This window comes from Acipenser ruthenus, chromosome 20 (genome assembly GCF_902713425.1).
Source record: "Acipenser ruthenus chromosome 20, fAciRut3.2 maternal haplotype, whole genome shotgun sequence".
In the NCBI taxonomy this organism is placed as follows: Eukaryota; Metazoa; Chordata; class Actinopteri; order Acipenseriformes; family Acipenseridae; genus Acipenser; species Acipenser ruthenus.
The window spans coordinates 13,887,811-13,958,692 of NC_081208.1; the positions used below are offsets into that span (position 1 = coordinate 13,887,811).

General features: G+C 42.3%; 2 protein-coding genes across 2 annotated transcripts in view; both read right to left on the minus strand.

The window, feature by feature from the left end:
* Positions 1 to 16,046, minus strand: part of LOC117962876 (hepatic lectin-like) — a 24,995-nt gene extending 8,949 nt beyond the window's left edge. The window contains exon 1 of the mRNA XM_058993527.1: positions 15,856 to 16,046. Within this exon, the coding sequence (XP_058849510.1) occupies positions 15,856 to 15,982 (127 nt within the window). The 5' untranslated portion in view covers positions 15,983 to 16,046. The remainder of the gene's footprint in view (positions 1 to 15,855) is intronic.
* Positions 16,047 to 49,730: 33,684 nt separating this feature from the next.
* Positions 49,731 to 57,102, minus strand: LOC117425238 (hepatic lectin-like). Its single transcript, XM_058994079.1, has 7 exons — positions 57,000 to 57,102; positions 53,865 to 53,981; positions 53,485 to 53,601; positions 52,597 to 52,742; positions 50,073 to 50,194; positions 49,868 to 49,948; positions 49,731 to 49,734 (listed from the first exon to the last, which is right to left on the minus strand). Exons 1-7 carry the CDS (start codon positions 57,100 to 57,102, stop codon positions 49,731 to 49,733), a joined length of 690 nt encoding a protein of 229 aa, XP_058850062.1.
* Between the last annotated feature and the right edge of the window lie 13,780 nt (positions 57,103 to 70,882).

Genomic DNA, 70,882 nt, shown 5'->3' on the forward strand with positions numbered 1-70,882 from the left:
GAACTGAGAGACAAGCAATCAGTTTATGAAGCTTTTATGAATGACTGTTAATGAGTTTGTCAGAGCCATGCTGTGCTTTGCTGGACAGCCACTGTTTGTTGCAGACTGCAGAGAGGTATGTATTGGTGACTTTGTGCGACTGTACTGAACACTGCCAATCCAATCTTAATCGTAAACATTTGAAAGTAAATGATAATGCTTTGGTAAACTTATGGAATGCATTGATGGAAATGTCCAGTGTGATTTTTGACGCGTCTCCCGATGGCTTGTACTGCCCAGTGGTTTCAATATGGGTCAGAATAGTGGACAAAAATTCAAAGCGCATAATAATAGGAGCATGCTATAGACCGCTAAACTCAGACGCTGAGCAAAATAATCTGTTCTACAATGACATTCGAAATGCGTGTTGAAAAGGAGAAGCCTTACAAATTGGGGATTTCAACTTCCCCGTATAAAATGGGAGAACCCGGTGGGGAGCACGACGGACGCAATTGAAATGGTGGAAATGACAAATGACTGCTTCCTAACACAATTTGTCAAGGCACCGAATAGAGGGGAGGCATGCCTTGATTTAGTCTTTTCAAATAACAAAGACAGAATAACTAAAACAGAGGTCAGAGAGCCATTGGCAAACTCAGACCACAACATGGTCTCATTTGAAGTATTTTTTAAAACCCTGTGGCAGCCTGTCTGGGCGGTGACGTCAAACAGAAGCAGGGACGGGAAAAATACTGACACCAGGCAAGTACTGCAGTTAAAGGCGGCGTTTGCCGTTTTTATTAAGCAAAAATAAAATAAAAGGTTTTAACAAAAAGAAACTTGCTCACAGAGCGAAATAAGACAGTTAAACAAAAACAAGTCACGAACACAAAATAAATAAAACTACACAGGTCAGGCTGGGCAACAGCCTTCACTGTTCCTGTATGTTTTCTTTTTAAATTTAGTTTTTTCTCTCTCCTCGCTCATATCGCTCCTCTCGTACACCCACCCGGAGTGTAGCGAGCTGCAGGCTATTATGCAGGTGACCATCTCCCGATTAGCAACAAAATGAATCACTTAATTAATTCGGGAGATGGCCACCTTCTGCACGAGTTTATTCATTATTCCTGGCAGAGGACGAGCACCAATCTCGCAAGAACACGTTTTAAAAATAAACAAAACCGCACAGTGTTTCGGCATCATATTTACATACAATAATAAATACAAAAACAATAACAAAACATACGGCGCTTCGCCGTCATATAAATACATAAATAAATACAAAATAACACAGGGGCAGAGGGGGAACCCTGTTCTGAAAATAAAAACAAATCAATGTACAGGGCTCTCTACCGCCCTGCTACAAAACCCAAAGGTAATGACTAAAGCTAAGGTTTACAATTTTAGAAAAGCAAACTATGAAGGTAAGAAACAGAGACTAACAGAAGTAGATTGGAGTAAAATAGAGAAAACATCCACAGAAAAAGGATGGCTGTTTTTTAAAAATGTAGTACTAGAGGCTCAAAACAATTACATCCCAAAAGTAGACAAATCTAAATCTAAAACAAAATGGCCAAAATGGTTCAATAGATCAATTTAAAAAAAATTCAACAAAAAAAGGCACTTTACAGAGAGTTTAAAAGGGTCCAAAAACAAAGTACACAGAAAGAGTACTTGGAACTGCAAACACAAGTCAAAAAGGAAGTTAGAAAGGCAAAGAAAGAGAGAGAAATCAATATTGCTAAGGGGGCTAAAACCAATTCCAAAATGTTTTTCCAATATTATAACAGCAAGAGAACATTCAAAGAGGAGGTTCAATGTCTAAGAGACACAAATGGCAAAATCATAGATGAAGAAAAAAATAGCAAATATATTAAATGATTACTTTTCACAGGTTTTTACAAAGGACACTGACAACATGTCCCACATGTCGACCTGTTCCTGTCCAATTTTAAATAACTATAGCATAACAGAGGCAGAAGTGTTAAAGGGACTAGGAGCTCTTAAAAAAACAAATCCCCTGGGCCGGATAAGATCCTCCCAATAGTACTCAAAGAATTGAAAGAAGTTATTTACAAACCGCTAACCAAGATCATGCAACAGTCTCTTGACACAGGGGTTGTCCCGACAGACTGGAAAATTGCAAACGTAATACCGATCCACGAAAAGGGAGAAAAAACCGAACCAGGTAACTACAGACCAATAAGCCTGACTTCTATTAAATGTAAACTTATGGAAACTATATTAAGATCTAAAATGGAAAATTACCTATATGGTAACAATATCCTGGGAGACAGTCAGCATGGTTTTAGAAAAGTGAGATCGTGTCTAACTAACCTCCTTTATTTTTTTGAGGATGCAACATTGACAATTGCTAATTGCAAAGCATACAACATGGTTTATTTAGATTTCCAGAAAGCTTTTGACAAAGTCCCACATAAAAGATTAATTCTCAAACTGAACAAACTGCAGTAGGGATTCAAGGAAATGCTTGCACATGGAATTAGGGGGTGGTTAACATGTAGAAAACAGAAAATAGTGATTAGACGAGAAACCTCAAAATGGAGCGAGGTAACCAGTGGTGTACCACAGGGATCAGTATTAGGTCCTCTGCTATTCCTAATCTACATTAATGATTTAGATTCTGGTATAGTAAGCAAACTTGTTAAATTTGCAGATGACACAAAAATAGGAGGAGTGGCAAACACTGTTGAAGCAGCAAAGGTCATGCAAAATGATCTAGACAGCATTCAGAACTGGGCAGACACAAGGCAAATGACATTTAATAGAGAAAAGTGTAAAGTATTGCATGCAGGCAATAAGAATGTGCATTATAAATATCATATGGGAGATACTGAAATTGAAGAAGGGAACTATCAAAAAGACCTAGGAGTTTATATTGACTCAGAAATGTCTTCATCTAGACAATGTGGGGAAGCTATAAAAAAGGCCAACAAGATGCTCGGATATATTGTGAGAAGTGTTGAATTTAAATCAAGGGAAGTAATGCTAAAACTTTACAATGCATTAGTAAGACCTCACCTTGAATATTGTGTTCAGTTCTGGTCACCTCGTTACAAAAAGGATAATGCTGCTCTAGAAAGAGTGCAAAGAAGAGCAACCAGAATTATCCCGGGTTTAAAAGGCATGTCGTATGCAGACAGGCTAAAAGAATTGAATCTATTCAGTCTTGAACAAAGAAGACTACGCGGTGATCTGATTCAAACATTCAAAATCCTAAAAGGTATAGACAGTGTTGACCCAGGGGACTTTTTTGACCTGAAAAAAGAAACAAGGACCAGGGGTCACAAATGGAGATTAGATAAAGGGGCATTCAGAACAGAAGATAGGAGGCACTTTTTTACACAGAGAATTGTGAGGGTCTGGAACCAACTCCCCAGTAATGTTGTTGACGCTGACACACTGGGATCCTTCAGGAAGCTGCTTGATGAGATTTTGGGATCAATAAGCTACTAACAACCAAACAAGCAAGATGGGCTGAATGGCCTCCTCTCGTTTGTAAACTTTCTTATGTTCTTATGTTCTGTAAACGAGCCTTGCGGCTCGGGTTCATTTTGCCCCTTTAAAATACTGACCAGACACAGAGATGGAGGGTTTGAAAGCGCTCTTGCGCTAATGTTTAATAAAGAACTGTGGCAAAGTGCCCCGCCCCTGTGTGCATTTGTGTGATCTGTGTTGTATGTTGCGTGCGTGTGTGTGTTAATGTTGGTGTATAGATTGGTACACGGGATATAAACGGGTCTGTGTTTCACGTATATTTAAAGTGTAGATTTGTATTTAGGCACGAGGAGAGCACAAATCACTTCACGTGCTGGTTAAATGTAATATGTGAGCACGGGGTTGCACAGAATTAATTCACGTGCTGGGATTCAAGTGAATGATTAATTAGTAATTGAATCCCAGCACAACAGTATATATAGATGCACATTTTCACTCAGTCGGGGTTAGGTGTTCGGAAGAGGAGAACGGGTGAGAGAGAGAGGATAGTTAAAATCATTAAAAGTAAACGTAAAGTGTTTGTTCTCACCGTGTTTGTTTGTCTCTCCATGCACCGTTTGTTTAGTGTTAGTCCGTTTTGTCTGTCTTTTTATTTTGGCTACAAGTGCCGTGTCCTGTTTTTTGTACTGTTAAACCCTTTTATTTGTTAAATAAACGCTGAGTGCAGCCATTGCACTCAGCTCCTCATCACCACCGTCTCTGTCTGTGTATTCCTGTCTGGTCTGACGCCACCCACTCTGGCCGTCTTTGTGACACGTGGTGTCATCGTGGGATAACAGCGCCTCCAAGCGTCAGACCAGGAGAGGGGGTTTTGTGTTTAAAAAAAAAAACAAAAAAAAAAAAAAAAAAAAACCACAGGACTGGTTTCAAAAAAAAAAAAAGTGAAAATGGAAGGCTGGAGAGACGGCTGCCGGGACCTGGAGGACCTCCTCGGGGGCCTCGAGGACCAAGGCTGGTGCATGGCCTGTGGAGTCTACGGACACACGGTGGCGATCTGCCCCTTCCAAGGTGAGGAGGAGGAGGAACCGGATAAAGAGGTGAAGGACAGGGAGGAGGAGTGCCGCCTAAGGGCCAGGCATCCACGGCGATGTAACAAGCCATCGCCGGGGTGCCTCCTCTGCGACCAGGATCACCTGTTCGCCCACTGTCCCTTCCGCAGCTATGGGGAGGAGCCTGAGCGTCCACAGACCAAGCGGGAGGAGCCTGAGCGTCCACAGCCCAAATGGGAGGAGCCTGAGCGTCCTACGCCTGAGTGGGAGGAGCCCGAACGTCCTACGCCTGAGTGGGAGGAGCCCGAACGTCCTACGCCTGAGTGGGAGGAGCCCGAACGTCCTACGCCTGAGTGGGAGGAGCCCGAACGTCCTACGCCTGAGTGGGGGGAGCCCGAACGTCCACAGCCCAAGAGGGGGGAGTCGGTGCGTCCACAGCCCAAGAGGGGGGAGTCGGTGCGTCCACAGCCCAAAAGGGAGGAGTCGGTGCGTCCACAGCCCAAAAGGGAGGAGTCGGTGCGTCCACAGCCCAAAAGGGAGGAGTCGGTGCGTCCACAGCCCAAAGGGAGGCAAGTCGGGGCTTCCACAGCCCTGGGACCCAAGCCACCAGCAGAGGGAAAATGCCTGCTGGTTCAGCCCCAAGGGCCGGAAGGGGAGGAGTTACAGGCCCAACCCCCTGGAAATTTTTGGGGGGGAGAGGGGCAGGAGGCTGGTGTCCCCCAGCAGCCTCTATTCATGCTGCTGAAGGCAGCACGGCGCGCACCAGCCCAGCCGCCACAGCGGAGGGAGCCAGCGCCGCCAGGAGCAGAGGAGCTGCCTCTGCCTCCGCCACCTCCACCGCTTCCTCCACTAGGAGCAGAGGAGCAGGAGCTGCCTCTGCCTCCACCACCACCAGGAGCAGAGGAGCAGGAGCTGCCTCTGCCTCCGCCACCTCCACCGCTTCCTCCACTAGGAGCAGAGGAGCAGGAGCTGCCTCTGCCTCCACCACCGCCAGGAGCAGAGGAGCTGGAGCTGCCTCTGCCTCCACCACCGCCAGGAGCAGAGGAGCTGGAGCTGCCTCTGCCTCCACCACCTCCAGGAGCAGAGGAGCTGGAGCTGCCTCTGCCTCCACCACCGCCAGGAGCAGAGGAGCTGGAGCTGCCTCTGCCTCCACCACCTCCAGGAGCAGAGGAGCTGGAGCTGCCTCTGCCTCCACCACCGCCAGGAGCAGAGGAGCTGGAGCTGCCTCTGCCTCCGCCACCGCCCGGAGCAGAGGAGCAGGAGCTGCCTCTGCTGCCCGTACCTCCGCAGGGAGTACGGTGGCCGGAGCCCCAGAAAGGGGAGCTGCCGGCCACGAAGAAGGGGGACGAGGTCTGGAGACCACTTTCCCCAGCAGCAGTTTCGCTGCAGGAGTTCTTGTGGCCGGAGCCCCACAGGAGGGAGCTGCCGGCTACGAAGAAGGGGGAGGTCGGGGGACCACCTGCCCCCGCAGCTTTTTCGCTGCAGGATGGGACCAACAGGCTGTCAGCCGTGCCACTACCGGCAGGGGTGCTGACAGCATTGCCAGCCAAGGGCCCACTGAAGCCTCCCTTCCCAGCCCGAGACTTTGTTCTGGACTGCTGGGTTTTTAAGGGGGGAGGTGGCCGTTGAGGCCATGTGTGCTGCGCACAAGGGGGGGTATATGTGGCAAAGTGCCCCGCCCCTGTGTGCATTTGTGTGATCTGTGTTGTATGTTGCGTGCGTGTGTGTGTTAATGTTGGTGTATAGATTGGTACACGGGATATAAACGGGTCTGTGTTTCACGTATATTTAAAGTGTAGATTTGTATTTAGGCACGAGGAGAGCACAAATCACTTCACGTGCTGGTTAAATGTAATATGTGAGCACGGGGTTGCACAGAATTAATTCACGTGCTGGGATTCAAGTGAATGATTAATTAGTAATTGAATCCCAGCACAACAGTATATATAGATGCACATTTTCACTCAGTCGGGGTTAGGTGTTCGGAAGAGGAGAACGGGTGAGAGAGAGAGGATAGTTAAAATCATTAAAAGTAAACGTAAAGTGTTTGTTCTCACCGTGTTTGTTTGTCTCTCCGTGCACCGTTTGTTTAGTGTTAGTCCGTTTTGTCTGTCTTTTTATTTTGGCTACAAGTGCCGTGTCCTGTTTTTTGTACTGTTAAACCCTTTTATTTGTTAAATAAACGCTGAGTGCAGCCATTGCACTCAGCTCCTCATCACCACCGTCTCTGTCTGTGTATTCCTGTCTGGTCTGACGCCACCCACTCTGGCCGTCTTTGTGACAAGAACCAATGAACAAAACAAAAACAAAACACAAAATACCCACAAACAAAATAAATACCTAGCTCTGTACGAGCACTAACTAACACACCGGAAAACCCTGACTACACGTGGGACAGCTAGGCTGTTTCCCCACTAAAAATACACAAAAACCACACAGGTTGAATACAGCACCTTTTTTTCCTTTCTCACGACTGCCAGGACGCAGAGTACAACTTTCTGCCTCCTTCTTCTCAGCAGTCCCGAGCAAACTAACTGCTCTCTTTTTATACCCTGCACCTGGTTCCAATTTAATAATACTCACCAGGTGCAGGGGGTAACTAAGCAATAAAATAATTAACAAAACCAATTAAACAATAAAGCAATACAATCAAACCATTAAACAAAACCACACATTTTACTGGGGGGATGATTTCACCCCATCCCCATTGTGCTACAGTTCTTATGTTTCCTCACATTTGATTTGTAGCATTGCTCTTTTTGTGTGTTTTCTTGCTAGGATTTACGACCTCTCTTTCTAGTGGACATAAGCAGTACTACTAGTGTCTGGCTACAACAATCATTGTATTTTGTCATAATTCTTTTTTTAAGATTTTTGTTAATAAAATCAATTTTTGTACTGTTAACCCTTTGCAGTCCGTTTATTAAGTGCGTGTCAGGCGAGTCAGGTCCAATTTATTTTCACACGCGCAGTTAATTTTAGACGTGCTGTTTAAAAGTATTTTTTTCCTCAGTCAAACAGGTTTAAAAGTCCCTGCATATCAACAAAGCACTCACTAGGCATCTCCAGCCCCGCCCCACCCTTTCGTTCGCTATCGCTTTCACATATGCTAATAAATAAATAAATAATAATAATAACAGTCGTACATACCGATCAATCATCTCCTGATCACTCGTTTTATCACCAAACGCCTCAATAATGCGATCCAAGTCATTATTTTATTACTATACCATATCAAAAAAGCTCTGCAAATGTCCATGATATTCTCTGAGCGCTGATTCAGTTCCAGCCGGCTTGTTTCCTTATGGCCACCATTATCTGATGCCAGGGGCAAGTATGACTATTCATGTGATACGCCCTTTTTTTTTGGTTTGTCTCGGCTCCTGTCGCTCCCACTCAGCCATTGAATGGGTTTCTCTGCTTTTTCCGGAGAAAAAACGACTAGAAACCCGTTTTTTGCGTCTTTTTGATGATGTCGGACAGGGTCCCACATTGGACCGGATAGGAATAATTGCAATGTCGGACCAGGTCCGACATAGGACCACAAAGGGTTAAGGACTGTTTCTGTCGGTTTGGGGTGCCAGGGCAGCTACACTCAGATCAAGGTCGTAATTTTGAGAGTGCCATAATTCAGCAACTTTGTCGAACCTATGAGATACAGAAGAGCTGCACTACCCCTTACCACTCGCAAGGTAATGGGCAGTGTGAGAGGTTTAACCGCACCTTGCATGATCTCTTGCGCACTTTACCCCCAGAGAAAAAGAGACGCTGGCCGGATTATCTTCCTCAACTCATGTTCGCCTACAATACTACGGAGCATCAGTCTACTGGTAAGAGTCCTTACTATTTGATGTTTGGTCGGGAACCCCAGTTATCGGGAGATTTTCTTTTGGGTTCCCCTCCTACAGAACTGGTGGACGGCAGTACGGAAGAGTGGATTTAGGAACACCAAGACAGACTCCGTACTGCATATGAACAGTTTGAGTTGAAGGCAGCGCAGTCGGGTACATGACAGCAAGGTGAGAGAGTCCCCGTTGCTGGAGGGTCAGCTGGAGGGTCAGCTGGTGTACCAGCGAAATCATGGCATTAGGGGAAGGAACAAGATACAGGATATGTGGAGTTCTGTCCTGTATAGAGCAGTACAACAGCCAGAAGATCGTGGGGCGGTATACAGAATTGTACCCGTAAACCAGGAGGGCCCCTTGCGACATGTCCATGGGACAGAGCTGCAGTTGGCTTTTCATCAAGCCCTTGAAGAGGATCCGCTAGATGTTTTGGAACCAGACCTGGAAGTAGATCTGCCTGGCATCCCTGACCTTACCGAGAGCAGTACTTAAGATCAGGACTCGGTCCTGTTTGTCATTTTAGATCCGCCTAATGATCATAACATTCAGTCTACCCCTATGTATCCAAGAGAGGGACTAGTCGAGACAGAAGAGGTTCCTGAGCCCCCACGACACAGTACCAGGACGACTGCAGGACAACATTCTAAACCCTCAGCAGATGCACTGGGCGCGGAGCAGAGTTGGGTGATTGCGAACCTCAGGTGCCTGATCCGGTGAGATTTGGTTTTAGTAAGTCATTTGAGAATTCATCGTCGGGACGTCGATGCACTAAGGGGGTGGGGGGGTGTGTGGAATGTAGCGGGTGGGACTAGAATTCTACGCACCTGTAGGTAATTGAGTGATAATTACGGCTAGTCAATGAACAGTCTTGGACTAAATAAAAGCCACTCATGCCAGCTTTGTGGACAAGCTTTTCTTTTGGGTGCGTGTGTTGTTTGTTTCGATTCAGCCGTGACTGGACGTGCATTTCCCCTGTTGTTACTACTACTACTTGGAGCGGGTAAGCTAATTTTGCTTTTTAGTTCCCTTCCCGGTGGTAGTTTAGCCTTGTGAACATTTTTTTTTATTGTTTTTTTTGTTTGTAGTTACTGAACAGGACAGATGTGGAATGTTGTGCCTTATATAGCCGCGTCTGCCTGGAGGTAATGTTTGGGAGAAGCAGGACGGTCCCGCAGAGCAATGCTTTTTGCTTCAGTTACATCTGGCATAGCTATGTATGTGTTGCACTGCCTCTGAACAAAGGAGTTGACAAACTTATAAATACAGCGATGAACTGTTGTTTTGTGCACCCCAAACACATTGCCAACTACCCTGTACTCAGCTGAGTAACCCTAACCCTGTACTCAGCTGAGGATACCAGCCTATACAGAGCTATCACCACTCTTTTTTTCCAGTGAAACAGCAGGCCGTACATAATTGAATTCATATTTGGCTGCATATCTTCCTTTACCAGTTGCACTATAATGCTGAATGTTGCCTTGGTGACGCGAAAGGACTCTATCCATTTCAGGTCTGTGAAAGAGTGATGCAGCACAATCTCTTCCCACCAGCAAGATGGACAAGTATGTGTCCAAACCGTCCTTTCGCTAGCCATTGGCATTAGATAACAAGGCATAAGGATTTGCTGGTAGAGGATGTTTGGAGGTTCAAGCTTCCGAAACAAAAGCAAAACATCCACTGTTCCCAATCCAGACAGCCTTGGGAGCATACGTGGAAGATGTGTGGCACAGAGCTTTAGAATCCTAAGTCTCCGCCAACTTTCAGCCATGGTGATCTGCATTACCTGTGTTGGTCAATTTCATTTTATACCTCTCAGTTAATTTTTAATGAATGAGTCGTAAGATAAATTAGTTGAAAACGGATTCGATACTAACGACATGCCACCACGCCAATGACATTTAAAAAACAATTTGGGCAAGAGCAGTAAAACACATTATTAACCAACCAGGCACAAGGTATTTTGCTTTATTACAGCAGCTTAGATTCACTCGGGTACCTGTTCTCTGCACATGGAAACCACATTTTCACAAAATTTCACTAATAATCTTCAAAAACAGCACAAGTACTTTACGCATAGCTAATTTACATATCCACCCCCACCTTTCCCCTTCATTTGCATGACGTTGGGTGAAAAGCCCGGTTTACTCGAGTAAAATAAACTGAGCGAATGGAAACGGAAAAAAACATTTTACATGAGACATTTTTCTCAAGCAAATGTCTTGAGCTAAAATAAATGGCGGACACTAAAGTGAATTTTTGCTGACACAATGCAATAGGGCAGAGATTTGTGACGCATGCCAAAATTAAATCTAATCAGAATGAAAACTTGGCCAGTCAACATGCAGTAATTATACTGACTTTAATGGTGGCCAATAGCAGCTAAGAGACAGAGAAGCAGTATTAGGAAACAGAATGCAAGCAGCATGAACTGTGCTGAATGAAAGCGCATTTGAGAAACATTGCGCTAGTGTGAATGAATGGAATGCAAGCGCGTTGGATGAAAAGCAGATGAAATAAGTCCCGGTACCCAGTACCGCCATTAAAATAAGACCTGGTACGGAGTACTGGTGAGTACCAGCAGAATTTCACCTCTAGTCTTACCACTTATTAGACCGAGCAACATTATCACTGCTCCCCATTAAAGGAGAGCTAACCAGGGCTTTACAAATCCATTCTCTGCAACTCAGTAAGTTAACCTTTGTATATGTATTAGTGAAACATACATTCAATGCATATAGAAACTGAAAATGGATGTGTTTGAGTGGTGTTTATTTTGAATAACCAAAAAAAAAACGATTCCCTTTCAAGTCGAAGACGAACACCAAACATTATGTATGGGATATTCCTGCCCTTGAGGTAGGTATTGCTGAGCTCTCTATACCAGAGCTGCCGAAGGCCCCTTCCTGTGATGACGCACTCGGTCCCGCCCACCGAGGGTACAAAACCGTCACTCACCGGAAGATCTCCCTCTTTTTCCTCCTCAAGACGGTAAGGTAAGACCTCTGTGTTTAGCTGAGTGATAAGAAATAGCCCTCGAGTCAATTCGGGCCAGTTGTTTTTCCCTAGCATTCGTGCTGAAAGCTGGCTTGCCAATTTCCTGGAATCAACGACTCTTGAAAAAAGACAGAGTTCTTTTATCTTTCTGTCTTTCCGTGGCCTCCTCGACTGGTGGTGGTAGCCCGCTCTTTTTTACCTGTCTGTCGTATGTGAGCGACTGTCTGTGCAGTCATCCGCGAATGAGTTGTCTTTTCTTCTTGAGAGTAACACAGTATCCTCCTCGGTGCCAGGCCTGGCCGTATCCCCGCTGTCGAGTGACCCAGCTGCGCTCTCCTCCTCGGGGCTAGGTACTGCCGTATCCCCGTTGTCGAGTGGAGCCGCCAGCCGAACCTGACCGCTGCGGTGAGTCGGTTTGTGTGCATTCGGTGTGCTCTCTCTCTCTCCTTCACTTCTTTCTCATTAGAAATTGTGATATTTTCTAAATAAAACATCAGCTATCGCGGCTTCGGCCTCTGTCCCCCCCATGTACACGCTCCGCGCTGACCAGGTGTGTGTGTTGACCACGCGGTTAGGGTATGCACTTTGCGTAGCGGCCTCTCCGGTGCTGCGGTAGCACGGCGCACGCATTGCCCGTGATTCTATCTCGTTGCGCAAGTGTGCAACGCAGGCTGCGCATTTTCCAACGTCCCAGCGTAGGGCACGATAGCGTAACACGGTACGTGGTGTACGTAGTGCCCCAGTACATAGTGCTTGGTATTCACAGCACACATAGTGCACAGGTACGGTACCCACTGTGCAAGGCGTTTGGAACGCTCAAGGCAGTGCGGTGCACGTTGCGCTTGTTGCGTAAGTACTGCTCTACTAGCGCATAGCTCGTGGTGCTGCACGGTAATACCAGTGCGCACGGAGCTCAGCTCAAGCGCTGCACGCGGTGTACATTGTACACGGTGCAGGCGTAGTTGGTTGTGCACTAGTGCCCATACGCTGCGTAGTACACGGTGCACTTTGTGCCCACGGTACCCGGCGCAGGGTAAGCGGTGTTAATAACCTTAGCTGTAGCGCTAGTGAATTTTACACTGTGTTAGTACCTGTGGGTCAAACGCAGTGAAAGCAGTGCTTAGTGCTATGCACAAGCCAGACGTTCTGTCTCAGGACTCCCTGCCTAGCATCTCGAATGCAATACACAGTGCGCTTGGGATGCACAGGTTATTGCATAAGCACTGCTCAACCTGGCACATAGCTCACGGTGTTGCACAGTACCTGTGAAAACAGGATACTCGGTGCGCACAGGGCTCAGCATACACGTTGCACGCGGTGTACATAGTGAACAGTGCATACGTAAACTGGTTCTACACTAGTGCTCATACCCTGCATAGTATGCTGCGCACTACGTGCCCACGGTACTCGGCGCACAGTGCTCAGTGTTAATACCTTGCTGTAATGCTAGTGAGTGGACACACTTACACTTACACTTACCAGTGTTCAACGTAGTGCGAGCAGTGCCTCAGTGCTAATGCACAAAGTCAGGCCCATATCGGGGTCCCTGTACGGCCTGCAACACCATCATCCCACACACGGTGCTCGGTAGGCAGGTGCTTAGTACATCAGGGTGCATAGCGCCCTCAGGTGCACGAGGTACCTCGTTGCCCTCTGCCTGTAGACGGTGCTCCACTCCGCGGTTGGCTACGCGCTGCCCCGGTCGTGTGACTGCACGTAGTCCAGGCTAGACACCCCTGTCCAGTTACTATGCTGTGTTTACTCTTTTTCTGTGTAACAGCTTACATCGCTTTGAGATTGTAGGCTGCTGAAAGCCTTACAACTATCGCTGTTTTGTGTTTTCCTCTGCTATTGCAGTTTAAAAGAAAAGGAGACGCGTCCTCCACCGGACCCCGGCTCTGCCGTGCCACGCTGTGGAGTTGACTCTGCTGGACTGCCTCAGCCCACCCTCTCGGTGTGCTTAAAAAATTGAGTTGGTGTCTGCTGTATTACCCTCACAGCTTGCTGCTGTGTGAGTGTATGTGTGGTTTTATTTCACTGCCTTGCAGTTTTAGGAATAAAAAACGATACAAGCACGATTCCTCCATCGGGACCCGGCTATGCTGCGCCCCACTGTTGAGATGCTTACACCGGCTTGTTTCAGCCCGCCTACTCGGTGGGCTGGTAAAAACAAAACAAAATCAGTTACCCGCGTTGCCGTGGTAACTGTTTTCTTTACCCGCACAGCTTGCCGTGGAGTGTGTATATTTTCGTTTCTCTACTTGCAGTTTAGAAGTAAAAAATAATACAAGCATGACTTCCACCGGGACCCAGCTCAGCTGGCCCCGCGGTTGGGTGGCTTCTGTCGGCTTGTTTCAGCCCACCTACTCAGTGCACTGTTTAAAAGCAGTTACACGCGCTGCGCCCCGCTGTTGAGTTACATACGCTGGCTTGTTTCAGCCCACCTACTCGGTGCGCTGTTTAAAAGCAGTTACACGTGCTGCGCCCCGCTGTTGAGTTACATACGCTGGCTTGTTTCAACCCGCCTACTCGGCGCGCTTGGTCACCCGCCTGGCATAGGGAATGTGTTCTCCCATAGCTGAATGGCTCTGTGTATATGCCTGTATGTTTTCCTGTTACTGCCTTGAGGGTGTAAGTTCACACCGCTAAATCCTGGGTTAGACAGCGCTTGTGCGTCGCTCATATGCTGCTGTTCCTTCTCCCTCGTGACGGCTCTGGTATACATTATCCCATACATAGGTTACCTACCGTAACCCTGGTTCCCTGAAAGAGAAGACGACCACCAACCATGAGGTCGCTTCAGTTGCCCTCACGGCTTCGATGGAAAAAGAGGGAGATCTTCCGGTGAGTGACGGTTTTATACCCTTGGTGGGCAGGACCGAGTGCGTCATCACAGGAAGGGGCCTTCGGCAGCTCTGGTATAGAGAGCTCAGCAATACCTACCTCAAGGGCAGGAATATCCCATACATAATGTTTCTCTTTCAGGGAACCAGGGTTACGTTAAGTAACCTAACGTTTTACCAAATAATAAAAAACAGAAAAAAAACCCAGAACTAAACAAAAAATTAAAATCTTTAGTTTTAGTTAATATTTAGTACATTTCAACGGCGAAGTGCAGCAAAAAAAAATTTAAATAAAAATAAAAAATCATGGAAAAGTCACCAAATAATGTAGTTTTAGCTACATCAACATACACAAGAGCTTTTAAATAGTAGAACTACAGCAAAAATATACAGACTTGACTACTGACAAGTTTAAATGTTACTTTAGAGTGCAATAGTGCATACTTCAGTTTCTGGTTGGAGTCGGGTCTCGTTTTCCACGATTCTGAAACAGCATGTTGTAAATGAAGCCTCTGTATGTTGGTAGAATTCTGTTCTCCAATGCATTTGTTCTTCCTTCTTTACAGTAAACAGCTCACTCACATTTTTTTGTTTGTATTTTAGCTGTCACCCATTTACATATTTGCTCGCTCAGCTATCTCATTTACTGACCTACACAACTACACGTAAATGCTGCGTCCATATGCAACACACACTCGCACATTTGTATTTACATTGCATGACATACTGTATTTTATAAAGGAAGCACCTATCAAGTGTGTTTTTACGTCACTTCCAAAATTTCATGGACTTTATACAATTTCACGATTTTCACAATTTCCCTGACCTCTGTGACCATGACAAAATCATAGCCTTAGTCATAACATTAAAGCACCCCTCTGTCCTCAGTAGAGCTCTCAGAATCATGTCTAATGTCAGAGTCCAGATGGTACACCAGAGTGTAACCCCCCTGCAACACTCTGCTCGCAGTGGATTGTTCTGTGTGGTGTTTCTTTCTGAGAGGATGCCATCTCATTAACAGAGCAGCAGTTCACACACAAGGACACACACACAGACACCCACACACACAAATGCACAAGCACAGAGACACACACACATACACATGCGCACACACACATGCATTGTACAGCTCATTTTCAAACACGTCAGAATTACAGACAGTTCTTAGTATTTTCAAAGTAGTTCAGAAGGTAAGCTATTGCAAGGCCTGATTTACGTTTGTTTTTCAGTCCTAAACAAATATTATTTATGTGCATATTTATTAAAATCAATTCTGAGACCATTTCTCCAGTGCAATTCAATACATAAAACAGAAACAGAAAACTTGTATCTTCATTCCAGCTAACTGTTTGAGCAGAAAAACATTGAAGAAACTGAGAAAAACTTCTAGTTAAAACGTGTGTCATTGAATTTATGAAGTTTCTTTATTTCTAAATGTAGCACTATTGAGTGTTTAATAGTTATGGATGAGCAGAAATCTCCTTCCCACCTCCCTAACATTAGAAACCCGAGTCTGGTTACAGCAAAGCAGCTCTTTACCACTGCAAACTGGCAAAGAGAGTTACACAGCAGAGTCTGAGACCCAGTCAAGTGTGTCAGCAAAGCACAGAAAAATGTACGCAGCAATTTTAAAGGGAGCCCGTTCTTCATGTAATAAAGCACCAAGTTTACAGAGACAATGCTCACCTGCACACAGTTTAGCAGCTGCTTGGTGGCCTGGTTTCCGAGTGACCTTGACTTTAGCGTAGACATCTGCACCAGACATCTTGTTAGATTGTTGTAAAATTGTAGCAGAATGGAGGGTGACTAGCATGAAGCTAACACAGGAAGAACCTACAAGGTCTAGAGCAGCTATTTGAAAGTCAGTGGCTATGTAGTCTTCCTGTATACTGTACAACTCAAAATCAACAACACATCTTTTTTTTATAGCGGTTCATCCATAAAGAGGAAGCTACAAAAAACAGAACTTGTTTTTTCTCAAGAATGATGATTTTTTAAATTTTTTTCAGGGTGTGGTATTCAATTTTATGAGCTGTAGCCCTCTGTGTTTTAATATCTTTTGAAGCATCCCTGTAAGGGGAGCCTGTATTAAAGTATGAGTTAGTGAACCCGTCGTCGCTGCACCTACTACAGCTAATATATCAAAACCATTGCAGCTGCAACTTCATATTTCCAGTGTTGTGGAAACTCTGCAGCAAAATCTAAACACACCCTTCACTTTGACCTGTGACCTAAAGGCTGCCACATTGGGCACGCTGTGTACGCTTGCGGTAATTGATGATCATTCGGGACGACCCCTTTACTGAATACTAGGACACATTCAGATGTGTTGTGAGGTCAAAGCTTCACGGTTTGGTTCTCACTGGACTCGACAAACAGCCAGTGGAAAAATCACCAGCACTGCGAGGGCCGGGATGTGCCAGTGGAACAGGGTGCCAGTGTCTTTATAGTAGTAGGAGCAGCACTGTCTACTGCACAGCTACTGTGCATTGACAGCAATAGAAAATGAAACTTGATTCACAGTATGTGTTCACTAGATTGCACTCTCTACAATACAGACACTCTGCTGATCCAGTCTGTGCGGGTAAAGGGAACCTTGCAGCTAGAACTGAAGAGCTGGCCCTGAATTCAGGTCAAAGCACCTTAACACCCAGATTAAAGGGAATAAACCATGGCTGAGTATTGACAATAAGAAGCACTCCGAATGATTCCATGTGTAAGATTATGGTGCCAGGAGTGGCGTGCCTTTTAATGATGTCAGAATAGGTGCTGAAGGTGTAGGAGAAGGAGGAAAGCACAACAACGAAAGTGTGTCTGAATCACAACACTTTATTATGAGCCTCTATAGAAATGCATTCAATTATATAAGCAGCAAGTATAACACTGAACATGGATATTACCCAGATTCTAGAGGGAGCACAGACGACAGGCGTCTGTCCTTCAACAGTAGGTCGCTTCGGGGAAGATCAGCTGGCTCTATGTTTTATCCTCCAAGTCTGTGTCTCAGTCTTGCTCGCTAACCCACCTTTTTATGTCCCTTACTTTCTGTCTTAGTCGCATCATCCCCAAGCAGCTACTCGGGTGAAGCAGCAGGTGGCAGCGGCTTGCGCTGACCTTTCAATTATTTCTCCTGATTCACATTCCCAATAATATTCAATGTACCTTCATTATCTCTTATCCCTCCCATCCCCAAAAGAGACCTTATATATGTTTTGGCTAGGGCTGCTCCAATTAACAGATTAATCGAACCGATTAATCAATTAAACAGTTGATCACAGATTCATTTTTTACAATTTAATTGTGCAGCATTTTTTAATAGAAAATAAAATCAACCAATAGAAGAACTGCATTTTCTCCACGGCAGTCCAATCATAAGTGAGCAGAGGCGGGACATAAACAGTTGAAGGTATTCTGTGCCTCGGCTGAAGGTCTTGATGTAAGTTTAACCAATGGGAATGTCAAAGATCTGCCCTGGCTTGCAGCTGTCCACTCATTAGTGAGCAGAGGCGGGACATAAATATGCTAGGGTAAGCGAAGAATAGCTGAATTTAACGCGATATTGCTTATTATAGAGCGTTATTGAGAATTAATAAAGTACCCTAAGCCCCGCTACAGAGGGAAGAACTCGGGGGCCATAGCGCTGGGATTTTCTGAGGGCATTGTCCCCTGGAGGTAACTATAGTTCTTCCTGAGGGGCCTTTAGTGTCCCACTATGAGCCGAGGTCTGCAGTGCATATTTGTTTTATGAATCAGTCAAGAAAGTCATGTTTTTGAAGTCCATAGCGCATACTTATTCATGTTTTTTTGGCATAGAACTGTCTGACTTTCTCACTGCGGCATCGAATGACATCATCAAGTTGGATGTGTTTGAATTTTAGGAAGTCAGAAAACACTGAAAGCAAAGTTTTTTATGATTATTTTACTGTTTGCAACATATTTGTTTTGTTTTGTATTTTGTAATTCATTTCCTGTTGTCTGCCATTTTGCTGTGTGTGTGTGTGTGCGTGTGTGTCTGAGTCTCAGTGTGTGTGTGTGTGTGTGTGTGTGTCTGAGTTTGTGTGCGTGTGTCTGAGTGTGTGTGTGTGTGTGTGTGTGTGTGTGTGTGTGTGTCTGAATTAAACTGTATGTGAACAGGATTGTGGGAACAACTCCTCTAATAGTAATGAAACGATCAGGACATTTTTTAGCACAAGTTATTGAGATGATCACAATCTGGGGGTGTGTGGAGTTGCTGTTTCTCATCATATGCCTCAGTTCCATTAGTCCCTGTGTATTCGGTGGATGAAGGTTGTGGTGATCTGCTTTCTTTCCCTTTCATGACTCTGATCCTGTAGCTCTGATTGTGTATTGATAGCTGTGGCGGGTTCTGCACTGTAGGTTTGATATTCTGAATCAGGGTGTTTTCAGTCCTGTTTGGGGTCTAGCGATGCTGAGCTGCTACAAGCAGGGCTGTGAATGTGTGAGTCTGTTTGTATTTCAGTGGCAGCCTGTCTGCAGCACAAGGGTATCCAGGTGCTTTCAAATGGACAGACAGCGGGCTAGATCGGCAGCCTCTCATTCATGCCTTTCACCTTCCTCTGGAGGAGGCCTGGGTTTCCATCTGGCTGCTCATGAGTCTGCTCCACTATCTATCTCAACTACATAAGCAGTCCCAGATAGACAGTGGACATTACCACAAAACCGCTGCTGTTATGCAACAGGAGTGCGTTGTTTGGCTCTTGCTTACTAGCTGGTATTGCAGTGCACTACAGTAGAGAGTGTCATGTCCTCACGTTGTACTCAGAGATGTGTTGTCTACCCAGAGAAACTCTCCCTCCGTGACCTCATCAGAGAGTCCAGTCCAAAAGAAATCTCTGATTTGTCTCACCTGGCTGTGTATGAACTCCTAAACAAACCACAACCACAGTCAGCTGGACTCATCCCTGACATAGTTTTAGTGTTTAATTCAAATCTAAAATGGATTCCAGGGTAGACCCAATAAGGTGTCCGAGTTACATTGAAACTTGAAATTAAGGACGTCTGGAAAACAAAACAACAAAAACAAGAAGAGGCCTGGGACAGTGTTGTGCTCAGGAGGGTGAGTTCATGTAAAGCCTTGGTCACGACACATTAATGAAGAATTGTATGAGAATGGATTAAATGTATAGAATGGCACATGTATCTGTACTAGATAGTGGATAGGCACAGTGTTTGAAACTGCTGGGAAGTAAAGGGTTTCACTTCCCCATTCAGCAATGCTCAGCTATATTAAAATGGGTGTGAAAACCCTAAACTAACACAGCTCTTACCAAATGGCTGTTTCTCTGAAATGATGATACTCTGTGGATTGAGGAAGTTCAAAACCTCAGGGGGCTAAATTAAAAACTTCCTGTTCTGTTGCAGTCCCAAATAATAAACACGAATATCCGTCCCACAATATACTAACACAGTCACCAGTCCTGGGTGTGTGCAGTAGTGCTCGTGGTGGGTGATACAGGTTTATAACAGTGACAGTAGTGCAGTGCTGTTCCAGGTTTTGTGCTGGCCCTTGGCGATAGCGCCGGAATGTGTTAGCCATCTAATAATAACAAACAAGACAATTATAGACAAACAAACAAAACACTCACAATATGTTTTATCACTGGGTCTCTCACGGGTCCTTTCAGGTTCAATAACACAAACCAAAGCGAAGGAACAGATTGCGTCTCTCCGTCCCCTTTTATGCCGCCACGCATGACCCCTTGGTAAACGAGTGCAACCGCCTCTCCAATCTGCGGCTGCCACATCGATTCCGCCCCCTTTCTAGCTGGTTGACTTGCCTTGAACCCTGGGAAAGAACTGTCAGGCCAGCCCGTCCAAGGTACTCTGTTCTCACTGCTTAGCGCCCTCACAGGTCAGGCAGGAGATTTACTACCAAGAATCAACGTATTTCTGTCACAGAACCATGAGATCATGTTCCAATATTTTGCAAAGGAGTTACATCCAATTAATTTTGAATGTTTTTATATAACTCCAATTAGTTTTTAATAAAGAGTTGACCGGATCCTTCTAGAATAAATCATTAACTCAAAGATAAGAACTGTCAAGGCAGATTGATGATCAGATATAATTGGGACTCCTGATGTATTCAATGGATGGAAAATCCTATATTATTATTATTTACTTCTTAGCAGACGCCCTTATCCAGAGCAACTTACAATATATAAGCCCAGAGCAAGACCCAATTTGATACCATTGAACTTGATCTTGCAAGCTGACGTGGTCCATGCTCTGAGGGTGTTTGGTCGAAGTCAGAAGTCTGCCTTTTGAAGACAGTTCTTATTTTTCATATATCCTACACTACACTTCCATATACTGGAAGCTAAGCATATATTTGAATTTATATCTCATTTATATTGGATGCATTGCTATGAGGTATAGAAATGATGTTTTAGTCTTTAAGGGAGTGATATATTGAATGTTTTAGAACACAGCTGTGGGTAGCTTTTTGCATGGCTAACCTGAAGGTGGTCTGCGCAACCAACCAATCCACATTTTCAAGCTTTTAATAAACCGAAAGTGCACTACTACTGCTGTGATTTGTTAAAACTTAAAATGAATTGAGTCTGTGTGATTTTTTTGATTATTAAAAAGTTGTCTGGACATATAGCAAGCCCAGTGCATGAACAAAACCACTTACAGGAGTTTAAAACATCTCTGTCCTCCTTAAACGTGTCCTCTGAGTTTAAGAGTGTGCTCAGAGCATATATATGAATAAAAGAAGTACGTGCGAATCAGGATAATCTGTGCTCAGAAAGCGCTTTCCTTTTTACTTGGATCAGTGTTTGGTTCGTGGTTGTTGTTAAGGAGAAAAACAAGTGAGATTCACCGCAGCTGGCACCTGGTTTTATGGAAATGACACAGTGCATTGAAAAGAAAAGAAAAAGACATTTGCGCTTTAACACAGTATAGCGGTAACGGTATATGTTAGAACTGCAAACGCCAGTCCATTATATTTCAACTAAAATCGTGTCTGGTTTAACTTAATTACCAGCTGAGACTGAAGTGAGTTCAAGTCTGTGAGCTTGCATGAAGACCTCACTAGGATAATTACAGAGTTTGCATCCGTATACTCTGAAGAAGCGTGGTGTGCTGTAAGGCTTCGCATTTACATTTTCCTGTAACCTGCCTGTGAATCCTTTCTGACGGAATGGCGCGTCGTTGTCTGCTCCTATCCACAACATCAAAGGAAAATCGTGAGTAGTAAACGAAAAGGAAAGAGCGAGAGTTTATTTTGTGTATGTATATTCAACTGTAAAAGTTTAAAAAGCCCCCCTCCAGACTGAGAAGAAAACGTAACGAGGTGGTGAAAGAAACTGTTTAATTAATAAGTAATTTAAATGTGTACCAACGGAAAATAAATAATACAAGGAAAGTATGTGCCCCAACGAGTTGTAGTAAGCTCTATTTAAAACAAAACGAGAATATAATTCGATTATATTACACAACAGCACTATGATTACCTTATTAACCCAACATGGTGTCCACGATATTTTGACTGACAGCGGCCTCTCCTCCATTCTTGAACATTAAAGGCCTTCACACACCAGACGTGACACGATTTTTACTGGAGCGACACGACAAATTCGCTGTGAGATCACTGTGCACACCAGAAGTGATCACAGACACGACAGCTGGAAATGGTGGTGCGTGTGGGTGGTGCCGTCAGACCAGGAAATGAAACTATAACAATGGTTGTACAAGCAAAACGGCGCTGCTGCGATCGTATTTAATAATTAACAAAATAAAGAACACACAAAACAAAGCAAAGGGCACTCTGGCCAAAGTAAAACAAACACCAACAATTCTTAACAAGTATATTTTAGATATAGCAATTGTTTCTTTATTAGTCACCACTAGATCATTCCAGTGGCTGGAGTCCCTCTTGAATATCAGATTAAGATCATTAAACATGCTGTAGCAATTATCTAATCAGGGATAGCAATAGATTTTGTGAGAAAGCAAGGATACAAGCAAGGGGTCTGAGTAATGGGGTGAAACGGGGCAACACAATAATAAAACACACTTTTTTGTTTAGTACCAAAAGTCTACATAAAGACATACACAGAAGTTAAAGTGAATATCGATAGGTATGTTCAAACAGCCAAAAAGAAACTGAACAATACATCCGAGAAAACCCTATCAATATTCACTTTAGGGTGCCTGAGTGGCTCACCTGATAAAGGCTGGACCGCGTGCTGTGCAGGGTGAGTCATACGGTGTGTGTTTCACTTCCCTTACTATTATATGATCCCTTATAAGTTTACCATGGTATTATTGCACTTTTACCATGGTTATATTATGCATTTACCAGAGCTTGCCCTGGCTTGCCATGTTTAATATGCTTTAGCATACCTCTCTGTGCTTTACAATGCTTGCCTATGCTTTCCCATGCTTTCACTGTGCTTCATTACACTTTGCTGTGCTTTTACTATGGGAAGCTTTTCTAAGGGATGTTTGTAATTTTTCTGTTGCTCCAATACTGAGTTATTATCATTATTCTCTAGTCTGTTTTTATAAAATTGTAAACGTCAGGGGAAATATAAAAACAATCATCACAATGGCATTTGAATCACAAACTCTTTATAAAAGCTCTGGTTTGCTTTCTAAATAGAGCGAGAAAATGAAACAGACCCACATTGGTTTTATATATTGATTATCACTGCCATGGTTTCACAAATCCTTAGAATTTTTTGCTGTGTGCACGATTGATCAGTCCATGCTTTGAGGGTATCTGACATGTACAGGTCTGCACAATCCTGCCCGGACAAGTCCTCATCTCCCTTCCAGTCATCAGGGTCCTTACCGTACCAGTATCTGAAAGAGATGAGGAGCAATGCCAGTCAGTATCACAGCACTAAACTGGACATGCTCACTGTTTCACTGCAACACTTAATCAACACTTAGTGAAAGAGATGAGGAGCAATGCCAGTCAGTATCACACAATGTCAGTAGAAAATGACTAGGTTGTTTGCTGCTGAATCCTTTTAATCCTCAGCAGTGATTTCAGAATGAGATTGAAGCTCTTACTTTGCCTTGTCATTGAGAGGAGTGCCGTCCACCCAGAGCCAGACTCCTTCAGTAACAGCATCAGTCAGGCCAATCCAGTAGCAATTCCAAGGATGGGCTTTAGCTGCATTCAATAAGAATCTCTAAACAGAAAATACTCTTGTCAGTTCTAGTGGAGATCTACCAGTCAGCTGCCCCTAGTGGAAATATAAGAGCACTCCCCCTTTTGAAGAAAGAGCAAACCTTCCTTTAAATGACAGCAAGAGGGGTGAGTAGCTTTCAGCTGATTATACGAGAGCCTGTCTGTGGCAGTGGGGGTTTCATAAAGCTCACATTGCCTTGTGTTCATGATGTCAGTGTGTGAACTCAGTGTTCTCTGCAGGATTGAAGGAGGGCAGGGTTTGGGTGGGAGGGCACTATTGTGTACCGGAGGGGCAACACCCCAGGGTTATTTATTACACTCAAAACACAAACAACTGTATGAACAGGGTTTTCTTTTATACACATCAAAATGTTCTGCAATAAATTGCTGTCAAACGGTTTCCTGCAGGTCAGGTGTGATCTGATTCAGTTGAAATGTTTGGTGATAGACCAGTGACAACCACAGACTCTAAATGCACACCCCGGGATTGAAGGGGCAGGGCGCCAGTGCTTCTCAAACTGGGGTACAGGGACCCCGGGAGGTCCGCAGAGGTGACCCAGGGGCTCCCCAGAAAATTCACTTTCACTGCTGAGGTGACAGACAGGCCTCGTGATACTGAGATACAGAACAATATACATTCAGTATTTACTATACTGCTGTGCAGTTTGAGAATCTCTAGTCTAGAGGCTATGGATGCTGAATGGCCAGCAGAACCCTAGAAGCTCAGGGGGTCGAAATCTTAACCCAGGAAACACGAGGCAACTTCCAGCCACTTTTCCAGGAGCTACTTGGAGGAGTGGAGACATTTTCAAATAATTTTATTTGAGCAGCTTGGTTTGAAATTGTTTGAAAATGTCACAGTCAACTAATGGCTTCAACAGCTGCCAGAAAAGCGGTTTCCTGGGAGCTGCTGGTGTTTCATGAGCTTTAGAAACTGAGCTCTGTAAGGATGATGGTCAAACTGTACCTGCTCTGCCTCGCTCTCTATAATCACCAGGTCTGCTCCCATTGACACACAACTAGCCCGGCTGGAGTGCCAGTTCATTGTATCAGGTGAGAAGTAGTAGCACTTTCCATTGAACTGCATCCACTTCTCTGGACAACAAACCCGCTCTGCACAATGAGAGAAAGAAGCAGTGCATGTTAAACAGAAACGCCTGGAGATCTGAAGAAGGGGGCTGCACCTACAACACAAGGCTAGATTCTCAGCATTAGCATTAGCATGATTTTATCAGAAGGATACTGCATCTCCCCTCCCCTCCAAGTAGTACTGGGACAGATCAGTAAATGGGGAGGGTTGCTTTATTTGTCCTCCTGTTTAATCTCATCACTCAGAGCCCTTGCTTGCTTCCTTGCATATTCTCCATGTTCCATGAATGCAGAACTAGGGGTGGGCAGTGGTGACTGGACTGACAGCCAAGACTGATACCCCATTGAGTATCCCACCCCCAGTCGATGCTGTGCTCTTCAAACTAGTCAAACCTGACCCATCTGGATCTATGGAGAGAGAGAGAGAGAGAGAGACGCAGTAGATAGGTGACTGCTGCCTGATGGGATTGTATATAATTCACAACTCACCCTTTGAAGAGCCATCTTTGAGAGGACAGTATTTATCCAAGATTGATTATTTGACAGAAAGCTCAGTCTTGCTCTTTTTCAATTCATAATGATTCTTGTTGAGGTTGCTGTAGTCACTCCTCAAGTCCTGGAGCTGATTCAGTAATGATGAATAATTTGTGGACAGGCTGGTGTACTTCTCAGGATCTTCTTTAGTTCTGGAATCTGAGAAAAGAAAACAGATAAGCGTGAATTATAGTTTTGTTCAGTCGAATGCACTCAACCAGCTTGTTCTGTACACGTTTAAAGCTGATTAATCAGTTCAGTAAATCTGACTCTGAAATGCAGTGATATTCGCTGTCCATGCTTCACATACTGGTCATGGGAAACTGGTATCTGAATGCTCTTTTCACAAGTCCATTTATGTGAATACAAGTTTGATAGCGATTTGAAACCCTGCTAACAAACAGCAGTGTGTGAATACGATAGACAGCGAGGGAGATGATGGCAGCCAGTAAGAGACAGCACAGGATGAGGAGGACCAGTGCAGGCTGTCTGTATGAAGAGGCTTTGCCAGCAGCACTCACAGGCGGGGTGGGGTCTGAGGAGAGAGAACACAGCTCAGGATACAGTACACAGTATTCTAAAGAAACTTTCATTAGTTATTACTTCAACTTTAATCTGACCATTTTACCAGTGGAGCAAAAGATAGTAGGCTATTTTTAACAGTGCTTTAAAAGCCTTTAAAATAAATAAAATTAATAATAAATTGTGCTGTAACAACTTCGTCTCGGTCCCATTACCCAAACAGTCCATAATCCCTGGTAATGCCCCGCTGTGGAGGGTCTTATTGCTGACATAGAATATTGTAACAGAGTGGCTGCGGGACACAGCTGAGCAGAGACAGAGCTGCAGCAAGCAGCAGGGGGCGTGACTCCTGTGTGTGTGTGTGTGTGCGTGCATATGATGTGTGTGCGTGTGTTGTGCATGCGTGTTGTATGTGGTTATTCGGTGGTTTCTGTCTGTGTTACTCTTGGTTTCATTTCAATGCACAGTGGTTATATAGTCTTCCTGCAAACTTAACAACTCAACATTTTTTAGAGGTTATTTCTGTAAAGAGGAAGCTACAAAAAACAAAATAAATTACAAATTCAGCACTTCTTTTTTGCAAGAAGATTTTTTTTTTTTTTTTTTCCAGTGTCTGGGATTCAGTTTTATAAGCTGCACCCCTCTGTGATTCTGTAGATTTTGAAGCATCCCTGTAAGGGGAGCCTGTATAATGAGTTTCAATTCACCTACTTTCTTTGTTTGAAGAGAGCTGTTTAATGGAAAACCCTCAATAACAGGGTCAAGAATGCCTGTTCACATTTATTTTACACTTATCTTATTATTTTTAGATTTTATTGATTAGATTAGTACACGCTTTATGTTGTCTGACACTTTATCATTGATTTGTATCACGTTATGTTGGCTTCTCCACCCATTTCCCTTTATCTGCCTTATTGGGCATTGACTAATTGAATTATTGATCAATTTACGCACCTGAATATAAATAGCACATGTTTTTACAGCCTGGATGGCCATCCTAGGGTTTGTGTTTGTCTGTGCAGGAGTGGCGAGTAAGAGAGAGTGAAACGGACCAGTAAATGGAGCATCCCGACAGTACTGGGCTGATATGCCGGTGATGAATAATGAACGGGAGCGACTGGAGTGTTTTTAGCCTGGCCGTAGCCGAGAGGAATTTAGGAAGTGAAACAGAATAGGCTATACTGTGATGCTGGTTTCTCTGTCTCTATCTCTGTGTTCCCTCCCCTGCACTGACATTGTGTGTGTGTGTGTGGAGTTTTTATAGACCACGATATTCATTTTTTTTTTGTATTATGATAGTTTTACTATGTCCTTAAAAATGCATATTCCCTCTATTCGCTGGGTAGCAGCGTTGTTACACTTTAATACATGACCTCATTAATATGAACCTTGTTTAACCCTTTGAAATCTGATGACTTACATGTGGATAGAATGATTGTCTCTTAAACAAGTACCTTGTAAACAATGTGTGGCTACTTTAGGATTTTACAATAAATAAATGTCTTTTAAAATGGATTTGAGTGATTTTCTTGGCACCCATGTTCCTGCTGTTTTATCTGTTTCTGAATAAAAGACCCTAAAGGTATCCTCTAATTTGTTTTGTGCTCCTCGCTCTGAACTGGCGTAGTCGCTCTGCAGGTGTGTGCTGTTTCTGTACGCGAGACCGGGGAGGTGTTACATTTTCCTGTGCATTGTAGTGTAGCGGGTGGGACCGAAGATGCCATATGGAATCAAGTAGTAACTGCACCTAATTAACTGGTGATTGTTGACCTAATAAAAGACGATTCCCTGCAGTTGTGTGGGATAAGCTTTTCTTTCTGGGTCGGTGTGGTTTTCGTTGGAAGAAGCTGTGACCGGACGTGTGTGTTTCCCCCATTATCAGTGCCTCTACCAGGAGCGCAGGACGGGCGTGGAGTGTGGTGGACATAAACAGCCGCGTCCTCCCTGCAGGTTTAGTGTCAACCACCGTTTCTATAGTGCGTTTTGTTTGCATGGTTTTGTGGTGTTCTTTTGTATCTCTCTTTGTTTAGGGTTTTCTTTATCATTTGTATTTTCGTTGTTGTAGATTGGGCATTGTTTCCCGTTGGCAAACCCATTATCGGGTTCTGGTTTAAAACTAAATACTAATGGTAGTATTTGCTCATGTTTTTGACTTAAAGTTGTGGTAATAATAGACTTCGGCCACTATAGTGGAGTGGCGTGTATGGAAAGCATCCGGGAAGCAGTGTCCTTTCATTTCTTTTTGTATGGTTGTCTATCTTTGTATCGAACTAGTAATTATTAGAATCTTGATTCTTTTTGCTGTGCAGTGCTTAGAAGACCGCAGTGATTATCTAGACCTTGCACCATTAATACTAGTTCTATTCCGGTTTTTTTACCCGGCGGTCTGTGACGGTAACTTGTGTTCCAGGGATCACTAGAGTGGTTTTATTTTATTAATTTTTAGCTGCACGATTAGTATTGATGAGTTGTTTGTGCTTTTATGATTTGATGCACTGTGTATTTGGTGTTTTGTTTTTTAGTTTTCTTTGTGTTTCTGTTTTTGTGTATTTTTATATTTCGAATTCCTGGGCGCTGCTGCTGCTACAGACGCCGGGACTATTGGATGTATAATGTAATATCTATTTCTTAGCAGACGCCCTTATCCAGGTCGACTTACAATCGTAAGCAAATACATTTCAGTCTCTACTAGGGTGCAACAACACTTTTTCATCTAGTGGATGCTAGCGGTACTGCTATTGTCTGGTTATATGTAAACTATTATGCGTTTTATTTTGTAAGCAATAAAACCAATCTTTGTATTTTTATTTTTTTATACCGAATACCTGCCTCCTTGTTCATTTATTTGAATAGACTTGAGTGGGGAACCTAATTCTATACTTTTCTGGGAGCTAGTTCTCTCTAATAAAGATTCTGACATTGTTATCGGGGCTCCTCTTGCTCCTGGCAAATCAAAGAGGTGGCGTAGTTAAGTTTCATTGTTTAATTGTGTAAACCCACCCGTGCGCCTGCCACAGTAGTGTGATGTCTTTCCAAATGACCCCTTTTACTTGTTGGTATATTTGCATGGCATATAAGACATACACACGCATCCTTCACTGTAGTGAACACAAATTCACTTTCCCATTCTGAATGCAAATAATGTGTCTTTTTTGTTTCTTTTTAGATGGAGCAGCTGCATCGCTCATTTTTAATGATGTCTATGAACAAAAATCAGTCAAAGCTACTCGCATGACACTTTCCAACAGAAATCAAACACAACTCTTCAAACCTGGACTCTTACTGCAGAAACTAAAGACTAAACACTGGTGTCCCTCTCGCACATGACCAATAAAGACAAGAGGACGCAGTGATAGAACTGCAGAGTTATTTAGTGCAATTGAAAACAAAGCCAGATGCACAAAGTATTTCATGCATCTCAAAATAAAAATATAAACATGATTCTTTAAACTGCGGTGAATACAAAACAATCAGTAAACCTGTGAGATCGACTTTCAAAGACTCAGAGATCGACTGGGTGGAGACCCCTGTTCTAAACAGAAACAATAGAGAATGATGGAGAACGCACATAATAGGATATTTAGAATAGTGAAACAATTACAATCCAAAATACAGTGACTGTTCAGCCCAGCACTGGAGAATGCAGAACCCAGGCATGTCTGCCACTTCTCACAGGGTGGACCACTTTATTTATTTATTTATTTATTTTGCCTGATGTGCTGTTAAAGTTACGTGCAGCATATTTTGTTTCAAGGATTAGTGTTACGTAACAATTGCCATGGGATTTTACTTGATGCAGGATGTGGTCAAAGCAGCAGGGCTTGTATAATATCCAATCAAAATATAAAACTTGAAAAAGTAGCAGCCCTTTGAACAAGCCTAAAAAGGGACAAATTAAAGAATACAGCCGTATCAAATGGTTTAGTTAAACATGAGACAACTGAGGCTTATCTTTCCCTGCCACCATTCTTAAGCACAGAGTGTTGTAGTAATTGATAGAAAATCTACTAATTTTTCCAGGGTTGTTCCTTAGTAGAATGTTAAATGAGATGGTATGGGTGTGTCACGGAGAGCTTCATGGTGACGTCAGACCCGGAAGAGAATGGACACAGACACTCAGTACTAGAGTCGAGATCAGCATTAGATCCTCTGCTATTCCTAATCTACATTAATGACTTAGATTCTGGTATAGGAAGCAAACACCATAGCAAACTAAATTTGCAGACGACACAAAAATAGGAGGAGTGGTAAACACCGTTGCAGCAGCAAAGGTCATTCAAAATGATCTAGACAGCATTTAGAACTGGGCAGACACATGGCACATGACATTTAATAGAGAAAAGTGTAAAGTACTGCACGCAGGCAATAAAAATGTGCATTATAAATATCATATGGGAGATACTGAAATTAAAGAAGGAATCTATGGCCCTGTCCACACTATGTCTTTAAACCGTATTAGTTGCATTTAAGCCAGCTTAAAAGTGCTAAATACGGTTTGCGTCCACACTACACAGTGTTTAATACCGTACTTGAGAACCGGACTCGAGACCACCTCAGGAGGTAGTCTCGAGTCTGCTTCTAATTAGATCGCATCAGGTAGTGCGGTTTATCAGAAGTGTGGACACTGTAATACCAAACTACATTTTTTTGTGTATCCTCCAATATCCCAAAATGCTTTGTGGTATGTTTGGCGAAATACTCACAGCAGGAGCCTGAAGGACTTCCTATCAGTGTACACTCCGCACTAGGTATTCATTTTTATGCTTCAAAAAATCTGTCAGGACATCTCTGTTAAACTAGTGGAGAAAATAACAAAAACACAATGTTAAATTATGCGTCTGCAAAAAATGAAATGCGAGTTAAAAGTAGGATCGGGGATGAACAAATGACGTAATTTGTCAGCTCTGTTTGAAATAAAATGAAGAGGACCAGAATTAGGCTCAGGCAGGATATGAAGGTAAAAACAAAGATTGTTTTGTAATTAACAGCTTTTTCTGAGTTTAATTATAAAAGAGAATCAGCTCAATTTTTTTAAAGGGACTTCACCTTAAAAAAAAAAAAAAAGTAAACCTGAAAACTTCAAGCCCTACTTGTGTGTGTGTGTGTGTGTTCGGATTTACTTTTTCCACAATACTTGTTATTTCATTTATGCAATATGGACCTCTGTTAATATGGGGCATAACACATTATTTTAAAATAAAATACATTGCATGGTGGGATACTATCATATTAATTTCCACGGTTCGTTGCGCTGCTGGGAATTGTAACTGAACTATTCTAATGGTGTGTGGACGCATTAAGCCTGACTAAACATGAAACGGTACTTCAGTGTGGACGCTTTGAGCTGGATTAATTAGAGCGGTTTCGAGTACAGTTCTCGAGATCGGTTATGTAGTGTGGACAGGGCCTATGAAAAAGACCTAGGAGTTTATGTTGACTCAGAAATGTGTTCATCTAGACAATGCGGGGAAGCTATAAAAAAGGCCAACAAGATGCTTGGATATATTGTGAAAAGTGTTTAAATCAAGGGAAGTAATGTTAAAACTTTACAATGCATTAGTAAGACCTCATCTAGAATTTTGTGTTCAGTTCTGGTCACCTTGCTACAAAAAAGATATTGCTGCTCTAGAAAGAGTGCAAAGAAGAGCAACCAGAATTATCCCGGATTTAAAAGGCATGTTATATGCTGACAGGCTAAAACAATTGAATCTATTCAGTCTTGAAGAAGAGACTACGGGGTGATCTGATTCAAGCATTCAAAATCCTAAAACGTATTGACTATGTCGACCCAGGGGACGTTTTCGACCTGAAAAAAAGAAACAAGGACCAGGAGACACAAATGGAGATTAGATAAAGGGGCATTCAGAACATAAAATAGGAGGCACTTTTTACACAGTGAATTGTGGGGGTTTGGAACCAACTCCCCAGTAATGTTGTTGAAGCTGACACCCTGGGATCCTTCAAGAAGCTGCTTGATGAGATTCTGGGATCAATAAGCTACTAACAAGCAGGGGGCAGTAGTGGTTAGTGCTCTGGACTCTTGACCGGCGGGTCGTGGGTTCAATCCCAGGTGGGCGACACTGCTGCTGTACCCTTGAGCAAGGTACTTTACCTAGATTGCTCCAGTAAAAACCCAACTGTATAAATGGGTAATTGTATGTAAACAATAATGTGTAAAAAATAATGTAATTGTATGTAAAAATAATGTGATATCTTGTAACAATTGTAAGTCACCCTGGATAAGGTCGTCTGCTAAGAAATAAATAATAATAATAATAATAATAATAATAACAACCAAATGAGCAAGATGGGCCGAATGGCCTCCTCTCGTTTGTAAACTTCCTTATCTACTTATCTACTTATCTGTCTATCTATAAATACTGTACATTCATCTAGCTTTATATGGCATACTTATCATGTTGCATGATTAGTATTATTGCATTATTTTTTTCATGCATGTTCCTATTTTGCTTTTATTTAAAAACATATTAAGAATACATGTACATCAATATATGGATATGTGATGCATATATGTAACATATAAAACAATTACATTGCATATATGTATTATATATTGAAAATATGTGTTCTTTCCATATGGGTTTACTATGCATTTACCAGTTTACCCTGGTTTGCCATGTTTTGAACAGATAAGAAATACAACATTATAAAAATGTGTATGATATAAAGTTGAAAAAAGTAATGGAACAAAAGCACATGTGAAGCAATATGTTTTTCATTAGCTTCTAATACTTGTACAAACTTGCAGTGAATAGCTAAACTTTTAGCAGTAGTAAAGTGAAGCGGGACATGTTTAAATGTGACCCCTAGGTACTTACAATCCTGTTCTGCTCCTGCTCTCTTGCCCTGGGGTGTGTTTACTGTGGAGTAGACATCCTCCGAGGGATTCTGCAGCCCAGTATAAATGCTGTCCATCTCCATTGGTAGTGCTGTAGAGAAGTGAGCTAGAGAGGAAGTTGTGACTCTGTGACAGAGAGAGAAAGAATTCGAACTGTAAATCTCCCTCCAACCAAAAAAGGCACTGGGTAAGGTTGATCGTATGCTTCCTCCTAGATGGACTGCCTTGACGGTAGGCGGAAACCGGAAGGTGACCATATTAGGGGGAGTGCGTAGTTGCATGTAATTGCTTGCAAGGAGGAGGTTCTGGGTACAAAGGGGAAGCAACTATGTCAGTACGGCCCCTTGCGGTGATGACAATATCCAGCCGGAGCCTGTGTGTTTGTTATTGTTTTGTTTTGTCGTTATCAGAGGAGGAGTAAGTCGGGAGCTGCAGCCGCGGAGCCAGCACTAGATCCGGAGCACGTCCCTCACAGCACAACACAGCACTCACCACGACCCCGGAGAAAGAACACAGTTTCGTGCATGGAGGATTGTGGTTTAGGAGTGTTATTTATTTTGTTGTTCAGGACTGTAAAACCTGTCATGTTCCTCCCGATACCATTGCTAGTAAAGGGGTGGTTTATTGTTATTATTTTTGGCTTTTGTTGGAATAAAAACACAGACCTTTTGGGAGAACTCTTGTCTGGACATTGCCTTATATTTGCACCACTCACATCCTGTTCACAAGTGGTGTCAGAAATGGGATTTCACAATGGACCCTGTAGCATTAAATACTATGAGGGAGGCTCAAGCACGGAAGCATGAAGAGACCTTGGCAGCGGTGATGGAAAGGATGAATGCCATGTTCCTCGCGGCCAACCAGAGGAGGGAACCGGTGGCTGAACCAGCAGTGGCGCCTCCGAAACCTAAAGTGGTGAAGATGTCACTGGAGGAGGGATGAACCCAAGGCCTATTTAACATCCTTTGAAAGACAGGCGACAGCAGCCCTATGGCATCGGGAGTGGTGGACTACCCAGCTGGGACCCAATCTGATCGGGGAAGCCCAGGCAGCCTACCACACTTTAACCCATAAACAAGCCATGGATTATGATCTGGTAAAAAAAGCCATCCTTCAGCGACTGGACATCACGAGGAGACGCACCGCTGCCGGTTCCGGGAGTACCAACGCCCCGAAGGAGTCTGACCCCGAGTAATGGCCCCGCAGTTGGTGGACCAGGTGACCCAGTGGCTCTGCCCTGGTGAACGCACAGCAGAGGAGGTGACTGAGAGTGTCACCATTGAACAATTTGTGCAATTGCTGGGGCCAGAGGCCAGTAATTGGGTCAGCCGGCACCGGCCCACCATGCTGGATGCAGCGGTCAGGTTGGCCGATGGGTACGAGGACTCTATGCCCACACCGTTGCCCACCCCGATACATCCAACGCCGACGCCTTCCTTCATCAGACGCAGGATGGCGGGCCCAAGGCCGGGGCCCCTTCACCCACGCACACCCTTCACGTCTGGACCAGCACCCTCTTGTTCCCCAATGGGTGGCCTCGCTCCACAACACTGGAGGCCAAGGTCAACCCCCAGCTGGGGTAGAACAGGGGCCCCCTCCCCGCTGCCTGGTCGGCAGCGGGACAATCAAGCTCCGTGGGCGCCTTTTCCTCTGGAATGTTACCGGTGCCATGGGGTCGGCCACCTTGCCCGAAATTGCCCGTCAGCAATGGAGTGTGGTGCGGCTTCGCATTATTTGGTACCGGCGACAGGTAAGTCCAGGGGTAATGATTGGGAGGGACCTTGTATTGTTGATGTGCGGGTTGGTAATGTGAGCACCCACGCATTAGTGGACTCAGGGTGTGGGCAGATCTTGATTTCAGAAACTCTCTTAGAATGGGTACCTTGGTGGTCACGTGGGTTAGTGGCCATCGCCTGTATCCATGGAGATAACAAGGACTACCCCCTCACTAAATTAGATGTGACAATTGATAGTCACACCTGCCGTGTAATTGTGACAGTGGCAAAAAGGTTGCCATACCCGGTTATTTTAGGTCGAGACTGGCCATGTTTCGAAACAATTATAAACCAAAAGGTAGAGCCAGTCTCTGGTAAGACCATAGGAGCAGCAGGAGAAACTATTGGGGATATTTTTCCGCTGCCTGCTGATCTGTTCTCCTTTCGGTTCCGCCCAAAAAAAACTAAACGAGAGAGAAGGGTGGAAAAATGGGAGGGCACATCAATGAAACGAGGTTGGGGTTTGGTGGGAGACTCCTCCACGTCTGATAAACGCCAGGGGAAGGGGATTGGGATCCAGTATGACCGACCGGGACGGGTTACTGAGACCCCTAGTGCTGAGGCTACCATATACCCGCTCGATGTACCGAAGGTCTGGGACCAAGATGTTGATCTAGCGTACGAGCAGAAAAAATGATCGTACGCTGGCTAACCTCTGGAGGCAGGTTCGGTCTATCGAGGGGGAGGAAGTAGATGGCAATCGGCCGCTCACATACCCTCACCACATTGTGCTTGGGCATTTGCTGTATAGAGTATCCCGAGCCACGAGCACAGGGCAGACTGTAACACAGTTACTCGTTCCTCAGTCTTTTCGACATGAGATCATGCGGTTGGCTCATGATGTCCCTTGTTCAGGCCACTTAGGTTGCGAAAAGACTCAGGAATGAATATTGGCTCGATTTTACTGGGCGGGAGTGTACAGTGAGGTGAAGCGGTATGTGGCGGCCTGTAGAGAGTGCCAACAAGTAGCACCGGGGCGGGTTCGCCCGGCCCCATTGGTTCCACTGCCCCTGATCAATATCCCCATTTGAACGCATTGCAGTGGATATAGTGGGCCCATTGAGCCAGTCTGACTGTGGATTTACGCATATTTTAGTAGTGGTGGACTACGCGACCAGATATCCAGAGGCAGTACCATTGAGGTCCACTAGTGCAATGACGATTGCAAAAGAGTTAGTGCAGATCATAGCGAGAGTAGGGATCCCCAAAGAAATTCTGACTGATCACGGAACTAATTTTATGTCACAGTGTTTAAAGGAACTGTATAAATTATTACAAATTCGATCCATTCAGACCTCCGTTTATCACCCGCAATCGGATGGTTTGGTGGACCGTTTTAATCAGACATTGAAGCAGATGCTGAGGCGGTTTGTCAACCAGGAGCAAAAACATTGAGCTTAAATCCTTCCCTACCTGATGTTTGCAGTGTGAGAGGTGCCGGGTTTTCTCCCTTTGAGCTGCTGTATGAGAGACAACCACGAGGTGTCCTTGATCTTGTAAAGGAAGGATGGGAAGAGCAAAATAAAGATGCTAAAAACATAGTGAAATATGTAATTTGCAATTGGTTGGTCATCTGGCACACGAGAACTTAAAACAGGCTCAGCATCGGCAAGAGCAGCAGTACAATAAACAAGCACGGATTCAGACTTTTCGGCCAGGAGATAAGGTACTGCTGCTACTTCCCACTTCGGAGTCTAAACTGTACGCTAAGTGGCAGGGACCATATGAGGTGATGCGGGGAATTGGTAATGTTAACCTAGAAATCAGACAACCCGATTGCCATAATAAAACTGAAATTTATCATATTAATTTATTAAAACCCTACAATGAAAGGGAGGCCCTGTTTATAGCTAATGACAGAATAGAAGAGGATTTTGGTCCCTCTGTCAGTACACCCGCTACAGTTAACATTCCGATGAGGGAACAATTACTTCCTGATCAGAAGTGTGAACTCCGTGGGTTAGTGAAACAATTTGGTGATGTTTTTCTGACTTGCTTGGCAGAACTAATATAATTGAACATGCTATTATTACTCCAGCAGGTGTCAGGGTCCGAGAGAGACCGTATCGAATCCCGGAGAGTCGCAGGGGTGCCGTCGGCCGGGAGGTGGGGGATATGCTTGAGCTTGGAGTCATTGAACCTTCCCGGAGCGAGTGGAGCAGCCCGATAGTGATGGTGCTTAAGAGGACGGCTCCACTCGGTTCTGCGTGGATTTCAGAAAGGTTAATGCCATCTCCAAGTTTGATGCCTTTCCCATGCCTCGGGTAGATGAGCTCCTCACACTCTTATATTAACAGTACAGACTCTGCAGGGCTGGGCAGGGGCTAGAGGAAGTGGGGTTTCACACTTCAGTCTGTGTGATGCATTATTACTACTGCCCATCTCTGTAGCTATTGTGCTGTATGAGGAGTGAGCTACAGAGGACTCAGATAGGGGTTTAAAAGATAGTGCAAGTGGACTCTGTGCCATTCACTTTCAATAGGGGATCCAAATCCTCTTATCCTGTGATTCTAACAGGACACATTACAGTTTGGATAAACAAACATCACAAGGGGTCCCATTGCTATAACATTGTGGTCTTGCTGCTTACAGTGATTGAACCCAGTATTGATGGTAGACTCTTTTTAGAGACGTCTTGGTTGCACACTCATCATGTAACTTATATTTATAAGAACATGACCACTACAAATTACTTATTAAAACTTATTGCATTTTATTGTTAAAAACAAAAGCAGCATATAAACAGATAGCTGTACAAGACTACGTGTTTCGACACTCTCGTGTCTTCGTCAGGTGGATAGTGTTTGCTATTTAAGAACAACCCCTATTTATATATATATAATCTCTCTTAATTAAGTAGTTAAATTAGTAGATTCAATTACACCTATTTGTAAGATATTCATAAAGAAAAAAAAGTGTGTGTATGTGTATATAGACAACGACGGACAGTGTTAGTAGTCTAAATAAGAAACAAACAGTTTTTACTAGTCAAACAAAACAAACACAACACTCATGTTTCTCGTATCACAGGGTCTCCTTCTAGGTTGTTCTAACCATTTACAAAGGAACAGATTACTTTCACTACAACCCCTATTTATACCCTCCCTCATGACCCCTTGGTTAACGAGCGCATCCGCTTCTCCAATCCACGGATGCCACGCTGTTTCCCGTCCTGGTCATTGAGTTCGGGTGCCATAGCTCCGCCCCTGTTCTAGATGGCCGACTTCAACCTAACCCTGGGAATAAATTGACATGCCATTTAGTCCAGGGTACTCTGTTCTTTTACACAGTGCCCTCACAGGTCGGGAGGGAGAATCATTCGATCTCTGTCACAGTCCCACATAATCGATTAATTCTCAACCTGAAAGCAGTAGGGATTCAAGGAAATGCATGCACATGAATTAGGGAGTGGTTAACATGTAGAAAACAGAATGTACTGATTAGAGGAGAAACCTCAAAATGGAGCGAGGTAACCAGTGGTGTACCACAGGGATCAGTATTAGTTCCTCTGCTATTCCTAATTTACATTAATGATTTCGATTCTGGTATAGTAAGCAAACTTGTTAAATTTGCAGACGACACACAAATAGGAAGAGTGGCAAACACTGTTGCAGCAGCAAAGGTCATTCAAAATGATCTAGACAGCATTCAGAACTGGGCAGACATGGCAAATGACATTTAATAGAGAAAAGTGTAAAGTATTGCATGCAGGCAATAAAAATGTGCATTATAAATATCATCTGGGGGATACTGAAATTGAAGAAGGGAACTATGAAAAAGACCTAGGAGTTTATGTTGACTCAGAAATGTCTTCATCTAGACAATGTGGGGAAGCTACAAAAAAGGCCAACAAGATGCTCGGGTATATTGTGAGAAGTGTTGAATTTAAATCAGGGGAAGTAGTGCTAAAACTTTACAATGCATTAGTAAGACCTCACCTTGAATATTGTTTTCAATTCTGGTCACTTTGTTACAAAAAGGATATTGCTGCTCTAGAAAGAGTGCAAAGAAGAGCAACCAGAATTATCCCGGGTTTAAAAGGCATGTCATATGCAGACAGGCTAAAATAATTGAATCTTTTCAGTCTTGAACAAAGAAGACTACGCGGCGATCTGATTCAAACATTCAAAATCCTAAAAGGTGTAGACAATGTCGACCCAGGGGACTTTTTTGACCTGAAACAAGAAACAAGGACCAGGGGTCACAAATGGAGATTAGATAAAGGGGCATTCAGAACAGAAAATAGTAGGCACTTTTTTACACAGAGAATTGTGATGGTCTGGAACCAACTCCCCAGTAATGTTGTTGAAGCTGACACCCTGGGATCCTTCAAGAAGCTGCTTGATGAGATTCTGGGATCAATAAGCTACTAACAACCAAACAAGCAAGATGGGCTGAATGGCCTCCTCTTGTTTGTAAACTTTCTTATGTTCTTAATACTTTCTAGCTTCTTACATTGAACTACACCCTGAGAGTACTGGATTCCTTCCTTGATACACATACACACTCCACCCCCATGCTCTTCTTCCCTATCCTTCCGAATCCTAATATAGCCAGGAATCTAAAGTCTAAATGCTTTTTTAACCATGTTTTTTTGCACACAAATTACACCTGGAAAAGAATGAATATATGTTTTACACTCTTGACCATATGCAATTAAACTATGCACATTCCATTGTAAAACAAGTAATACCATTATTAAAGGACTACTCATTTTTATTTATTTCATTTAACACTTCATGTTTATGCTCTGGAATAATTTCACAATATTTCAAATGTCTTTCAGCGGCTTTCACTTATTTGAATTCGCTCTGTCCTCTTACTTGTATGAGAGGAACAATTAACCACTTCCACTATAAATGCTAGAAAATCTGTCCTATCCAAAAATAAAACATTTTCCTGTTTGAGTTCCTCTTTCACCTGTCTAGTTATCACTTTAACTTGTTCTGTAACCCTCACATCCTTTTCTCTTTCCTGAGTTCCCCAGTGTTTTTCAGAATCACACCGCTTATGCACCATTTGAACTGCTTCAGCAAAAGATATCTTTTTACTCTAACTTTTTGCACATCCTTCGCATACTGGCTTACTGAACAGCCACCATAAGCTGCACTGTGCTCTCCTCCACAATTACAACATTTTCTTTTGCCTGCTTTACAATCCTATATCCATGTTTCTCACCAGTTAGGGCATCTCATCTGGCTTTTACTTAATGCTGCCACATGTCCAAATCTTTGACATTTGAAACATCTTAAAGGTGTTGGCATATACGGTTTTACTGTAAATGCCTGAAACCCCATAAATGCCCTATTAGGAAGATTTGCTCCTTCAAAGGTTAACAGAACAGTACCTATGGGCACCATACCACCATCTCGTTTTATTTGAAATCTCTCGACTTCACTTTTTCATCTTTCAATGCATTCTTTATTTCTTCCCCTGAAATATCTTGTGAAACGGGCAGCAGTGTGGAGTAGTGGTTAGGGCTCTGGACTCTTGACCGGAGGGTCGTGGGTTCAATCCCTGGTAGGGGACACTGCTGCTGTACCCTTGAGCAAGGTACTTTACCTAGATTGCTCCAGTTAAAACCCAACTGTATAAATGGGTAATTGTATGTAAAAATAATGTGATATCTTGTAACAATTGTAAGTCGCCCTGGCTAAGAGCGTCTGCTAAGAAATAAATAATACACAAATAATAAAATAATACACAAACTCCATAAATTACTACTTTAGACACAATCATGTTTTTAGGTAATTGGCATTTCACTTTTATTTTATCTAACATTTTTAGTTCTAGAAACCTTTTAATCTGTATTTCTAATTTATAGAAAACTAATAAGTCATCTCGTTGCATTTTATTTGCTTTCTCAATATTCCCAACAGCATCTTTTATCCATTTTGCAATTTTAAGTGTGATTATATTCCCATTATCTTTCTCTAAAGAGTTCAAAATTCCCACATTTTTTAAAATCTCAGACTTCCTACTTTTAGCTTGCCTTTCACTGTCAGACTCACTTTGTAAACTGTTTCTCCTACTTTCTCGAACTCTTTTTCCCTGCAGTTTCCCATCCCCCATCGTTCTCTCCTTCCTCCTCCTCCTCCACATTACTATCCAATTTACTTCCTGTTTGTTTGTGTTCACTGCAGATTTCACCAACAACCGCTTAACTTGCTGCAAAACACCCATGTAATGGATCTGGTCGGTGATTTTTTACTAGCAGGCCATACAGATCCTCCTGCCTTGTTCTGCTTTATAACCATCAAGCCCCTCCCTTCAGAGCCAATTAGCCAAACAAAAGTATTAACCTTTATGCAAAAACTACATTTCCCAGCACCCTTGCAGCAGAATCCATAATCCTCCCAGCCTGGATGCCGTTCCGTACCAAACGCATGGTAAGACCAAGTTTGAAATAATAAAAGCGTGCTCATGCAATCATAATAGAAAAATAAACAATGTGCAATTCGTCCTAAACAAAGCAAAATCGAAACTTCAAGTGCCAAACCAAATAAAACAATTTATAAAACATGCTCAAAATAAAACACCCCACTAACTTGTACAAGTCTTACTGTGTGTACCTCTGTGGCTGGGGCATGATTTTCAGCATTTGAGCACGTCGTGATGGTCTGCCTTTTATACAAACATATTAGCAGTTTTTATTTACTAGTATGCAATACCCTATATGTTACAAACATTATACTTTTAGTCATTGTTATTTACAGTAATGTATTTCCTGAACTTTCGTTTCTCATTTTATATATGGAGGCTGTGTGGTCCAGTGGTTAAAGAAAAGAGCTTGTAACCAGAAGGTCGCCAGTTCAAATCCCACCTCGACCACTGACTCATTGTGTGACCCTGAGCAAGTCACTTAACCTCCTTGTGCTCCGTCTTTCGGGTGAGACGTAATTGTAAGTGACTCTGCAGCTGATGCATAGTTCACACACCCTAGTCTCTGTAAGTCGCCTTGGATAAAGGCGTCTGCTAAATAAACAAATAATAATATAAAGCTGGTACAGTGATGTGCTTTAAGACGCCTTGTGACAGGATGGCACGAGGCCCAGAGACAGACTGCAGTTCAAACAAAAATAATTTTATTAAATAGAAAACACAAAATAAACAGGCACGAGGGCCAAACAAAAGATTTCTAAAACACAGACAAACACAAAATAAAACTTACAAAAATAAGGCTTCCAGGCTGAGCTTTGCCTTCACTGGACTGCAAAATGAACAAAAACCAGCACACAAAGAAAACCACCCCTGCTTTCTCAACTACCTCTCTCTACTGAGGAGCGGAGGCCTCCTTTTATGTCAGGTGACTGGGTGTTAATTGATTGCTAATTATTCCCACCTGACACAATAAACCTGGGCAGGGAGGAGAATTTAACCCCATCCCTACCAATATTTACAAGAGCAGAGCCCTGCTCTGCCACACACCTGTATGTATGGAAGGCATTAAACAAACTATAACTAGAGCAGATTATTAGTGACAGCACATACATCGTGCCAAATAATAATAATCAGTGGAAACCAATTTAAAATAACACAGGTAAAACAAATACTAGTGTCAATAATAATAATAATAATAATAATAATAATAATAATAAACGTGATTACAAATAACAACACTCAACTAGTCACACAGGGTCAATTGTAATGAATTGAAAGCAGCGTACTAACTGGTGATGATCCCGTGGGTATTACGGTGGTGTACTAAACTAGTACGCAAGTTAAATACCAATACCACCTGGAAGTTAAAATTAGAAATAATAAATTATAAAACTAAAGTAAGGTTAACCTCAACCACCGAACCACCTGGAAGTTGGTTACTTATTCCCGGTTCCTTATTCGTGGTATAGTTCACAAAGCAGCGTGCCCTTTTTCTGTGTGTTTTAAAACACTTACACATCTTTCTCAATAAATATATTGCTACCATTTAAAAAATAATTGCTCCCTCTTTCAAGAAAAATGAAAATATTAATAAAAAATCTGCATCAGCAGCTTAGCAGTGCCCCATATATTACCTGCTTGTTTTTGACCTCCTTAGACGTTTTGCTCACTAAATATCGAGGTATCCCTAGATAGGTTATCACCCCTCTCTCCACAAACACTACATATTTTAATGAGGAAGCCGTACCCCGTGAGCAGCAGCACCCCAAAGCATAGCCCAATATAACCAATACAGAACGCATGGGGACATGTCTTTTGATGCCCCATTTATCCCCCTTAGACGCCTTGCTCACTACCCCACGAGCAGCAGCACCCCAAAGTGTCACCATAAAAATGCATAGGAATCCCTTTGCTCTTGTTGATAAACGGGGTCCAAAATATGATGCTGAAGTCGGCTTCTCATTCCCATTCCAGCTTCTTATTCGCATTCCAGCTTCTTAAGCGCATCCTGCAAATGTAACGCAAATTGCATAAGTAACTGGAGTATTTCAGGGGTTAAATCCTTCTGGGACACTGTGACAAGCAGGCTATAGTGGGTGACCTCCGACCAGAAAGGAATACACAGAGACAGTAGTGGAGTGAGTTGAAACTGAGTCGCGGCAGCGCTCAGTGTTTTAATTGAACAAAATAAAAGGTTTAAACAAAACAGAAGACAGGACACGGCACTTACGCCAAAATAAATAGACACACACAACGGACTAACACTCAAACAAACGATGGACTAAGAGACAAACAAACACGATGAGTGCAAATACTTATTATTTTCGTCTATTTTCCTTTCTCCTCTCCACACCCGTTCTCCACTCACCGAACACACATCCCCGAGTGAATAAAACGTACATCTATATATACTGTTGTGCCGAGATTCAATTACTAATTAAATATTCACTTGAATCCCAGCACGTGAATTAATTCTGTGCAACCTCGTGCTCACATATTAAATACTTTAAATGCATGTGAAGTGCAATCCTGTGCCTAAATACAATTATACATTTTAAATACTCATGCTCATTACTCACATCATATCCCATGTACCAACTACAATAAACCAATATTAACACACGTAACATACAACATATAACACACAAATGCACACAGGGGCAGGGCACATTGCCACATATACCCCCCCTTGTGCGCAGCACACATGGCCTCAACAGCCACCTCCCCCCTTAAAATCCCAAAAGTCTCGCTCAAAGTCCTGGGCCAAGAACAGGGACTTCAAAGGGTTCATGGGCGGCAATGTTGCCAGTAGCCAGGCTGCTACTGGCCATGCTGTCAGCCGACAGCTTCCCTTTGTGGGGTTCTGGCCACAGTACTTCCTGCTGCGATGCAGAGCAACAGGCAGCCCCAGGCGATGGGGAGCAACAGGCAGCCCCAGGCGATGCAGAGCAACAGGCTCTCCCTCTCTTGCAGGGGACTGGTGTGGCTCTACCTCACTTGCAGGGGACTGGTGCAGCTCTACATCACTTGCAGGGGACTGGTGCGGTTCTCCCTCTGTCTCGGAAGGGGAAACCAACAGGCATTCTTCCTCTGCTGGTTGTGATGGGGAAACCAGCAGGCATTCTTCCTCTGCTGGTTGTGATGGGAAACCAGCAGGCATTCTTCCTCTGCTGGTTGTGATGGGGAAACCAGCAGGCATTCTTCCTCTGCTGGTTGTGATGGGGACAGCAGGCATACTCCCTCTGCTGGTGGTGATGGTGGAGGCAGAGGCAGCTCCGGCTCCTCTCCTCGTGATGGTGACGGTGGGGGAAGTGATACCAGCAGGCATTCACCCTCTGCTGGTGGAAGTGGAGACAGCAGGTATTTTCCCTCTGCTGGTGGAGATGGGGACAGCAGGTATTTTAACTCTGCTGGTGGAGATGGCAACAGCTGCCTCTCGGGCGCTGGACGTTCGCGGTCCCCCCGTCCGGGCGCTGGAAGCTCGCGGTCCTGCAGTCTGGGCGCTGGACGCTCGCGGCCCCCCCGTCCGTGCGCTGGACGCTCGCGGTCCCCCCGTCCGGGCACTGGACTTCAATATTCTTCATGTTCCATGAATGCAGAACTAGGGGTGGGGCAGTGGTGACTGGACTGACAACCAAGACTGATTATTATTATTATTTGTTTATTTAGCAGATGCCTTTATCCAAGGCGACTTACAGAGACTAGGGTGTGTGAACTATGCATCAGCTGCAGAGTCACTTACAATTACGTCTCACCCAAAAGACGGAGCACAAGGAGGTTAAGTGACTTGCTCAGGGTCACACAATGAGTTAGTGGCTGAGGTGGGATTTGAACCGGGGACCTCCTGGTTACAAGCCCTTTTCTTTAACTACTGGACCAAACAGCCTCCTCTCTAATTATCCAGGAGCTGTCGCGCTAGGCCAGCATCAAACTCGGACTACACTGCACTACTGTAACCGATTCTTGTATTAAATCACCACTTGCACTAGGAGCACTCACTATTGGACTTGTGATCGTGTGTGTATAAAGTGTGTGTCATTATTAGTATTATAATTTTGGGACTGAACCCCGTGGTTTAACTGTGTGTGGCAAAGTGGTTTGCCGTGCGCAGGTGTAGAGGTGATGCAGTGCTCAATACAATGACAAACAATACAGTACTGGTGAAATGGAGGTGTATTTATAATCCAAAGTCTGATGACAACAGTAAAGAAATGGAGGACTGGCAGGGGAGTTTCGAAATAATAGGCACAGTTAAACACACAAAAAACACAGACACAGTCACAAGATCTCAGTCCTGGTCCTGGGACCCCCCTGTGTCTGCTGTTACTTTTTTTCCAACTCAATTTCTTTATTGAACATTCAATTAAATCTAACAATTGGCCTAATCAAAGCTGTTGAATGATTTGAAAGATATGGAGATTTCAAGTTCTGTATGAAATTGAATAGAACTTGAAATCTCCAACGTCTTATAAGCTGAAGAATAGTTTAAAAATGTGATTAACCAAATTGTTAGTTCAATTAAGTCTTCATTTAAGTAACTGAGAGCTCAGTTGGAAGAAAGCCCAGCAGCCACAAGGGGTCCCCATGAGCAGGGTTGTGAACCACTGCTTTAGAAGTTAAGAAAGATCACTGCTGTTTGACTAAAACCATTGACCTGTGAATTGTAAAAGATAATCAGAACAATTCGAATATTAGCACATGTGAAGTGACACAATGTATTCTTCTGTACTTTTCTTTTTCAAGCATACAAACATTAACCTTTGTTTTAAACCCTTTGAGCTATTATTTATTTATTTTGTTGACAAAAGCCATACTCGTGTTTAATATGCTGGAAAAGAAACGTGATGCATGTGTGGCATAGTAATGAGATCATTGAAAGCATGTAACATAGTGTCAGTCATGGGGTTTGTTTTGTTGATTTTTAGCTGAAGAGGTTCATGTTTACAGCAGTTTTTTGTTGGTTTAGCAGAAATGGACACGCCTTGAACATGTATGTAGGTTGCCACAGGTTTTATCTGACAATTTCCCGTGTTTTTCAGCTTTGTCAGCTCTTACTGTCACTTAAAATGTAGTTTTTTGTTTTTAGTTTCCATTGTTATTTTCCTGGAATGCTGAGTTAAAATATCTGTATACATATGCAATGGAAAGTACATCATTTTTTCCATTGTCGGTTTCTTTGTGTAAGTTTTAGGTTTGCAAACCATCTTAGTATTTGCAACATGTTCTATTATTAAAGCAAACATTTCCAAGTATGATCACATTTTAAATATATTTTACACTTATACATAGACTTCTCATTAATAGACAGTGTTTGAATTTTCTGTTTACTTATGTGGAGTCTGTGCAACGATGTGGAGTAATAATAATAAAACAAAGTTGAAGGGAACAATACTTTACAAATGCATCAAAGAACTGCTGTAAAAACTGATTTGCAATATTAGTATAAAACATATAATTGACTGGACAATTCCAATGGTCATGTTAAGCTTTGTATGTAAGATGAACTAATCCACACATACCAGGAAATAAAGTTAACATACAAAGCAGAGCACAGTGTAAATAATGGTAGAAGACAAGCTTACCATGAACGTTTTCTTTTCACATTTAATAATGCACTTACTTTACAGCCGCGTGTACTCAACAGGCTTTTTGCATACTACTGTATAATTGCAATAAGTTGCATTCGCATGTGTCTCCGTGCTGTCAGTTTAAGTCTCAACAGTTGTACTGCTAGCTGGCACTACATTATTTGCATAAATTTGACTACCTAAAGTCGGATTAAACTTTTTTTTAAAATTTGCTCATGATCGCTGTTTAACTGTAAACAGCAGCTAATGCGTTTGTGACCTTAACGTGACCAGCGCAGTGCCATATGGGATATGGAGTTTTCTTGAATGAAATTTGGTAGCTGGTGATAAAAAGGGGGTCGCTAGTCTTGTACATCTGAGTTTTAGAAACACACTGAAGCTATTATTTTTTTTTATTTTTTTTAATTATCTCCAAATGCAGAATTCTGTGTAATGGTGATTTATGTGAAAGCTTTTCACTGGGATTACTGCAGACACACCCACACATAATATTATTACTGGAGAGTGCACACCTGCATAGCAAATAACTCTATTTGTAACAGAAACAGGAACATTTAAAAATGTTGTTACTTATTATCAAGCTGCACGACAAGGTCCCCCGAGGTGAAGTGGTAAGTCACAGCCTATAAGATGAAGATGATGATGACGAATGGGATGACTCGTCTATTTCCTCCCTATAGAGTTAAGACACTAAATTGTTCCTGTTTTTCCAAATCTCATTAAAATCAGAATGTCAGTGTTCTATCAGTTTGCTGTTTATTTTTGTTGCCTTTTGCTTTTTTTATTAATCTGTGCAGTACTTGATCTGTAAAGGTTTCTCATATCTCTTTTGTAAGGTTACTCACTATTTATTTATTTATTTTATATTTTTTTTAAATACAGCTCTTAGAATATTTAGCCCAATCATTTCCAATGTAAAGTTACACAAATGTTGAGGCTGTGATATCCCAGGTGGGGGACACTGCTGCTGTACCCTGAGCAAGGTACTTTACCCAGGGTGCACCAGTAAAAACTGTATAAATGGGTACCAGCATTTGTATGTAAAAATAATTAATTGTACCCTTTAAGTCACTTTGGATAAAAGCATCAGCTAAATAAATACATTATTATTATTATTATTATTATTATTATTATTATTATTATTATTATTATTATAAGGTAATATAACTTATGACTTTTTGATGAAATGCTATATTAGTAGTTATCATAGATATAGAACCTTTTTATAGCTATGGTAGTTATACTTCATTACAAATTATTATTGATATTCATGCCTATAAAAAAAGCGTTGAGATAATCGGGTGTATTTATGTATGTATGTAACGTAGGTATTTATTTTATTTATTAATATGACAAAATCAAAAAGCCTGCAGGGAAAGAAAGTCAGTCTCCTAAACTGTTCATTAGCTGTGTGACCTTCTCTATCGTAATATATAAAGAAGAAAGTTTGTCTGTCTGTCTGTTCCTTTCTGCATCCGGACCCTGCAGGAGCCAGTGAAACCAGACATTGCACGGCCTACTCTTTCATCCAGGGGAAGGTCCAGGGCTATGTTTGGATCCAAAATGTTGACCCCCGGGGTACTTTATTTAGTAACCCCATTGCTGGATCACTACAGTAGCCATGTAGATTGGTAACTTATAGGAAACCATAAGGCTACCGTTCCTCCATTTGTCATGCATGAAATATTGAAATATTGAATTTCCCCAGGCATTGCTGGGTACTTCAGCTAGTATATATATACACACCACCCTTCATTCTGTCTCCTAGCGGTTCATTAGCTGTCTGACCTTCTCTATTATCATCTGACCTTCATTTTTTTTTGTATCGGGGGTGTGTTATTGGGTTTTATCGGTTAAAACCGAAAATCAGAGCCCTATTTATAATGCACATTTTGAATGACCTTTGCTGCTGCAACAGTGTTTGCCACTCCTCCTATTTTTGTGTCGTCTGCAAATTTAACAAGTTTGCTTACTATACCAGAATCTAAATCATTAATGTAGATTAGGAAAAGCAGAGGACCTAATACTGATCTCTGTGGTACACCACTGGTTACCTCGCTCCATTTTGAGGTTTCTCCTCTAATCAGTACTTTCTGTTAACCACTCCCTAATCCATGTGCATGCATTTCCTCGAATCCCTACTGTGTTCAGTTTGAGGATTAATCTTTTATGCAGGACTTTGTCAAAAGCTTTCTGGAAATCTAAATAAACCATGTCGTATGCTTTGCAGTTATCCATTGTCAATGTTGTATCCTCAAAAAAATCAAGCAGGTTAGTTAGACACGATCTCCCTTTCCTAAAACCATGCTGACTGTCTCCTAGGATACTGTTACCATATAGGTAATTTTCCATTTTGGATCTTATTATACTTTCCATAAGTTTACATATAATAGAAGTCAGGCTTATTGGTCTGTAGTTACCTGGTTGGGTTTTGGCTCCCTTTTTGTGGATCGGTATTACGTTTGCAATTTTCCAGTCTGTTGGCACAACCCCTGTGTCAAGAGACTGTTGCATGATGTTGGTTAACGGTTTGTAAATAACTTATTTCATTTCTTTGAGTACTATTGGGAGGATCTCATCCGGCCCAGGGGATTTGTTTATTTTAAGAGCTCCTAGTCCCTTTAACACTTCTGCCTCTGTTATGCTAAAGTTATTTAAATTTGGATAGGAACAGGTCGACATGTGGGGCATGTTGTCCGTATGAGTCGACCACGAAGGCAAAACACCGTCCGCAGACCACAGTGCTATCGTAAGGAGTGGGAGATGCATCCTTTGCATTACATTGTTTTATTTGATTTAGGCGATAGTAATATTATTATGTAGACACCCAGACTGACTGGTGAATGCAACAGAAATAAAGAGTTTACAGAGAGATACTCTGCCTGGGAGCATGAAAGTGGCTCAAATCTTTCTTGTATGGTTTCCTAATTGTATACTATTGCTGCAAACATGTTGAAGCCCATTTAGTATAATTTACTTTCCTATTATGTATAGCCTATATTTATATCATATAGATCTTAAAATACTTCATTTAGACTACTCCACAATAATTCTAGCTAACTACATTTGGCATTATACAAATATGTGTAATACATGCTTCATTTTGCACATATTCATTTTTCATACATAATCTAAAGGTTAACAGCTATTTACAGCAAAATGATCCTATTAAGGAAAAAAAAAAAAACGTTTACATTTGCGTGTTCTTAAATTTTGGGCATGTACGATAATTTTTCACGAAATAATATAATTTTGAGGCTCCAATATGATATTTTCATTTTTCAGATCCTGCAACACTGACCCGAACTCTGCATTCCCATCCCCCCCACCCCACGCGAAGTGCTCCCTAGCAGTGTTGCCAAACCTAAAAAATGAAAATATCATATTGGAGCCTCAAAATTATTGTATTTCATTAAAAATTATTGTACATTCCCAAAATTCTGTTCTCTATATCTGTTTTTATAAATGATTGCAAACTCAGAGGAGATTATATATCAAAATGGCATTTGAATCAACAAACTCTTTCTAAAAGCTATGGTTTAATATTTGTATGTGTATTTTTTATATATTTCATACAAATATTTGGATACCATAGTTTATAAACTGAAATGTACTTTGTGGGATTCAGATTTTTAGCCTGTTTGCTATCTAAATAGAGAGACAAAGTGAAACAGACCCACTTTCGTTTTATATATGGATTATCACTGCCATGGTTTCACAAATCCTTCTATTGGGTTGCTGTGTGCACGATTGATCAGACCAGGATTTGAGGGTATCTGACATGTACAGAAGGTCTGCACAATCCTGCCCGGACGAGTCCCCACATTTCTTATCGTCATCAGGCTCCTTACCGTACCAGTACCTGAAAGAGATGAGGAGCAATGCCAGTCAGTATCACACAATGTCAGTAGAAAATGACTAGGTTGTTTGCTGCTGTATCCTTTTAATCCTCAGCAGTGATTTCAGAATGAGATTGAAGCTCTTACTTTGCCTTGTCATTGAGAGGAGTGCCGTCCACCCAGAGCCAGGCTACTTCAGTAACAGCATCAGTCAGGCCAATCCAGTAGCGATTCCCTGCATGGGCTTTAGCTTCATTCAATAAGAATCTCTAAACAGAAAATACTCCTATCAGTTGTAGTGGAGATCCACCAGTCAGCTGCCCCCTAGTGGAAATATAAGAGCACTCACCCTTTGAAGAAAGAGCAAACCTTCCTTTAAATGACAGCAAGGGGGTGAGTAGCTTTCAGCTGATTATACGAGAGCCTGTCTGTAGCAGTGGGGGTTTCATAAAGCTCACATTGTCTTGTGTTCATGATGTCAGTGTGTGAACTCAGTGTTCTCTGCAGGATTGAAGGAGGGCAGGGTTTGGGTGGGAGGGCACTATTGTGTACTGGAGGGGCAACACCCCAGGGTTATTTATTACACTCAAAACACAAACAACTGTATGAACAGGGATTTCTTTTATACACATCAACATGTTCTGCAGTAAATTGCTGTCAAATGGTTTCCTGCAGGTCAGGTGTGATCTGATTCAGTTGAAATGTTTGCTGATAGACCAGTGACAATCACAGACTCTAAATGCACACCCCGGGATTGAAGGGGCAGGGCGCCAGTGCTTCTCAAACTGGGGTACAGGGACCCTGGGAGGTCCACAGAGGTGACCTAGAGTCTTCCCAGAAAATTCACATTCACTGTTGAGGTGACAGACAGGCCTTGTGACACTGAGATACAGAACAATATCATGTAACAGGGTTATTTTGTTTTCTATTTGTTTTTTCACTAAATAGTTTGTTTTTTTGATTAAGCCACATATCACGGTTTACTTCTATTTTATTAGATGCTTGTGTTTCACTTTGTTTGATTTGTAATATTTTATAATTGAGCACCGTTTTGTTTCTTTATTGTACACGTGTGGAGTGAATATGAATGCCTAAGACATTAGTGACAAACAGTCCGATTGGGAGAGGATTGCCAAGTGAGAGCAATCAGGAAACTCCCAATCAAAATGCCCCCTCGAAACTGAAATGATCTCCGGGAGATTTAAAAACTGCAGAATAGGGTTAGAGAACAGGCTGCTGTGACCTGCGCTTCGTCTCTCCCTGTGTATTTCAAGATCAAGCCTCTGTGATCCCCTGAAGTGAGCAGAACACTTGAGCTGTCTGGGGTTGTGGAGATGAAAGGCTGAGGTGCTGTGTCCGGATAGATTGTAGAGGGCAAACTGAGATTATTTCTGCCGACAGTGCTGCTTCAGGGGGTGGATCAGGTTAATAATGAGGAGTTTGTACAGGTTAATGATATAGGTTTTAATTATTTTTTTAATCATCATGTTTGGCTATTTTAATAGTTTTAATGTATTTATAGTTGGACTGTAAATCGTGTTAATGTATTTTTGGAGTTTTATTAATTAGCCATAGCTTTGTAAGTTAGATACCTTGGGGTCGTGCTGGTGCTGACACTAACTGGGGGGGGGGGGGGGGGGGGGGGGTCAGGTTGCTGGCCTGTCTTTGTAGCCATAGTCTGGTAAAATTGGTTAATTCAGTATAGACCAGGTAAAAGCATAGTGCTCTTAAGGGGCCCCGACTTACAAGTAAGTGGGAGTTAGTGGTGCTGCAGCGGCTCACTAGGATTCGTTGTATTATTAGTCCCAGATTTCCCCCTGAACTACCTCATGTGTAAATCACAAATCATTGTATTAATAAACAGCCATTGGACAAACATTATCTGACTTGTCTTGATGTATTTGTAAGCGATGCTGGAGATTGCTGTACTGCCAATTAAAAAGTACTTGTGTGCAGGAACCTCTACTATTTCTATTATTATCTTTCTGGGAATAAGGAAACAAAAATGAATTCTATTTTCAAGTTGTGCCACTATGCGCTGCCTTGTTACAATCCATTCAGTATTTACTATACTGCTGTGCAGTTTGAGAATCTCTAGTCTAGAGGCTATGGAGGCTGAATGGCCAGCAGAACCCTAGAAGCCCAGGGGGTAGAAGACTTAAGCCCAGGAAACACAAGTCAACTTCCAGCCACTTTTCCAGAAACTACTTGGAGGAGTGGAGACATTTTCAAGTAATTTGATTTGAGCAGCTTGGTTTGAAATTGTTTGAAAATGTCACAGTCAACTAGTGTGGAGTAGTAGGGCAGCAGTGTAGAGTAGTGGTTAGGGCTCTTGACTCTTGACCAGAGGGTCGTGGGTTCAATCCCAGGTGAGGGACACTGCTGCTGTACCCTTGAGCAAGGTACTTTACCTAGATTGCTCCAGTAAAAACCCAACTGTATAAATGGGTAATTGTATGTAAAGATAATGTGATATCTTGTAACAATTGTAAGTCACCCTGGATAAGGGTGTCTGCTAAGAAATAAATAATAAAAATAATAATAATAATAATAATAATAATAATAATAATAGTGGCTTCAACAGCTGCCAGAAAAGCAGTTTCCTGAAAGCTGCCTGGTGTTTCATGAGCTTTATAAACAGAGCTCTGTAAAGATGATGGTCAAAGTGTACCTGTTCTGCCTCGCTCTCTATAATCACCAGGTGCCCCCCCATTGATGTGCAGTTATCACGGCTGGAGTGCCAGTCCATTTTATCAGTTGAGAAGTAGTAGCACTTTCCATTGGACTGCATCCACTTCTCTGAAGAACAACCCTGCTCTGCACAATGAGAGAAAGAAGCAGTGCATGTTAAACAGAAATGCCTGGAGATCTGAAGAAGGGGGCTGAACCTACAAAACAGGGCTAGATTCTCAGCATTAGCATTAGCATGATTTTATCAGAAGGATACTGCATCACCCCTCCCCTCCAACTAGTACTGGGACAGATCAGTAAATGGGGAGGGTTGCTTTATTTGTCCCCATGTTTAACCTCATCACTCAGAGCCCTTGCTTGCTTCCATCAATATTCTTCATGTTCCATGAATGCAGAACTAGGGGTGGGGCAGAGGTGACTGGACTGATAACCAAGACTGATACCCCATTGAGTACCCCAGCCCCAGTCGATGCTGTGCTCTTCAAACCAGTCAAACCTGACCCGTCTGGATCGAGAGAGAGATATGCAGTAGATAGGTGAATGCTGCCTCTCTCTCTCTCCCTTCCCTACTAGTCCAGTCTGTTAATGATAATAATGATGGGAATCTATAGAATTCACAACTCACCCTTTGAAGAGCCTTCTTTGAGAGGACAGTATTTATCCAAGATTGATGATTTCACAGAAAGCTCAGTATTGTTCTTTTTCAATTCTGAATTTTCTTTTTGGAGTGTGTTTTTCTCATCTAGTAGATGGCTCTGATTTTGTAAGAGCCTGCTGCAGTTACTCTGCAGCTCAGAATGAGTTTCATTGAGCCTGCTATAGTTACTCTGCAGATTAGAATGAGATCCAGAGAGCTTGCTATACTTACTCTGCAGCTCAGAATGAGTTTCACTGAGCCTGTTATTGTGCTGCAGCTGATTCAGTAATGATGAATCATTTGTGGAGAGGCTGTTGCATTTCTCAGGGTCTTCTTTAGTTCTGAAATCTGAGAAAAGCAAACAGATAAGCGTGAATTATAGTTTTGTTCAGTCGAATGCACTCAACCAGTTTGTTCTGTACATGTTTAAAGCTGATTAATCAGTTCAGTAAATCTGACTCTGAAATGCAGTGATATTCGCTGTCCATGCTTCACATACTGGGCATGGGAAACTGGTATCTGAATGCTCTTTTCACAAGTCAATTTATCTGAATACAAGTTTCAAAGCAATTTGAAACCCTGCTAACAAACAGCAGTGTGTGAATACTCACGATAGACAGCGAGGGAGATGATTGCAGCCAGTAAGAGACAGCACAGGATGAGGAGGACCAGTGCAGGCTGTCTGTATGAAGAGGCTTTGCCAGCAGCACTCACAGGCAGGGTGGGGTCTGAGGAGAGAGAACACAGCTCAGGATACAGTACACAGTATTCTAAAGAAACTTTCATTAGTTATTACTTCAACTTTAATCTGACTATTTTACCAGTGGAGCATCAGATAGTAGGCTCTTTTTAACAGTGCTTTAAAAGCCTTTAAAATAAATAAAATTAATAATTAGTTGTGTTGTAACAACTTTGTCACTGCCCCTTTACCCAAACAGTCCATAATCCCTGGTAATGCCCGTTGTGGAGGGTCTTATTGCTGACATAGAATATTGTAACAGAGTGGCAGCAGGACACAGCTGAGCAGAGACAGAGCTGCAGCAAGCAGCAGGGGGCGTGGTTACTGGACTGTGTGTGTGTGTGTGTGTGTGCGTGTGTGTGCTTATGATGTGTGTGTGTGTGTGTGTGTGTGTGTGTGTGTGCATATGATGTGTGTGCATGTGTTGTGCGTGCGTGTTGTATGTGGTTATTCGGTGGTTTCTGTCTGTGTTCCTCTTGGTTTCATTTCAATGCACAGTGGCTATATAGTCTTCATGTAAACTTAACAACATTTTTAGAGGTTACTTCTGTAAAGAGGAAGCTACAAAAAATAAGATAAATTGCAAATTTAGCACTTCGTTTTTACAAGAAAATTTATTTTTATTTTTTTTCCAGTGCCTGGGATTCAATTTTATAAGCTGCACCCCTCTGTGATTCTGTAGCTTTTGAAGCATCCCTGTAAGGGGAGCCTGTATAATGAGTTTCAATTCACCTACTTTCTTTGTTTGAAGAGAGCTGTTTAATGGAAAACCCTCAGTAACAGGGTCAAGAATGCCTGTTCACATTTATTTTACACTTGTCTGTTAGTATTTTTTAGATTTTATTGATTTGATTAGTGCACGCTTTATGTTGTCTGACACTTTATCATTGATTTGTATCACGTTATGTTGGCTTCTCCACCCATTTCCCTTTATCTGCCTTATTGGGCATTGACTAATTGAATTATTGATCAATTTATGCACCTGAATATAAATAGCACATGTTTTTACAGCCTGGATGGCCATCCTGGGGTTTGTGTTTGTCTGTGCAGGAGTGGGAATGCAGCGTTTGGAGTTTGGAACGGCGAGTAAGAGAGAGTGAAATGGACCAGTAAATGGAGCATCCCGACAGTACTGGGCTGATATGCTGGTGATAAATAATGAACGGGAGCGACTGGAGTGTTTTTAGCTTGGCGGTAGCCGACAGGAATTTAGGAAGTGAAACAGAATAGGCTATACTGTGATGCTGGTTCTTCTGTCTCTATCTCTGTGTTCCCTCCCCTGCACTGACATTGTGTCTGTGTGTGTTTATAGACCACGATATTTATTTTTTTGTATTATGACAGTTTTACTATGTACTTAAAATGCATATTACCTCTATTTGCTGGGTAGCAGCGTTGTTACACTTTAATACATGACCTCATTAATGTGAACCTTGTTTAACCCTTCGAAATCTCATGACCTACATGTGGATAGAATGATTGGCTCTTAAACAAGTACCTTGTAAACAATGTGTGGCTACTTTAGGATTTTACAATAAACAAATGTCTTTTAAAATGTGCATTATAAATACCATATGGGAGATACTGAAATTGAAGAAGGGAACTATGAAAAAGACCTAGGGGTTTATGTTGACTAAGAAATGTGTTCATCTAGACAATGTGGGGAAGCTATAAAAAAGGCCAACAAGATGCTCGGATATATTGTGAAAAGTGCTGAATTTAAATCAAGGGAAGTAATGTTAAAACTTTACAATGCATTAGTATGACTTCACCTAGAATATTGTGTTCAGTTCTGGTCACCTCACTACAAAAAGGATATTGCTGCTCTAGAAAGAGTGCAAAGATGAGCAACCAGAATTATTCCGGATTAAAAAGGCATGTCATATGCTGACAGGCTAAAAGAATTGAATCTGTTCAGTATTGAAGAAGAAAGACTACGCGGTGATCTGATTGAAGCTTTCAAAATCCTAAAACGTATTGACAGGATTCACAAATGGAGATTAGATAAAGGGGCATTCAGAACATAAAATAAGAGGCACTTTTTTACACAGAGAATTGTGGGGGTCTGGAACCAACTCCCCAGTAATGTTGTTGAAGCTGACACCCTGGGATCCTTCAAGAAGCTGCTTGATGAGATTCTGGGATCAATAAGCTACTAACAGGTATGGGGCAGTAGTGTTTAGGGCTCTGGACTCTTGACCAGGGGGTCGTGGGTTCAGTCCCAGGTGGGGGACACTGCTGCTGTACCCTTGAGCAAGGTACTTTACCTAGATTGCTGCAGTAAAAACCTAATTGTATAAATGGGTAATTGTATGTAAAAAATAATGTGTAAAAAATAATGTAATTGTATGTAAAAATCATGTGATATCTTGAAACAATTGTAAGTCACCCTGGATAAGGGTGTCTGCTAAGAAATAAATAATAATAATAATATTAATAATAATAATAATAATAATAATAATAATAATAATAATAATAATAACAACCAAATGAGTAAGATGGGCCGAATGGCCTCCTCTCGTTTGTAAACTTCCTTATCTACTTATCTGTCTATCTATAAATACATTCATTTAGCTTTATGTGGCATACTAATCATGTTGCATGATTAGTATTATTGCATTATTTTTTTCATGCATGTTCCTATTTTGCTTTTATTTAAAAACATATTAAGAATACATGTACATCATTATATGGATATGTGATGCATATATGTAACATATGAAACAATTACATTGCATGTATTATATATTGAAAATATGTGTTCTTTCCATATGGGTTTACTATGCATTTACCATAGTTTACCCTGGTTTGCCATGTTTTAGATAATACAACATTACAAAAATGTATATGATATAAACTTGAAAAAAGGAATGGAACAAAAGCACATGTGAAGCAATATGTTTTTAATTAGCTTCTAATACTTGTACAAACTTTCAGTGAATAGCTAAACTTTTAGCAGTAGTAAAGTGAAGTGGGACATGTTTAAATGTGACCCCTTGGTACTTACAATCCTGTTCTGCTCCTGCTCTCTTCCCCTGGGGTGTGTTTACTGTGGAGTAGACATCCTCCGAGGGATTCTGCAGTCCAGTATAAATGCCGTCCATCTCCATTGCTAGTGCTGTAGAGAAGTGAGCTAGAGAGGAAATTGTGACTCTTATATTAACAGTACAGACTCTGCAGGGCTGGGCAGGGGCTAGAGGAAGTGGGGATTCACACTTCAGTCTGTGTGATGCAGTGTTACTGCTGCCCATCTCTGTAGCTATTGTGCTGTATGAGGAGTGAGCTACAGAGGACTCAGATAGGGGTTTAAAAGGTTGTGCAAGTGGAATCTCTCTGCCATTCACTTTCAATAGGGGATCCAAAATCTCTTATCCTGCGATTCTAACAGGACACAGTACCGTCTGGATAAACAAACATCACAAGGGGTCCCATTGATATAACATTGTGATCTTGCTGCTTGTACAGTGCTTGAACCCGGTATTGATGGTAGACTCTTTTTAGAGACGTCTTGGTTGCACACTCATCATGTAACTTATATTTATAAGAACATGACCACTACAAATTACTTATTAAAACTTATTGCATTTTATTGTTAAAAACAAAAGCAGCATATAAACAGATAGCTGTACAAGACTACGTGTTTCGACACTCTCGTGTCTTTGTCAGGTGGATAGTGTTTGCTATTTAAGAACAACCCCTATTTATATACATCATCTCTCTTAATTAAGTAATTAAATTAGTAGATTCAATTACACCTATTTGTAAGATATTCATAAAGAAAAAAAAGATATTTGTGTGTGTTTATATATAGACAACGACACGTTTCGACAGTCTCGTGTACAGCTCTGGATCGTGTTAGTAGTCTAAATAACAAACAGTTTTTACTAGTCAAACAAAACAAACACAACACTCACGTTTCTCGTATCACAGGGTCTCCTTCTAGGTTGTTCTAACCATTTACAAAGGAACAGATCACTTTCACTACAACCCCTATTTATACCTTCCCTCATGACCCCTTGGTTAACGAGCGCATCCGCTTCTCCAATCCACGGATGCCACGCTGTTTCCCATCCAGGTCATTGAGTTCGGGTACCGTAGCTCCGCCCCTTTTCTAGATGGCCGATTTCAACCTAACCCTGGGAATAAATTGTCATGCCATTTAGTCCAGGGTACTCTGTTCTTTTACACAGTGCCCTCACAGGTCGGGAGGGAGAATCATTCAATCTCTGTCACAGTCCCACATAATCAATTAATTCTCAAACTGAAAGCAGTAGGGATTCAAGGAAATGCATGCACATGAATTAGGGGGTGGTTAACATGTAGAAAACAGAATGTACTGATTAGAGGAGAAACCTCAAAATGGAGCGAGGTAACCAGTTGAGTACCACAGGGATCAGTATTAGGTCCTCTGCTATTCCTAATCTACATTAATGACTTAGATTCTAGTATATTAAGCAAACTTGTTAAATTTGCAGACAACACAAAAATAGCTTTCTGCGCACGGCATTGATGAATATACTGTAGGAACGAAAAACAGTTAGTGTTTTTTTTACCTGCAAAATTCACCAACATCAGAATCCTAATCATGCACTGAGTTAATACGCATTAACTGAGCGATACACATTGGTGTGTAGAGCCAGTTATTATTGAAGAGTCGCTAGTTGCCAGACCAATTAATAAAAGAGCTGTTTTTCACCGTGAACTGTCTTGTGTCTGTTATTCCTGAGCACTGCATCACCTCTACACCTGTGCACTGCAAACCACTTTGCCACATACTCCCATTTCTATCCCTTTTTCCTATACCCCACAGCTCATTATATAGTAGGGTCTTATTATTATTATTATTATTATTATTATTATTATTATTATTATTATTATTATTATTATTATTTTATTATAATTTACGTGTGGATTGTGTTTCTCATATTATTATTTGATAAATGTGTCTTGTGTGTGTTGATTTATTTATAGAAATGTATGTTTTGTTGTACAGCACTTTATTATTAATTTTCATCATGAGTGTGGTTTGATGTATTTGCTTCACTGGACTCGCCCTAAACTACTTTCTCTCTTTCCTCTATGGAACTATACGAGCGAAACTAAGATTGGCTGAAGGACTGTCTGCCCAATGCACGCCCCACTGTTGCTTAGCAACCACGTCTCCCGTTCCACGGCTGTGCTTGCCTGTAGATTGCTGCTTGATCTCCCCGCCCTGCCAATCATCTACTGCTTTTATAAATGCGGAAGAATATTGTGAGAGAGAGACCCTGACTTGTAAAGGAGATTCCTTGCTGCAGGCTGGAGCTGGAACGTGGAGGGACTTTATAACTTCGTATCGCACACCAGGAAGGCTGTGTTTGACCGTGAGGGTATCATTTCCAACACGAGGTGTAGCGTGTTGGGGTTCCCCGGTCAGTGAGTCTGTTAGTTTACTGTTAACGTTGTGTGGTTTATTTGATAGTTGTCCCGCTCCTGCAGCAAGGAATCCTCTGTTTTATTTGTTATATTTTATTTTATTATTGCGTGCACGCAGCTGTTTTATATATTCATTTTAAATAGATTGGGAGGAAATTGGTAGTGTGTACTTTACAAATGTAATTTAGTTTGTAACGAGACCATTCAATTGCTGACGTTGTTGTCTACTTCGTATAATTGTTTTAAAAATCTCAAGCACATTCATAATAATGTAAACCATATGACAATGCCACCTTCAGTTCACAGTCTACAATTGTCTAGTGTGTGTGTATATATATATATATATATTTATATATATTGGGATAATACAATAAAACAAACTCTAAATCTATCAGTTTCTTTTACTAAAGTTAATTAACCAGTTCAGCAAATCTGTTCTTTTTGTGACACATACAAAGTAGACAACAGGGTCCAAAGTATGATGCTGAAGTCAGCTTCTTAGTCGCATTCCAGCTTCTTATTCACATTCCAGCTTCTTATTCGCATTCCAGCTTCTTATTCACATTCCAGCTTCTTATTCTCATTCCAGCTTCTTATTCGCATTCCAGCTTCTTATTCACATTCCAGCTTCTTATGCACATCCTGCAAATGCAACTTAAATTGAATAAGTAACTGGGGTATTTCAAGGGTAAAATCGCTTTGGGCCACTTATTTCAAAGTTGATTCTCACAGAGGGTGAACCCCTCTACATCACACACATGTATTTATCCCCACCCAGAACGTATTTTGATATGAAAACAGCGTGCAAACATGGCACAGATAGCAAGTTGATATGTTATCCAATAATGCAAATTGAATTAGTAACTGGGGTATTTCAGGGGTTAAATCCTTCTGGGACACTTCTTTCAAAGTTGATTCTCACACAGGGGAACCCCTCTATGCCACCCATATGTATTTATCCTGGCCCAAAACGATTTTGATACAAAAACAGCAAAAATCATGCAATAATCCGGAGCGTCATCACACGTCATCATAAATACATTGGATGACGTAGAAGGGTTCCCCCTCTGTGTGAATCAGCTTTGAAACAAGTGGCTGTGACAGAGCAAATTAATCCTAGTCAACAATCTCCCTCCCTACCTGTGAGGGCGCTGCGTAACAGGAACAGTGTGCTCCGGACTGGATGGTTTGACTGTTCATTCCAGGGTCAGTCGGAAATCAGCTATCCAGAAAAGGGGGCGGAGTCACAATACCAGAAGTCATTGCCTTAATGCGGTAGGCGATTGTGTCAGTCATGGATTGGATGATACGTGATTGCACTCGCTACTGAAGGGGGCGTGACTGAGGGTATATCAGGGGAATGTGGCGAAGCAATCTTTTCCTTTGTTATGGTTATGGAAAGACCTGTATAGGACGTACGAGTGAAAAAGTACTGTGAGTGTTTAGTGTTTTCTTGTCTGTCTGTTTAACTGTTGTTATTTGTTATTCTAGACAGCTAAATATCCAGGAGCTGTCGCGCTAAGCCAGCATCAAACCCAGACTACACTGCACTACTGTCACCGATTCTTGTATTAAATCACCACTTGCACTAGGAGCACTCACTATTGGACTTGTGATCGTGTGTGTGTAAAGTGTGTGTCATTATTAGTATTATTATTTCGGGACTGAACCCCGTGGTTTAACTGTGTGTGGCAAAGTGGTTTGCCGTGCGCAGGTGTAGAGGTGATGCAGTGCTCAAGACAATGACAAACAACACAGTACTGGTGAAATGGAGGTGTATTTATAATCCAAAGTCTGATGACAACAGTAAAGAAATGGAGGGCTGGCGGGGGAGTTTCGAAATAATAGACACAGTTAAACACACACACAAAACACAGACAGTCACAAGATCTCAGTTCTGGTCCTGGGACCCCCTGTGTCTGCTGTTACTTTTTTCCCAACTCAATTTCTTTATTGAACACTCAATTAAATTAACAATTGGCCTAATCAAAGCTATTGAATGATTTGAAAGAGATGGAGATTTCAAGTTCTGTATGAAATTGAATAGAACTTGAGTGTTCATTTAAGTAACTGAGAGCTCAGTTGGAAGAAAACCCAGCAGACACAAGGGGTCCCCATGAGCAGGGTTGTGAACCACTGCTTTAGAAGTTAAGAAAGATCACTGCTGTTTGTAACTAAAACCATTGACAAAAGATAATCAGAACAATTCGAATATGAACACATGTGAAGTGACACAATGTATTTCTTTTGTGCTTTTCTTTTTCAAGCATACAAACATTTCTAACAGTAAACTTTGTTTGAAACCCTTTGAGCTATTATTTATTTATTTTGTTGACAAAAGCCATACTCGTGTTTAATATGCTGGAAAAGAAACGTGATGCATTTGTGGCATAGTAATGAGATCATTGAAATCACGTAACATAGTGTCAGTCATGGGGTTTGTTTTGTTGATTTTTAGCTGAAGAGGTTCATGTTTACAGCAGTTTTTTTTGTTGGTTTAGCAGAAATGGACACACCTTGAAGGTGTATGTTGGTTGCCACAGAATGTGTGTGTGAGTGTATATATATATATATATATAATGTAAAGTACATATTTTTTCCATTGTAGGTTTCTCTGTGTAAGTTTTAGGTTTGCAAACCATCTTAGTATTTACAACATGCTCTACTATATCACATTTTAAATATATTTTACACTTATACATAGACTTCTCATTAATAGACAGTGTGTTTGAATTTTCTGTTTACTTATGTGGAGTCTGTGCAACGATGTGGAGTAATAATAATAAAACAAAGTTGAAGGGAACAATACTTTACAAATGCATCAAAGAACTGCTGTAAAAACTGATTTGCAATATTAGTATAAAACATATAATTGACTGGACGATTCCAATGGTCATGTTAAGCTTTGTATGTAAACCACACATACCAGGAATAAAGTTAACATGCAAAGCAGAGCACAGTGTAAATAATGGTAGAAGACAAGCTTACCATGAACGTTTTCTTTTCACATTTAATAATGCACTTACTTTACAGCCGCGTGTACTCAACAGGCTTTTTGCATACTACTGTATAATTGCAATAAGTTGCATTCGCATGTGCCTCTGTGCTGTCAGTTTAAGTCTCAACAGTTGTACTGCTACCTGGCACTACATTATTTGCATCGCCAGCATCTGACTACTTCAAGTTTGATTAAACTTTTTTAAATTTTTTTTTAATTTGCTCATGATCGCTGTTTAACTGTAAACAGCAGCTAATGCGTTTGTGACCTTAATGTGACCAGCGCAGTGCCATATGGGATATGGAGTTTTCTTGAACTATAAAAATGGGGCAATCTAGGTAGAGTACCTTGCTCAAGGGTACAGCAGCAGTGTCCCCCACCTGGGATTGAACCCACAATCCTCCAGTCAGGAGTCCAGAGCCCTAACCACTACTCCACACTGCTGCCCTATTAGTAGTTATCATAGATATACAGACGTGCTCAAATTTGTTGGTACCCTTACAGCTCATTGAAATAATGCTTCATTCCTCCTGAAAAGTGATGAAATTAAAAGCTATTTTATCATGTATACTTGCATGCCTTTGGTATGTCATAGAATAAAGCAAAGAAGCTGTGAAAAGAGATGAATTATTGCTTATTCTACAAAAGATATTCTAAAATGGCCTGGACACATTTGTTGGTACCCCTTAGAAAAGATAATAAATAATTGATTTCGATTTCCTTGCTCTCACTGAAACCTGGCTGTCCCCTGATAACACTGTTACTCCTGCTGCCCTGTCCTCTCTCTACGTCCTGTCCCATACCCCGCGTCTCACTGGACGGGGAGGTGGGACGGGTCTTCTCCTCTCTCCCTCCTTACTCTTTTCTGTCCCCTCCGATCTCATCTCACTCTCTGTCAGCACCTTTGAATTTCATGCAGTCCAACTAACCTCTCCCTGTCAACTCCTGCTCATTGTTCTGTACCGCCCCCCTGGGCCTCTCACTCATTTTCTGGATGAACTCGACTATCTACTCTCCTCCCTCCCCTCCCTGTCTACCCCGACTGTCCTGTTGGGTGACTTCAACATCCATCTCTCCAACCCCAGCCACTCTGCTGGATTCCTCCCTCTCCTGCACTCCTTCGACTTCTGTCTCTCTCCGTCCCCTCCTACCCACAAAGCTGGCCGTCAACTGGACCTCACCTTCCCCAGGGCCTGCTGCCCCTCCACCCTCTCTGTCACCCCCCTGGACCTCTCTGATCACTATTTCATCTCTTTTTCTCTGTCTCTCCCCCCTCTCCCTGCTCCTCCCACCCCCACTGTCACCTCTCGCCGTAACCTCCGCTCTCTCTCCCCCTCTGTCCTTGCCTCCACTGCTCTCTCTCACCTCCCTCCTATCGACTCCTTTTCACAACTCTCCGTAGACTCTGCTACCTCCACCCTCCACTCCTCACTCACCTCCTCCCTCGACTCCCTCTGTCCCCTCACCTCCCGTCCTGCTCGCCCCTCCCCTCCCCATCCCTGGCTCTCCTCTGCGCTCCGCTCGGCAAGAATCGCACTGCGATCTGGTGAAAAGAAATGGAAGAGAACCAAACTCCCTGCTGCCCTAGACCTTTACCGCACTCTCCTCTCCTCCTTCTCCTCTACTCTCTCCTCTGCTAAATGTGCTTATTTCCAATCTGTAATCCAAGCCTCCACTAACAACCCACGTAAACTATTCTCTACCTTCTCCTCCCTCCTTAACCCTCCCCCCCTCCTCCTCCCTCCTCTATCTCCCCTGATGACTTTGCCTCCTTCTTCTCTTCTAAAATTTCAGATATCCGCAAACTCTTTAACACCTCTCCCTCCCCCGCACCCCCTCCCGCTCCAACTCCTACACCCACTGCAACCCCTACTAACACACCCTCCTTCTCCACCTTCTTGCCCCTCTCAGACTCTGACCTCTCCTCCCTGCTCCAGGGTCACAAACCCACCACGTGTGCCTTGGACCCCCTACCCACTCACCTCTTTCAAGCTGCTGCTCCTGCTCTACTCCCCTTCATCTCCTCCCTCCTCAACACCTCTCTACTTTCTGGTATCTTCCCCTCTGCCTTCAAAAAAGCCTCGATCACTCCCCTCCTCAAAAAACCTACCCTCGACCCCACCTCCCTCCAGAGCTACCGTCCTGTCTCCCTCCTACCCTTCCTCTCCAAAACCCTCGAGCGGACTGTACACCGCCAGCTCTCTGCTTTCCTGTCCAACCACTCTCTGCTTGACCCTCTCCAATCTGGCTTCCGCTCTGCTCACTCTACTGAAACCGCCCTCCTGTCTGTCAATAACTCACTTAAATGTGCCCGAGCTGCCTCTCTCTCCTCTGTCCTAATTCTCCTCGACCTCTCTGCTGCCTTTGACACTGTTGATCACTCTATTCTACTATCATCTCTTGCTGACCTGGGGATCTCTGGCACTGCTCTGGCCTGGTTCTCCTCCTACCTCTCCAACCGCACTTACCAGGTAACCTGGCGTGGAGCAACCTCCACACCTCACCCTCTCTTAACTGGAGTCCCCCAAGGGTCAGTCTTGGGTCCTCTCCTGTTCTCTCTCTACACCCGCTCCCTGGGCCCCCTCATCGCATCCTATGGTTTCTCATACCATTTCTATGCTGATGATGCTCAGATTTTCCTCTCCTTCCCCACCTCTGACTCCACCATCTCCTCCCGTATCTCTACCTGTCTGTCTGCTATTTCCTCCTGGATGCACTCGCATCACCTCAAACTCAACCTCTCTAAATCTGACCTCCTTTTCTTTCCCTCCTCCTCCCCCTCCTCTGATCTCTCCATCTCTGTTCCTCTGGAATCTACCACACTCTCTCCCTCTTCCTCAGCTAAGAACCTTGGAGTCACCCTGGACCCCTGCCTCTCTTATTCCCAGCATATCTCCACTCTGGCACGCACTTGCCGATTCTTCCTGAGCAACATCCGAAGAATCCGACCCTTCCTCACCAACTATGCTACCCAGCTCCTGGTCCAGGCCCTGGTACTCTCCCGCCTAGACTACTGCAACTCCCTCCTGGCTGGCCTCCCTGCGTCCGCCACCCGTCCGCTCCAGCTCATCCAGAACTCTGCTGCCCGCCTAGTGTTCTCTCTGCCTCGCTTCGCCCACGCTACTCCACTACTCCGCTCGCTCCACTGGCTCCCGATCACCGCTCGCATCCAGTTCAAGACTCTTGTACTAGCCTACAGATGCCTTGACCAGTCTGCACCCAGCTACCTCCAGACCCTCATCTCTCCCTACACCCCCACTCGACCTCTCCGCTCCGCCTGCACTAGAAGACTAGCTCTACCACCGCTACGCTCCCCTGCCTCCAAAGCCCGCTCCTTCTCCACCCTTGCTCCGCAGTGGTGGAATGACCTTCCTACAGATGTCAGGACTGCCCAGTCCCTGACCACATTCCGGCGCCTCCTTAAGACTCACCTCTTCAAAGAGCACCTGTAGAACTCCTCTGTTTGTATCCTGGGACACTATCACCCTTCATGTAAATGTGCTTTATTTTGCTCTTATCAGCCCCTATTTTACTGCATTTAATCCTGTACTTCAGAATACTGTAATCTGCCAAGTTTTTAACCTGTAGTACTTTGTATTTAATCACATCCTGATGTAACTATCACTATTTAATCATATCCTGATGTAACTATCACTATTACCTGCTGTATTATTGAATTGTGGTTTGTCAAACTTGTACTTTACTTGTTTTATTGTATTTCTTGCTCTTATTGTATTACTTGTATTGTAACGCTTGAAATGTTTTTGCTTACGATTGTAAGTCGCCCTGGATAAGGGCGTCTGCTAAGAAATAAATAATAATAATAATAATAATTGGATTATAGTGATATTTCAAACTAATTAGTTTCTTTAATTAGTATCACATATGTCTCCAATCTTATAATCAGTCATTCAGCCTATTTAAATGGAGAAAAGTAGTCACTGTGCTGTTTGGTATCATTGTGTGCACCACACTGAACATGGACCAGAGAAAGCAAAGGAGAGAGTTGTCTGAGGAGATCAGAAAGAAAATAATAGACAAGCATGGTAAAGGTAAAGGCTACAAGACCATCTCCAAGCAGCTTGATGTTCCTGTGACAACAGTTGCAAATATTATTAAGAAGTTTAAGGTCCATGGAACTGTAGCCACCTCCCTGGGCGCGGCCGCAAGAGGAAAATCGACCCCAGATTGAACAGAAGGATAGTGCGAATGGTAGAAAAAGAACCAAGGATAACTGCCAAAGAGATACAAGCTGAACTCCAAGGTGAAGGTACGTCAGTTTCTGATCGCACCATCCGTCGCTTTTTGAGCGAAAGTGGGCTCCATGGAAGAAGACCCAGGAGGACTCCACTTTTGAAAGAAAAACATAAAAAAGCCAGACTGGAATTTGCTAAAATGCATATTGACAAGCCACAATCCTTCTGGGAGAATGTCCTTTGGACAGATGAGTCAAAACTGGAGCTTTTTGGCAAGTCACATCAGCTCTATGTTCACAGACGAAAAAATGAAGCTTTCAAAGAAAAGAACACCATACCTACAGTGAAACATGGAGGAGGCTCGTTATGTTTTGGGGCTGCTTTGCTGCGCCTGGCACAGGGTGCCTTAAATCTGTGCAGGGCACAATGAAATCTCAAGACTATCAAGGTATTCCGGAGCAAAACGTACTGCCCAGTGTGTCAGAAAGCTCTGTCTCAGTCGCAGGTCATGGGTCCTCCAACAGGATAATAACCCAAAACACACAGCTAAAAGCACCCAAGAATGGATAAGAACAAAACATTGGACTATTCTGAAGTGGCCTGCTATGAGTCCTGATCTGAATCCTATCGAACATCTATGGAAAGAGCTGAAACTTGCAGTCTGGAGAAGGCACCCATCAAACCTGAGACAGCTGGAGCAATTTGCTCAGGAAGAGTGGGCCAAACTACCTGTTAACAGGTGCAGAAGTCTCATTGAGAGCTACAGAAAACGTTTGATTGCCTCTAAAGGTTGTGCAACAAAATATTAGGTTAGCGGTCCCATCATTTTTGTCCATGCCATTTTCATTTGTTTTATTATTTACAATATTATGTTGAATAAAAAATCAAAAGCAAAGTCTGATTTCTATTAAATATGGAATAAACAATGGTGGATGCCAATTACTTTTGTCAGTTTCAAGTTATTTCAGAGAAAATTGTGCATTCTTCGTTTTTTGTGGAGGGGTAACAAAAAATTTGAGCACGTCTGTATAACCTTTTTATAGCTATGGTAGTTATACTTCATTACAAATTATTATTGATATTCATGCCTATAAAAAAAGCGTTGAGATAATCGGGTGTATTTATGTATGTATGTAACGTAGGTATTTATTTATTTTATTTATTAATATGACAAAATCAAAAAGCCTGCAGGGAAAGAAAGTCAGTCTCCTAAGCTGTTCATTAGCTGTGTGACCTTCTCTATCGTAATATATAAAGAAGAAAGTTTGTCTGTCTGGCTGTTCCTTTCTGCATCCGGACCCCGCAGGAGCCAGTGCAACCACACTTTGCACGGCCTCCTCTTTCATCCAGGGGAAGGTCCAGGGCTATGTTTGGATCCAAAATTTTGACTTTATTTAGTAACCCCATTGCTGGATCACTACAGTAGCCATGTAGATTGGTAACTTATAGGAAACCATAAGGCTACCGTTACCCAATTTGTCATGCATGAAATATTGAAATATTGAATTTCCCTGGGCAATGCTAGGGTACTTCAGCTAGTATATATATATACACACCTCCCTTCATTCTGTCTCCTAGCTGTAAATTAGCTGTCTGACCTTCTCTATTACCACCCTTCATTCTGTCTCTCTTCATTTTTCATCTGACCTTCATTTTTTTTGTATCAGGGGGTGTTTTATCGGGTTTTATCGGTTAAAACCGATAATCAGAAGCCCTATTTATAATGCACATTTTGAATGACCTTTGCTGCTGCAACAGTGTTTGCCACTCCTCCTATTTTTGTGTCGTCTGCAAATTTAACAAGTTTGCTTACTATACCAGAATCTAAATCATTAATGTAGATTAGGAAAAGCAGAGGACCTAATACTGATCTCTGTGGTACACCACTGGTTACCTCGCTCCATTTTGAGGTTTCTCCTCTAATCAGTACTTTCTGTTAACCACTCCCTAATCCATGTGCATGCATTTCCTCGAATCCCTACTGTGTTCAGTTTGAGGATTAATCTTTTATGCAGGACTTTGTCAAAAGCTTTCTGGAAATCTAAATAAACCATGTCGTATGCTTTGCAGTTATCCATTGTCAATGTTGTATCCTCAAAAAAATCAAGCAGGTTAGTTAAACACGATCTCCCTTTCCTAAAACCATGCTGACTGTCTCCCAGGATATTGTTACCATATAGGTAATTTTCCATTTTGGATCTTATTATACTTTCCATAAATTTACATATAATAGAAGTCAGGCTTATTGGTCTGTAGTTACCTGGTTCGGTTTTGTCTCCCTTTCTGTGGATTGGTATTACGTTTGCAATTCTTCAGTCTGTCGGTACAACCCCTGTGTCAAGAGATTGTTGCATGATCTTGGTTAGCGTTTTTTAAATAACTTCTTCAATTTCTTTGAGTACTATTGGGAGGATCTCATCCGGCCCAGGGGATTTGTTTATTTTAAGAGCTCCTAGTCCCTTTAACACTTCTGCCTCTGTTATGCTAAAGTTATTTAAATTTGGATATGAACAGGTCGACATGTGGGGCATGTTGTCCGTGTGAGTCGACCACGAAGGCAAAACACCGTCCGCAGAGCACAGTGCTATCGTAAGGAGTGGGAGATGCATCCTTTGCATTACATTGTTTTATTTGATTTAGGCGATAGTAATATTATTATGTAGACACCCAGACTGACTGGTGAATGCAACAGAAATAAAGAGTTTACAGAGAGATACTCTGCCTGGGAGCATGAAAGTGGCTCAAATCTTTCTTCTATGGTTTCCTAATTGTATACTATTGCTGCAAACATGTTGAAGCCCATTTAGTATAATTTTCTTTCCTATTATGTATAGCCTATATTTATATCATATAGATCTTAAAATACTTCATTTAGACTACTCCACAATAATTCTAGCTAACTACATTTGGCATTATACGAATATGTGTAATACATGCTTCATTTTGCACATATTCATTTTTCATACATAAACTCAAGGTTAACAGCTATTTACAGCAATATGATCCTATTAAGGAAGAAAAAAAAAACGTTTACATTTGTGTGTTCTTAAATTTTGGGCATGTACGATAATTTTTCACAAAATAATATAATTTTGAGGCTCCAATATGATATTTTCATTTTTCAGATCCTGCAACACTGACCCGAACTCTGCATTCCCATCCCCCCCACCCCACGCGAAGTGCTCCCTAGCAGTGTTGCCAAACTTAAAAAATGAAAATATCATATTGGAGCCTCAAAATTATTGTATTTCATTAAAAATTATCGTACATTCCTAAAATTCTGTTCTATATATCTGTTTTTATAAATGATTGCAAACTCATAGGAGATTATATATCAAAATGGCATTTGAATCAACAAACTCTTTCTAAAAGCTATGGTTTAATATTTTTATGTGTATTTTTTATATATTTCATACAAATATTTGGATACCATAGTTTATAAACTGAAATGTACTTTGTGGGATTCAGATTTTTAGATTGTTTGCTATCTAAATAGAGAGAGAAAGTGAAACAGACCCACTTTGGTTTTATATATTGATTATCACTGCCATGGTTTCACAAATCCTTCTATTGGGTTGCCGTGTGCATGATTGATCATACCAGACTTTGAAGGGATCTGACATGTACATAAGTTCTGCACAATCCTGCCTGGACGAGTCCACATCTCCCTTCCAGTCATCAGGCTGATCACCGTACCAGTATCTGAAAGAGATGAGGAGCAATGCCAGTCAGTATCACAGCACTAAAGTGGACATGCTCACTGTTTAACTGCAACACTTAATCAGCACTTAGTGAAAGAGATGAGGAGCAATGCCAGTCAGTATCACACAATGTCAGTAGAAAATGACTAGGTTGTTTTCACAAATCCTTCTCATTTTTAGCTGTGTGCACGATTGATCAGACCAGGCTTTGAGGGTATCTGACATGTACAGAAGGTCTGCACAATCCTGCCCGGACGAGTCCAAACCTTCCTTATCGTCATCAGGCTCATTACCGTACCAGTACCTGAAAGAGATGAGGAGCAATGCCAGTCAGTATCACACAATGTCAGTAGAAAATGACTAGGTTGTTTGCTGCTGTATCCTTTTAATCCTCAGCAGTGATTTCAGAATGAGATTGAAGCTCTTACTTTGCCTTGTCATTGAGAGGAGTGCCGTCCACCCAGAGCCAGGCTACTTCAGTAACAGCATCAGTCAGGCCAATCCAGTAGCGATTCCCTGCAGTCTGGGCTTTAGCTTCATTCAATAAGAATCTCTAAACAGAAAATACTCCTATCAGTTC

Bases quoted from the DNA above. Each gene is read 5' to 3' on its own strand.
- LOC117425238 (XM_058994079.1), bottom strand. From the start codon at position 57,102: ATGGAGATGGACGGCATTTATACTGGACTGCAGAATCCCTCGGAGGAT. The intron at 53,982-56,999 runs GTAAGTACCAAG...CTCTCTCCTCAG, and splicing joins AGCAGGAGCAGAACAGGATT to ACCCCACCCTGCCTGTGAGT. The intron at 49,949-50,072 runs GTAAGAGCTTCA...CATCTCTTTCAG, and splicing joins CCTCTCAATGACAAGGCAAA to GTACTGGTACGGTAAGGAGC.